The following is a 61,380-nucleotide window of genomic DNA, read 5'->3' as shown; positions in this document are numbered from 1 at the left end:
CAACACTCAACAACTGAGCCACACCAGCCCAGCTAAAGACTGTTTTAATTCTTCCTTTTTGCTCGGTAGGCCTTCAACTTATTTTTCCATACCTTATTGCACTGGCTAGAAATCTAGTATAATCTATCTACATAATCTATCTATATAACAGAGGAATATGCAAATTAGCTGGGATGCCATAACATCACAACTGAACAGCAGGGACCTGAGGCTGCATGGTGCCTGGCCGGGGCGAGAGACCTCAGGCCGTGTCTGCCCCCTGCCCTGTGGCACTTGATGTGGGACCTCAGGCCACGCCCCCCCCGCCCAGCAGGGCTTGATGGGGGACCTCAGGCCATGCCCCCCACCCTGGTGCCGGGCCTGGAGACCTCAGGCTGCACCTCCGCCCTAGGCTGGGGGACCTCAGGCTGCACCCCCTGCCAGGTGGGGCTTGATGGGGACCTCAGGCCACGCCCCTCACGTGGCAGGGCTTGACAGGGGTGGGGCCAGCCAGGTCTGGGTCTCACCCAATGGGGGTAGGGCCAGCCAGGTCTGGGTCTCCTGCATTTTCGAAGCACGTGTCGGTGGTGGACAGGGACGTGACTCTAGGTTTCGCAGTGCACCCCAGACTCTGACAGGAGGGAGATTTTCATATTCACTTTACTAATTTTCTTTCATCTCTGACACTTCTATTATAGAGAAAAAGGGCAAATAGCAATATTAAAATATTTCCTCTAATTAATTCCCTTTTAATGTGCATGAATTTCATGCACTGGGCCACTAGTCCTATATAATAAAAGGCTAATATGCAAATTGACCAAACAGTGGAACAACCAGTCGCTATGACACACACTGACCACCAGGGGGCAGATGCTCAATGCAGGAGCTGCCTCCTGGTGGTCAGTTCGCTCCCGCAGAGGGAGTGCCACTCAGCCAGAAGCCCTGAGCTGGGCTCATGGCTGGCAAGCGCAGCAACGGTGGTGGCAGCCTCTCACCTCCACAGCAGCGCTAAGGATGTCTGACTGCTGGCAGGGAGCAGGCCTAACCCGGCAGTTGGACATCCCCCGAGGGCTCCCAGACTGCGAGAGGGCACAGGCCAGGCTGAGGGACCCCTGCAAGTGCACGGATTTCGTGCACTGGGCCACTAGTATTGAATAAAAACACAAGGTGGGGCAAAAGTAGGTTTACAGTGGTAAGTATGTAAAACACAGAGTTTATTTTTGTATTATTTATTATTATATTATTTTCCATACCAACAACTGTAAACCTACTTTTGTCCCACCCTGTACTGAGTGGAAATAGTTGTTTTGTTCCTCACCTGAGAGAAAAAGTATTCAACATCTTGCCTTAAGTATGACATGAACTATAGGGTTTGTTTTGTGCTTTTGTTTTCTTGTAGATTCCCTTAGATTTAGAGCATCTACCTTTATTTAGCATTTCAAATTTATTTTCCCAAGGTCTACAGTATACCTTAAAGATTCTGCAAATTTCCTGTGTTTCAATATTTATCTTTTCTTTTGTGTGTTTTTCTTTTTTCCTTAGGTTAGCTAGTAGTTTATCTATTTGTTTCAAAGAGACAGGTTTTCAGTTAAGTAGATATATCTTTTTCTTTACTTCGTTAATTTTTGCTTATCTTTATTCCTTATGTTTTGTTTCTTTTACTTTATTGTTCTTTTTAAATTAGGAATTTAATTGATTTATTTTTGTTTATACAAGTGTTTAAGACCAGGAACTTGTCTTTGATCACTATTTAAAATGAACTTCATAAGTTCTTAAAGGTAATGCTTTCATTATAGTTACTTTTTGCCGGAAACAAATCAGTTTCACTAAAAGAGAGATGTTGACAGGAAGCCAGGAAGGCTGGTCAACAACCTTAATTGCTCTAACCACTCACCCTTTAGTTGAGACATTGTTAGCTGAAGCAGCCTCCACCTTTGTTTGTCCCATGTAAGTTTCTGTTATTTCCTGCCTAAGGGCTACATGTAAGTTTCTGTTTATCTCCTGCCTAAGGGCTACATGTAAATTTCTGTTTATCTTGCCTAAGATGTTTTCCCCAAAACCTCAATAAAAGGGATGGCATGGTGAGAGCAGTGAGTAGTTCTCCCACTAGAGTTGGACTACCCCCTGGCCCCCCATATCACCAAATTACATTTCTTCTTTTCATTTGTGTGCGGCCCTTCTCCAGAACTCAAACCCTGAACTGGAACCCTGAACCATTCGGGACATGGAAAGGGATTCCCACAACTTTTTAGATATTCTGTCATTTTGATTGTATGTCCATTGTCACCCAGGAGTTATTCAATATAAGGTTTTAAAATTTTTTGGTGGAAAGATGTTATTAAACATTTGTTCTCCACCTACCTCCTTGTTGAATTATATCATGACTCTATTTGTCTGTTTACTTATCTCCTCAACTACAGTATAAGCACCATGAAGGCAAGAGCCAATTCTGTGTTGTTCGCTGTTGTATCCACACCTGGCCTTGACTCTGACCCTTTGTAAGATTAAAAAAAAAGGTTGAGTGAATGAATGAGATAACGAAGATGTTACCCAGGGCAGTGGCCATGGAGAAAGAAATGAGAGAACATTTGAAAATTTTAAGGCCCAGCTTAAATGTTCAGTCCTCTCTGAGGCCTCTCCTTATCTCTCCGGTTAAAAATTGAGTATAGTGTCCCATGGCTGAACATCCTCTGATTTCTGTTTGTGCTTCATTTTTGGTACTTAACATCCCCTAACCCTTGTAGTAAATGTTTTGAATAACTTCTCTTTCCTGCCAGATTTTTACCTATATTTTATTCATGTCTCCCATAATATACAGACCCTGCTTGGCACATATGTATTTTGAATGAAAGAATAAGAGAATGATCTGAACATTTTCCAGTTCTAGGCTGAGGGGAAGGGATCTCCATAAATTGGGTGCCTGGATAAATTCCCTGTGACTCTGCCTCTTGGGGAGGAGCCCATCCTGCTTGAAAATTTTCCAATCTCATTACAAATATTCTTTCTCCAGATGTATGAGCTTGCCATACTTCTTTCTGGAGTTAACAACAACAACAACAACAAAAACGATATAAATAATGGATTGATCTTTTTCCAGATGTAATAATCTCAAGTAAAATCCTGCTATTACCTCAATGAATTATATAATACAAAGCATTCCCTGGCACATCCCAGTTAAGTCAATAGAAATGACTTTGAATTTCCAAACTTTTCTACCTGGGGAAACCTGGTAATAGTGTTGAGCACACTCTGAGGAGACACTCGGGTCCCAGCCAGTCTCTGCCCAGGTTGAGCCACGTATCCTTCCTCTTCATCCCTTCTCCTTCTCTGGTGTCTCTGGGAATAGGCTTAAGGGGAGGAGAAGGTAGAGTCAAATTGAAATGCTCAGTGCCCTATTAGTATTTGCTACTTAGAGATCTCAGAGGTTGCAAGTGTGGAAATCCCTACAGGGAGCTTTAGTTCAGATCAATTAAGGTCAACCTGAGTTTTGCTTTTATTCTAAATGAGTCTCAGGAGGTTAGTTAGAAAGATGCCTACAGGAACTCCCCAAATGACAGCCCAAAGAAGATCAGGGACACCTGGGATTTATTAAAAGTGAGAAAAGGGCACATGTCCAGGAGAAGTCCCTGTAGATCTTGTTCCCAGCATAATGAGTAACCTGGCAATTCCAGGGAGAGCTCTCCCTGCTATGTAACTTAAAGACTGTCTCTGGAAGGCCCTCTATGCTCCTATCCTAAATCTTTCCTTTACAGTCACTTCTGGATTAGTCAAGAGAACCTGGTCTCTGACTTTGGGTCATCCTATTAATGTGCACTTCTCTAATCTATTTCAATCACCAATAGTCAGATTAAATCCCGTTCTGGAAACAAGACCTTCATCTCATTATACTAGTACCCTGCATCACAGGTTGTTTATAATAGCAACAACAAAATAAAAGAATCAAAGTAATCAACAACAGATGAACTGTTAAGTAAAATAAGGAACACATATATAATAACATTTTATGCAGCCATCAAAATATTTATAAGTTGTTTACTCCATGAATACCTATAAAGTGAAAAATCAGAATAAGAATTCTATATATCATATGAAAATCACATTTAGACAAGGAATAAATGGAAATATACCGAAATGAAAAACATGGAAGTACTATGAATAATATTTCCTAATTGTTATTTTTTAAAAACTTTTCTATAGTTTTAATATCAAGTATTATGATGATAATCAGGAAAAAACACATTAAAATAGTAGTGGAGCCATTCAGCACAGAGTTATGATTTTCTAACACCAAAGAAAAATTACTGACATTAATCATTAATTTGTTTCCTAGGGCTGCCATAACAAATTTCCACAAACTGTGTAGTTTAAAATAGAAATTTATTCTTTCACAGTTCTGGAGGCTAGAAGTCCAGAGGGAGAGGCCCTGAGGGAAAATTCGTTCCATGCCTCTCTCTTTGTGGTAGTTGTTGGAAATCTTGGCATTCTTTGGATGGTAGACACTCCACCATTATATGGCCTTCTCCCAAATCTGTGTCCAAATTTCCCTCTTCCTATAAAGATGACAGTCATTGGATAGGGATCCACCTAATCCAGTATGACCCCATGTTGACTTGATTACATCTACAAAGACCCTACTTCCAAGTAAAGGCACATTCACAGAGAGCTTGCTGGGAGAATAAATATATAGAACTTACTCTCTATTCTTCCTCTCATCGCCAGCCAGTGCCCCTCTTGCTAGAACCCAAATGGAACCCGAAGGCCAAGGAATCCCATGATGGAGACCACCCTGATCATCCCCTGGAAACACTGAGCATCTTCCTATATTTGGGCTTTCCAGTTGGCACTCTCAGGGAGGAAGAAACAAAAACACAATCCTGACTCTCCAATCCCAATGCTTAGGTGAGCAAAAGAAAAGTCCTAGTCAGATTCTGAAACCCTCAGCAGTTTCAAGGAAAGGGACTTAAGGAGAAAGTAGGGCCAGTTCCTCAGGAGCTGAAATTTAAGGAGCCACCAAATTCTATCCCAGGTTGTCTATAACTAGCCTCTCACTCACTCTTCTGTATCTCATTAATAAGGAACGTAACAACAGCCTTTCCCTTCAGAGGCAAATGACTGCAACAGCATCTTTAAGGGGAGCACCTCCAAGGTCCCATCTCAAAACACAGGGGGTCCTGAGACTGTATTTCCACAAGCCGCCCTCTGGTTTTCAGGTCTCAGAATGTCCCTCCTAGGGGGCATGCGTGCTCTGATCATTAGCACAAGATGGGCGCGGGATAGGCAAGACCGTTGGAGTGTAGGTCAGGCACACGTAGCTTTCAGAGTACAGGAAAGGTGTGTGCAACAATATGAAAATTTTCCACTTTTATCCCTGCCCCCGCCCCACTGAGGTGCCCAATCTTTCTCTAGCACCTCTTAGGATAGTCCTGGACCCAGCGTGGTCCCTGTGTCCGATGCCTGTGGTCCCTTGAGTCCACTGCACATGTCCCATCAGCTTTAGGGAAAGAAGCAGCAGCCCAAGCACCAGGAAAGGTGCCTGAGCAAAACTGAATGGAAATTATTGCTGCAGCTTGCATAATTGGACTTGGGTAGTAGGTGGGGAGAAAAAATGCGAATGGGAATAAGATAAGCAATCAATTTCTTAGCCAATCATAGTGCAGAACTGATGTTACAGACCTAAAAAACCTGCCTTGTTACCATGGCAACAACACAGGGATGAAAATTCTGTTTCTTTCCGTTTCAAGTCAACAATCACTGATAGAGGCCCACCAAGTAAGATGTGGCTCTTCCTCTCAGAAATGAAATAGGAGGACAGTTGCTCAATCCAGAACTCTATTGAACTACTTGTGTAGGCAACATACTAGACACAAAGGCAAAACAATTTTTAAAAAGCTGCCCTTCCTCTTAAGCAGTGTATTCTTTTTTTCTTCTTCATTTTTAAATATATTTTTATTGATTTCAGAGAAGAAAGGAGAGGGAGAGAGAGATAGAAACATTGATGAGAGAGAATCACTGATCAGCTGCCTCCTGCACGCCCCACACTGGGGATCGAGCCTGCAACCTGGGATGTGCCCTTGACCGGAATCGAACCCAGAACCCTTAGTCCACAGGCTGATGCTCTATCCACTGAGCAAAACCAGTCAGAGTTCAAGCAGTCTATTCTGACGGAAGTGATGATTATTGTAATGTGTACTATGGGAACAAAATGCAAGGACTCCTAACCCAGACTGTTGAAATGGAGAGGGAGAGTCAAGGAAAGCTGTCTAGAGAAAGTGATGGGTGTGAATTTTAATCCTGAAGTTTTGCAAAGAACTTCAATTCTCATTACTTGCACATGAAATTAAAATCCAGATGGATTAAAGAGCTAAATATTTAAAAGAGTAAAAGTATTAAAAGGAAATAGAGAATACTACTTTTATGATCTAAGATAGGTAAACAGTCACAAAGCTATCCTATATAATAAAACCCTAATATGCAAATCGGCCGAACGACCAGTTTCTATGATGTGTACTGACCACCAGGGGGCAGACGCTCAACACAGGAGCTGCCCCCTGGTGGTCAGTGTGCTCCCACAGGGGGAGTGCCACTCAGCCAGAAGCTGGGCTCATGGCTGGCAAGCGCAGCAGCAGTGGCAGGATCCCCAGGGGGGATCAGGCCTAAGCCAGCAGGCGGACATCCCCTAAGGGATCCTGGATTGTGAGAGTAGCAGGCCAGGCTAAGGGACACGCTCTCCCAGTGCACGAATTTCATGCACCGGGCTTCTAGTGAAGTTATACAGGAAAATACTGATAACACTGACAACATAAAATTAGAAACTTACCAGTAATAGAAGTAGCATAAACAAGATTAAGGGGCAAGAAAAGACACGGAAAAAATCTGTATCATGCATGAGAGCAATCAACATCTAGAGGTCTCTGCCCACCAGTCTAAAGAATAGGAAGCACACCTGTAGGCAAATAAGAGTTGTGTCTATTGTTGTAACAGGCAAGATTGTACTACATACACCATGAAGAACCTGTGGTACATCTCAGTAAGAGGGGATTAAGAGGGGATTGTTTTGTGATTTGGACTTGAGTTAGGTTTGGGAAGAGTTTGTCAGAAAGTGGGGCAATTCTGATTGGATATCTTATTATCTAGGAGATGGAGGAATCAAATGGATAAAGGTGCAATTGGTAAAGCAGCAACAAGCCCTTATGTTGCTGGGAGAGAGTTCAACACCAAGAGCAAAGCAAAATTATCCTATATAATAAAGAGGTAATATGCAAATTGACCTTCACACCCTCGCACAAGATGGCTGCCCCCATGTGGTCAAAGATGGCTGCCACAGATGGCCAGCAGGGGAGGGTAGTTGGGGGTGACTAGGCCAGCAGAGGAGGGTAGTTGGGGGTGACCAGGCCTGCAGGGGAGGGCAGTTGGGTACGACCAGGCCGGCAGGGGAGGGCAGTTAGGGGTGACCGGGCCAGCAGGGGAGGGCAGTTGGGGGTGACTGGGCCGGCAGGGGAGGGAAGTTGGGGGCGATCGGGCCGGCAGGGGAGGGCAGTTAGGGGCAATTGGGCCATCAGGGGAGCTGTTAGGCGTCGATCAGGCTGGCAAGGGAGTGGTTAGGGGGTGATCAAGCTGGCAGGCAGGTGAGCAGTTGGGAGCCAGCAGTCCCGGATTGCGAGAGGGATGTCCAACTGCCGGTTTAGGCCCGATCCCACAGGGGTCCCAGATTGGAGAGGTGCAGGCTGGGCTGAGGGACAGCCCCCCCCCCCACCCCAGTGCACAAATTTTGTGCACTGGGCCTCTAGTCTGTTAAAATTCTTGAGTGAAAAACATTAAATATGAGGTTTCTATTAATGGAATGGAATGAGAAAGAAAAATAACTATTCTTAACATCCAGGTACTGATTTGACACTCCTATGCTATATGCTGTCCTCCTATTGGACATAAACAATCTCACAAGAACACCCATTTCAGACAAGATCATTGTACAACCCCCCCCCCCAAAAAAAAAAGTCAAACATTTCTCTGTAACCTAAATCAATGACTGTTAAATTTTTTTTTAACAATTACTGCTTTACATTTGCTCCAGTGTGTCCTCCCTATAGATAATATTTATTAGATATTCAATCAGAGTTGTTCCTTCTTTTTGACAATACCAAAACCAGAACCTCTGCTACCTTAGACCCTCCCCAAAATTATCCAACCAAAGCCCAAATCCCAGAATTAGTTCTTTCTAATATCCTCTTACTGACATACCCCACAACTCCCCATGGTGTATGTTCTCCCTTGTTACAATGAGTACTAGATTTCATTTGTTTAAATGCAGGTTTTCTTGTCACTGAAGGGCATTGACAGTATCACAAATATAAAAGTAATCAATTATATATTTAAATAAATATTTATTGAGCCTACACTAGATACAAGGTAATGTGTTAAGTTCTAGGGAGGATTTGAACCAAGGAGCTTAGAATCTATTGAGGCTGCAAAATAAATATACTAATGAAGCACAAAATGTTTTTTAAGCAGAAGCAAAGGTTATATTATGTTGAAGGAATCAGGACAACTTCATGAAGAGGTGTATTTTGAGATTTGTCTCATTAGAGGAGGGTTTATGATTTCCACATGTATAAGCTAAGGCAAAAAAATACTGTACTGTATTTGCCTTCTTAAGCTATAACAACAGTGTCTATAAAGCACTGTTTAAGTGCTCTAGAAATATTAGCCTTATTTATTCCTCATAACATCCACATTTTATATATGAAACTGAGAGAGGCTGTCATTAACCCAAGGTCAAACGACAAATAAGGGACAGAGCTCTGATTCAAACCCAAGTTCGCCTGACTCCAAAGCCCATGCTCTTAACCATTCCAACAGTGCAAACTAGGCTGCGTGTAGTGGCAAATCTGCCCTGATGTCTGCTGGTGTTGAAGTAACAGTTACAATTTAAGCCAATTAAATACTGGGCTCCATCAATGTTGTTAAAAAGAAGTAACCAAACACGCTCAAACTAAAAAACAGGGAGAAAAGAAATAAATTGTACCATGTGAATAAGAATATTGTTTTTTTAACTATATATTTTTTATTGTTGATAATATTACAGATGTCTCCCATTTCCCCCCACCTTTATCCCCCTCCTCCCAGTTACTCCCCCCTCCCTCCAGGTCTTCATCTCCCTATTGCCTGTGTCCATGGGCTATGCATATAAGTATACAAGTTCTTTGGTTTATTTCTTCTCATCCCCCCAATCTCCAAGAATAATACTTGGAAGAGTTCTAGGTACTTGAGGATAGCAGTAACTAAGGTACTTTCTAAGGCAAATTATTCTACCTAATTTACATTGACCAGCTAAAGGGAACAATTTACTTCTGGAGGTAGTAGCTATCAACAGAGTAACTGCAAAATGGTGGTCCACAAAACACATAATTATGAAAGAAAGAGGTGGTGCAATTTCAACCCAAATAAGGGCTTCAATATCTTTTCAGGGTGTAATAGGCTTTAATGCAGGAGATAAGGTTTGTAAACGATGTTACATGTTAAAAGGGATTTGTCCAATATACCCTAAATGAGCACTAAATCTAAGAAGCAGCAAAAAAAGTTCTACAACAAAATCTAGATAGAATTTAAAGTTCATAACTTTATTGTTAAATATTAACTAAAGCAGAAATCATTGGGCTAACCTTCCCTAATACATGTGCATGCAAGTGCCCCGCACACATGAAAACCCACTAACACCAAGTGTGCTATAGGTTACTGGAAAATTCAGCATCATTCCATTTTCCAGGGACTTTTGTCCTTAGTATGTAATGTCCTTGCTGAGATTGTAATATGAATTACATTAATTCAACATGAATTAAAGAATTAATTTAATTAGCACAAATTACATGAATTATGTGACTCAATATGACTAGACAAGGGTAGTCATATGAACCAGTACTTCATGGACCCCAGAAGGGGCAAAACCCTAAAGAAATAGAACTTTGTCACTCACTCCAGAAATCCCTCCCATGTGCTTGTCCCAGTCATAATCCTCTCTCTTTCTTTCCCCATGGATAATCATTATTCTGACTTTTATAGTAACCACTAGAGGCCCAGTACACGAAATTCGTGTTGGGGGGGGGTGTCCCTCAGCCTTGCCTGCACCCTCTTCAATCCAGGACCCCTTGGGGGATTTCTGACTGCCGGTTTAGGCCCAATCCCTGTGGGCAGTCAGATATCCCCCTCGCAATCTGGGACAGCTGGCTCCTAACTGCTCACCTGCCTGTCTGCCTCATCACCCCTAACCACTTCTGCCTGCCTGCCTGATAGCACCTAACCACCTCTGCCTGCTGGCCTGATTGCCCCTAACTGTTCCCCTGCCGGCCTGATCACCCCTAACTGCTCCCCTGCCTGCCTGATCACCCCTAACCACCTCTGCCTGCCACTCTGATCACCCCTAACTGCCCTCCCCTGCCGGCCTGATTGCCCCTAACTGCCCTCCCCTGCTGGCCTGGTCACCCCTAACCACCTCTGCCTTGGCCCCCGCCACCGTGGCTTTGTGTGGAAGGATGTCCGGATGGATGTCCAGAAGATGTCCGGTCTAATTAGCATATTACCCTTTTATTAGTATAGATTATACAACATAAGCTTTAAGGTTGAATTGCATTAGTAGAAATGAAGAGACATTTTATTAAAAAATGCATATTGGTTTGATATGATTCAAATCCACTTGTTTATGAGAAAAATCAAGTCTTTAAGAATAGGATTGCTTGCTCTAGCTGGTTTGGCTCAGTGGCTAGAGCTTCAGCCTGAGGACTGAAGGGTCCCAGGTTTGATTCTGGTCAAGGGCACATGCCTGGGTTGCGGGCTCGATCCCCAGTAGGGCATGTGCAGGAGGCAGCTGATCAATGATTCTCTCTCATCATTGATGTTTCTATCTCTCTCCCTCTCCCTTCCTCTCTGAAATCAATAAAAATCTATTTAAAAAAATAAAAGAATAAGATTGCTTTGCTATCAAAGCCAAGTAAGGTGTGTCATTCGTTGTCCCTGATGAAGTCTGAGCATCTCAGTTGCTAAGCGACTTCGCTGGGTTCTTATCTATCTATATAATAGAAGAATATGCAAATTAGCTGGGACACTGTAACATCGACCGAACAGCAGGGACCTGAGGATGCATGGCACCTGGCCTGGGCGAGGGACCTCAGGTCGCGCCCCCCACCCCACGGGGCTTCACGGGGACCTCAGGCCACGCCCCCTGCCCCGATGCAGGCCGGGAGACCTCATGCCATGTCCCTCTGCCCCGGCACCAGGCTGGGGGACCTCAGGCTGTACCCTCTGCCCAGCAGGGCTTGACAGGGACCTCAGACCACACTGCTCACCCGATGGGGTTTGATAGGGGACCTCAGACCGTGTTCCCCACCCTGGCACCAGGCCGGGGGACCTGAGGCTGTGCCCCTGCCCAGCGGGGCTTGACAGGGGTGGGGTCAGCCAGGTCTGGGTCTCACCAAATGGGGGTGGGGCCAGCCAGGTCTGAGTCTCCTGCGTTTTCGAAGCACATGCGGGTGGTGGGTAGGGACTTGATTCAAGGTCCTGCAGCATGCCCCAGACTCTGACAGGAGGGAGATTTTCATATACATTTTACTAATTTTCTTTCATCTCTGACACTTCTATTATAGAGAAAGGGCAAATAGCAATATTAAAATATTTCCTCTAATTAATTCCCTTTTAATGTGCACGAATTTTGTGCACCGGGCCACTAGTCAAATAAAATCCATGGAGAAGCAACTAAGCCCACCATGCATTTAGGCTATAAAGACTGAAAGTTGGGGAGGATGAGTGCTTCTGGGGTAGGAGACAATGAGGGTCAGCAGCTAGGAGGCAGGGAAGACACAGGAATGCCCAGCGCCTGGAAGCAGCAGAGGGTCTGGGATATGCAAATCTGCTGGGGGGTGGGGTCAGGCCCTGCGCTCTGAGAGGTCAGGTCCGAAGGGAGGGCAGGGGTGCGGTTCTGGGGATCCCCTTCCTGTGAGGCTCCTCCTCCTCCCCTTAACCCCCTAATCTGTCCATTTGGATGAAGGGGGTGGGAAGCAGGTACACAATGCCTGGGCTGGACGCCCCTCAGTCCCAGATCTCTCCGGGGTGGGGGAGGGGTGTTTGTATTGGTTTATTTGATTCTTCTTACACATTGAAGGGGGTGGCAGGAGAGTCGTCTGCCAGACATGGTTTCCTTCTGCTTGCTCGCCAGAGCTACCCCACGTGATGCCTTTTCCCTTCCTTCCCCGCTGCCCTGAGCTAACGTGCATGAGATTGCCAGGGATGAAACTGGAGCCCCCGTTGTATTGCCTGGAGATTGCACTCCACAGGAACCTGCCTGATCCAGGGAGGGTTCCGGTCATTCACTGTGGAAAAGGCTCGATTTAAACAAAGCCGCCACTTAGATAGGCGCCGGCTGAGCCGTTCGTGGAGGGTTTATCATCCCTTCTGGCTGTTTCCTTGGAAACCACAAACTCAAGATAGCAGAGCCAGGGGCTGCACCCAGGCCAGGCGCCTCCAGGCCGAGCAGCGCAGCGGGCCTGCGCGTGCCCCCGCCGGTGGCCACCTCTACTTGGGGCTGCACCCAGGCCAGGCGCCTCTGGGCCTGTCAGCGTGGTGGGCCTTCACGTGCCTCCACTGGAGGCTGCCTCTGCTGGGGGCCATCCCCGGGCCAGGCAGCACGGCAGGCCTGCCTACGCCTCCACTGGTGGCCGCCTCCAATGGGGGCCGCTCCCAGGCCAGGCAGCCTCTGGGCCAGGCCATGTGGCAGCCCTCCAGGTGATGGCAGTCCCCGCCCACCCGCTCCTGCTGTGCATGCCTCCTCCTGAGCAGTCATGACGTTATGGCTTCTTGGCTAATTTGCATATTCCTCTATTATTATATAGGATTCCTTGTTTTTTCAAAATATAATTTTATCATTCAAATATGCATCCCTAGTCACTATAGCTTAGTCTTGTTGATTTAAAAAAATATTTTCTGTCTTTTAAGACATTTTCCATCTATGGAGTTATCTTCCATATTTTTCTTTTCTTTACAATATATATGCTGAGAACCCAGGCCCATTTGTCCTGCAGTTTTTCACAATCTAGATTTTGCTGATTGCATACTCATGTCTAATTCAATATGTTCCTTTATCTTCTGTATTCTCTGTAAATTAGCATCTGAGCCACTTCATCTGTATATGTAAAGATATATGTGGTGTTTGTCAAGACTAGGAGCCAAATAATATCTAGTTGTCTCTTTGTGATGTTAGCAGCCATTGATGCTTGATGCATTTATCTCTTAATTCATTGGGAGTTGCAAAATGGTGATATCCTTTCCATTTTTTAATGTATTAAAAAGAGACATTTCATATATTTCATCCACTACTTGGTTATGTAGTGGTACATTTCATATGGGAAAGGATGAATAAATGCTTGATCCTTCCCTTTTATTATCAGTGTTAAAAATAATGAATTGGTTTCCTATTATCTTCTGTGAGTGAATAATTACTTTATTTTTAAAATGCCATTATGGACTCAAGGATTTAAACATATTTGATGAGTTTCAATCTATGATATTTCTTATCCTTACTGATGCTCAAATTATCCCTTCTTTAGCCAGTATCTTCAACTTGGTTTCTGAGGCAGTCTTTGAGAGCTTTCAAACTATCTGCTGTGTTAAGATATTTTAAGCTTTCTTTGTACATTTCGTGCCCCTGACCTGGAATTGGCCACTTCTGTAAGAAGCCCTGGTTTCTTCAAATGTAAAATGCTATTTCAAGACCATCCTTGTTTTTTTTTCTTTTATCCTTTTGCTCATTGTTTTTAGGCATTTGGGGTGACATAGCAATATATCCTATATAATAAGAGAGGAATATGCTAATTATCCATTACGCCCTGAGGCGTAACGACCAACCACATAACAACAGGATCACGGATCTGCAGGAGGGTGGGGCAGCGAACTACAAGTGGGCGGTGGAGAGCTATAGGAGGGAGCAGGGCAGCAAGCTATGGAGGGGGGGGGAAGGGGAGGGATCGGGGAGAGCTATAGGAGGGTGGGGCAGTGGGTGGAAAGCTACAGGAGGGCAACAGAGAGCTACTGGCACACAGATTCGTGTGCAGGGCTACTAGTATATCTATATCTCTATATCTCTATATCTCTATCTCTATATCTATATATCTACATATATAGATATATAAATATAATTGATATTTCCAATGCAATACTACAGAGTTTTTAACTTAACTTTTTTGTATTACATCTGAATCTCCTTTCTTATACTTTAGTAATCCTGATTCTTAAGAGACGACAAAATTTTAAAAATCCCATAATTACTGTTGTTCTATCCCATAGCACATACAGTCTCAGAATAACAATACTAAGATTACCACCATAATTATTATTGAAAACAAGAAACATTTTGAGCATAAACTGTCGGCTTAGTTTTGCCTGTTTTGAACTTCATGTATATAGAATCATATAGTATGTTCTCATGTCTGACTCTTCAGTTTACTGAGATTCACACTTAATAGAGGGTTTTTTTCCCCCATCCTATATAATAAAAGTGTAGTATGCAAATTGTCCCCTCGACTGGAGTCCTTCCGGGAGTTTGACCAGAGGGTGGGCCCGCTGGGGGAAGGGAGGGAGTACCCGGCTGGCAGCTGGCAGCTGGCGTCCACTAGGGACCCTACCAGTGCACGAATTTCGTGCACTGGGCCTCTAGTTGCCATTATATAACTCATCAAAAATGAATAATTCTTTAGAAAAATCTATCTGGTTCAAGTGTAGTGATCATTTATCATTCATGATACGTCCAAGAATCTGGCCTCAGAGACCGCCTAATTTGTGCTCTGACTCTTTGAACTAGGCTCTAGATCTCAAGCAGTGTGATGACATAAACTTCATGTTCATGAACTCTATTTCCACTTCTCATTCCTACTTCATCTCTGGGCTAAAGTAAAGAAACAGAGATATTGTTGATATTATCCCACAGACTCAAGTCTAAAGTCAAACCAGTTATGATTGCTGTAGTACAAGTTTCTATAATCTATGTCAGCACTGCACCTACAGGAAGCCCTATCTTCAGAGAATTATATAGTGTTAGAAGGAAGAACCTTGAAAATCAGCCATTTCTGTGGTGTCAAGCCTGTGTTCTCCAAACCTCTCGGAGTTCATAGACAATTCTCAATATTTCAAATGTTTTAACAGAAATCACATAGCTACTTAAATCTGTGCATGCTAAATAAAATTTTGGTGTTTTTTTTTTTTCTTTTTCTTTTGGCTGACATATCAACTCAGGGTGGCAACCATGGTTATCTTATGCTAATCAGAAACAAAAATGTATTTAATTAATAAAAAATAGAAAAAATAGTTTCTTAACACAGGCAAAGTCTTTCAAAGCTAAGGACCATGGAGGAAAAATTGTAACAAGTTAGGGCTCTTGATGGTCTAACAGCTGTAGTTGAACTTGCCTATTTTGAGGATATCTTGGCTCAGTGAGGTGACATTATTTGCCCCCAGCCATCTCCTAAGGCTGGGAACCCAGTTTGACAAAAGTATTTTTAACCACAGCACAATTCTGTTCTATGCCTGATTATTCTTTAGAACAAAGAACAATGTGCAGCTAGTGGCCAGCCTGATGGTGAAGAGGTGTGTTTTTGTAAAGTTAGCAGCTTTCTCTGAGAATGAATACTCTCAGTCATTATCCTCAGCTAGGTGTCCTCCCCTATAAGATAGAATACCTGTTATCTATCTGTTATCATTTTGATAAGAATCTCATGTAAAATAAATCACTTGTTTAGCACAATGCCCGAACTTCTATAATTTCTATTATTATTACACTAGAGGCCTGGTGCACGAAATTCATGAATGGGTAGGGTCCCTAGGCCTGGCCCAGTGATCAGGGCCAATCAGGGCCTTCCAGCTGCCAGCCGGGGCCTCCCTTCAATCCGTGCCGCCCCCTGGTGGTCATCGCACATCATAGTGAGTGATCGAACTCCTGGTCTCCTGGTCGAACTCCCGAGGGAATGCTTTGCATATTAGCCTTTTATATATGTAGATAGGCTAGACCAGTAATTTTCAAAATGTAGTCCCCAGAACAGCAATAATACCACCAGCTGGGAATTCATTAAAAAGGCAAATTCTTGCCCTGACTGGGAAGCTCAGTTGGCTAGAGCTCGTTCCCATGCAGCAAGGTTTCAGGTTTGATCTCCAGGGTGCATACAAGAAGCAACCAATGAATGCATAAATAAGTGGAACAACAAATCAATGTTTCTCTTCCTCTCTCTCTCTCTCCCCGCCCCTCTCTCTCCAGTCAATAAACAAAAGAAATTAAAATTTAAAAAGGCAAATTATTGGGCCTCACCCTAAACCTACTAAACCAGAAATATTTGGAGTAGGATCCAGCTTTTTAACAAGCTCTTCGGTGATTTTGATATTCTCAAAGTTTGAGAATCAGATCCCCACCATGACAAAAACAAAAACTTAATTCTCCTGGATAGTTATATTTACACATATCTTATTATGTTTAACACATACACATTTTAAAAGGCATAAATTAGCAGTAATACTGGGAGTTAATTTTAATTATATGGCTGGTCAAAAACTTGCTGATAGGCAGAATGGGGTAAAGAGAAAGGGGAAGTGCTCAGGGCCATCACGTGAGTGCCAGACAGACAGCCTGTAGTGGGAAGATCATCAGAAGATGGACAAACACTTGCAGTGGACACTGGCAGGGAAAGGGAAACTTCCTTATCCACAAAGCTCTGCTCTCTGCACTGGGGAAAGGCTCTCTCGTGGCTCTGCCCACGCCATTCTTTCGGATTAAATGCCTTGTTCCCTGTTCTCTGCCCACCCCGGTCCTTTGATCGGAAACCCCTCCTCACCTCAAAAGTCTCCTCAGAGGTCCACTTGGCCCGTCTGTGTCTCTCCACAACCTCACAGAAGTAATCTATCTCTGTGTTCCTTTTGTTTCCTAGTTTTACTCTAAAGTGCATACCTTGCCCCTTGATTTTTACGTCCTTTTTCGCTCTGCTTCTTCCTTGGGGTAGGTGCTCTTTGTGAGCAGTTACCAATCTTCCTTCCAAACTCCCTTGCTAGGCTCTGAGGAGCCGCCTCACGATAAAAAGCGGGAAAGTGGCAGGGGCGGGGCCAGGGGAACCGCTGCTCTCATTGGCCAATGTCTGCTTTTGGCCCACCCTGCAAGGGCTTCTGGGAGGTGGCTTTTATTTTTTTTTTGTGGGGGGGGGGGTGGGGGAGGGAGGTAACCTCTTAGAGGGAAGCACTGCCCTAATTATTGGGCTTTGCTGCTATTGGACGCATGGTTTCCCTGGTGTCAAGGCCCATCAACTACAGCCTCTGTGGGAGGGGCAGCCCTAGGAGGCTCTGCCCTCCCTCTAAAGGAGATCCGCTCCCCACCCTGTGAACCATCATTTTAATTTGGACTCCCCTGCCCTCCTGAGGGACATTCCACCTTCCCGCCAGGCCTTCTGCCTATAGGTCTTCCTGTTGAGAACGCTCACTTCTGGAGGTGGGCAAAACTAAGAATTTTTTTTCCTAATGGTTTATAGAAAACACGGAAATGGAGGTTTTCTGAAGATAAATGTTCCCCTGGAATGGAAGAGGCAGAGAGACCCACTATGTGATCATCACAGGGAAAGTGAACAGGAGGAAGGTAGAATAAGCAAGGAAAGTGTTGCCCACTCCATTTGCTTTGGGAAAATTTCCCTTTCTTTTATAGATTGAAAAGCCCCTTCTTTTTTGTAACTACTAGATGCGCAATCTTCCTTGGAAGTCTTATTTGGGGATTCCAGATCGACTCTCAATTTTCTCTTTCTAAAAGAGAAATTTCTGCCTTAATTTCTTCAGAGTAGACACTTTCCGTTTTAAGGCCTTTGCTCCTTTAGGAATACTCACTCACATTTTTTTTTTTTTTTTTTTTGGTAGCACTTTTTGTATGTTCCGCATTCCTTACAAGGCACCTATAAATGAGTTGGAAAAATAGGATATAAGTGTTATCTGAAAAGAAAAATAACTTCAAATTCAGAAACTGCAGACAGAGCAGAAGTAGTTTAACATATTGTGTCCATTTTTTTACAACTCAGTTGCCTTCTTCAACTTTATTTAACTACAGGCATTGCTGGTGTTGGCACATCATAAGGAGACTTGGTGCCTGTATCTTAAGGATCTTAAGGTGACTAGATCATGAACAAGGACCCATTGAATGAGGAGCATATGAAGAATGGCTAGATAAAAGCAGCTAGTGGATTAGGGAAGCAGAATAGGTATATCTGAAAATTTGTAAAGTGCCAAAATAATAATTCTCAACAAACAGCATTTTACCTTTTCTTCTGGAAAGTCATATTTTAGGATCCTGAAATGTGAGATGAAGGAGGTTTTTACCCTCTTCTGGATAATTAAAGTCTTTGGATCCTAATCTTGAAATCTAACATTTTTGCTAATGTTTAAAATACTTTCTTCCATCCTAAAACTTGATCAAGGCTCTAGAGAATTTTTCCCCCATTGTCTTTTTCCCCCCATCAAAATATCCCATAAGGATTTATTACAAAACATGCCAGGTGAGGCAGGTTTCCTTCAAAGCTACCATGGGAGAAATTTAAAAAGAAACATTTAGCACACTGAACTTGCTGCTAACCACACCCAAGTGGGAACAGAATCTGAAGGCCAGGGGTGAGCCCCGTATCTGCAGCCGGTACCCAGGCCCAGGCACGCTGAGGAGTGTCCCTTTGCAGAAAGACTCACTTCATGTACTTATCCTGCTGGTCAGTCAGGATTTTGGCCGATGAGGTGGTATTGTAGAAGAGCTCACTGATCTCCTCGACATGCTCTTTATTTGTTTTAAAATCTTAATTGTTGAGCCCTGGCCGGTTTGGCTCAGTGGATGGAGTGTTGGCCTGCGGACTGAAGGGTCCCGGGTTCGATTCCGGTCAAGGGCATGTACTTTGGTTGCAGGCACATCCCCAGTAGGGGGTGTGCAGGAGGCAGCTGATCGATGTTTCTAACTCTACCCTCTCCCTTCCTCTCTGTAAAAAAATAAATAAATAATATATTTTTTAAAAAGTTTTAAAAAAATCTTTATTGTTGAAAGTATTACATATGTCGCCTTTTTTCTCCCATTGACCCCTTACTGCCCGCTCCCACCCCTCACCCCAGGCCTCCACCACCCTATTGTCTGTGTCCATGGGTTATACATATATGCACACAAGTTCTTAGGTTGATCTCTTCCCACCCACCCCTACCTTCCCTCTGAGATTCAACAGTCTGTTCCATGCTTCTTTGTCTCTGGATCTATTTTGTACAACAGTTGACGCGCTCTTTCTTGATGCTATCATTCCCGTTGATCTTAGCAAGCAAGTTGGCCGGTGTTAGCAGGAAAAAGTGGTCTTGGTACAGATCTCCCCCAGGGGGTTCAGTGTCTCCTCACTGATGTTGGTTTCCTATGTCTGGGCATGGATTTTAATGATCTGTTTCATTTCCTGCGGAGTGTACAGCATGGTCCGGGTGATCATTACTCAGTCCACAAGGTCGAGAGGGATGCGATGAGGACAGGTGATACCCTCAGCGCCCCTGATGACACAGTTGCCTCAGTTAGATGCAAAGATGACAGTGGAGGCAATAGAAGATTCCTGGGCCCAGAGCCGGTAGGTGAAGCACTCAATGTCCACATGTGGACCTCATTAACAAAAAGCACACCTGGAACCATCACAGCAATGTCCTGATCAATGTCCTTGTTCACCACCTTGTTAATCTCCCCTCGAAGTTTGCTCACAATTTCAGAATTCTTTTTCTTGTCCCCCCTGAGGCCGGGTGTTGGCCGCGTCCAAGTCATGCAAGGTAACATCCTGGATGGTCTCTTTCTTCCTTGTACACATCCCCCTTTGGCAAGAGGACATACCCTTCAGCTTCAAGGTTGAATTCTGTATCATAGGTATCACATCCGCCCTGCCTCTTTATGGCTCCACTGTTGGCTTCAATGTAAATCACATCTCCAGCCTCCACTCGCTCTTTCTGCAAACATTCAAAAATGCTGGGGTCCAGTTTCAATTGTTTGGTTCCTTTGGCTGTTTTGAGTTCTATGATTACATGGCTATTGTTTTTACCACATCTCCCCTCCCCCACCATGGAGTTCTCTGTCTCACATGGAGTTAGTTCTATGACTTCATCTTCATAAACCTCCTGGTTTCCTATATCCTCAGCTCAGTGGCCCTGCAGAAGTTCTCCATCAGCACTTCTCTGTCTTCTTGATCTCCGTAAGCTTCACTCCCCACCATGGGGCAGAAAGGCACCTTACCACCCAACGCCTGAGCAATAGCCAGAGCTAGAGCTGTCTTGCCTGTTCCAGGAGGTCCTGCCAACAGGACAGCTCTTCCAGACATTTTCTTGCTTTTGATTAATTCTACTATCACACCACATGCCTCTCGAGGTTTCTCTTGGCCCACGAGCCCCAAGGCACCTGCTTGGTCAAGCCGATGTCATCCAGCCCCAGCCTCTTCAAGTGGCTGTGGGAGGCAATGTGCTACATCTTCATAGTGCTCTTCACCTCCTCAGTCTTTAAAAAAACCAAAACTTTATTGTGGAGAGTATTACAAATGTCCCCCTCCCCCCCCCCCTTTGTCCCCTCCACCCAGTTCCTGCCACACCCCAGGCCTTCACCACACTATTGTCTGTGTCCATGGATTATGCATATGCATATATAAGATTTTTGGTTATTCTCTTCCATTCCCTCTCCCTCTTCCCTCTGAGATCTGTCATTCTGTGTCATGCTTCCATGCCCCTATTTTGTTCGTTGGTTTATTTTATTCATTGGTTCCCACATATAAGTGAGATTATGTGATCTCTGACTGGCTTATTTCACTTAGCATAATACACTCCAGTTCCCTCCATGCTATCTCAAAGGTAAGAGATTTTTTTTTACAGCTGCATAGTATTCCATTGTGTAAATGTACCACAGCTTTTTTATCCACTCACCTACTGAGGGGCACTTGGATTGTTTCCAGATCTTAGCTATTGTAAATAGCGCTGCTATGAACATAGGACTGCAGACAGTCTTTCTGATTGGTGTTTCGGGCTTCTTAGGATATATTCCCAGAAGTGTGATCACCAGGTCAAATGATAGTTCATTTCGCCTTCTCAGTCTTCATCTTGCAAACTTCAGGAGCCAAGACCGCCATGGAAACCAGGAGCAAGTAACCCACACCTGGGACCCAGGTTATCATGTGGCTGTTATTAGGCGGTTTGTCCTCCCTATTGGTTTTTAATATAGTTTTTTTTTAAAAAGCATAAACTTAATGTTTATTTATTCTTCTGATGGTTAAAGGAGGCAGTATATAAGAAAGTGGGGCAGGAACTATGAATGGGAACATTAATCAAGCATCCAATAAGGGAAATTAGAAATCATTGGCAAAGAAAGAGAACCTCAGTTTTTCTGAACCTACTAAAGGTGGAAACTGATAGGTCAGTGAGAATCCAGTGTCATTTTAGAAGAGCAAACTGGTTGTTGAGGGACAAAGCTGCTTCTTTGGTGATGAGGGTGGGGGTTGAAATATGTGGTATTGTCTCCCAGCATTTGCTGTTGTTTCATGGCCGTTTATATGAATAGTAGAATTCAGTGTTTCTTCAAATACACAAGGTTTATTTTTTTTATGAGTTCTATGTTTTTAAGAATATAACTTCTGAATCAATTTAAGTGCTTTGTAAAGTTATCCTTTTAATCTGTTAAGTTTATAGCTGATTTGTGCTTGTAGTATTGGTAAATAATCTAGATTTCTAGCGTAGGTCCATAGGTCCACGGATTTCTTTCTTTTAGGATTTGTAGAGAAGGCTGCTCCTCTTTTTGGCATATTTGTGAATGCTAATGTCAAAGGAGACTTTTTGAATAATACTTAGCTATAAAAATAAAATAGTAATATGTAAAATAATATATATGAGAGCTCTCACGTATATTGATATATAGAACCTGTCCCGAAGAGGTGGTGAGGTGGCAGGAGGCAGGACTGTGCATAACTTTCCAGGATTCCAGCACAGGCTTCTTCACGTATAAAACACAAACTTGCCCTAACCGGTTTGGCTCAGTGGATAGAGCATCGGCCTGCGGACTGAAGGGTCCGAGGTTCGATTCCGGCCAAGGGCATGTACCTTGGTTGCGGGCACATCCCCAGTAGAGGGTGTGCAGGAGGCAGCTGATCGATGTTTCTCTCTCATTGATGTTTCTAACTCTCTACCCTTCTCCCTTCCTCTCTGTAAAAATCAATAAAATATATTTAAAAAATAAATAAAAAATAAAACACAAACTCACAATAATATTATTAAGAACTTTAAGATGACAACCTCAGTATCAAACTTCAAGCATGGAGCCCTGTATGACAGCATTAGTCACATGTTCATGAAGTTGGCCCTGCTAATTACATTAAAGAAAACTTCTCCAATGTAAATAATGAGGGGTCACATTCCTTATGTGTTCCTGTCGTGTAACTTATCTTGTGCAAAATGGAAGGCTCATTCACATTGGTGATATTTAAGTATTTATCTCTATTACCTAAGGAGAGAGAAATTGTCCTATACTCATTGTTACATTCGTAAGATTTCTGTCCACTGTGAATGGTCTTTTGTTACCTAAGGGATGAAGGAGCAATAAATGCTTTTCAGCACTCATTGTGTTCATAGGGATTCATAGGGATTCTCCCCACTGAGTATTCTCTTATTCATGGTAAGTTAAGAACTACAGCGGGAAGATTTTCTATACTGATTACACTCATAGGGCTTTTCTCTGGTATGGTTTGTCATGTTTTCTAAGGGGTGAAGTAACACTCAAGGCTTTCCCAAAGTTACTGAGTTCCATTTTTTTATTCTGTTGTATACAGTAAGGGAAAAACTTCTTCTGAAGGATTTTCTCTATTAATTATAATAATGGGATTTTCCCCAATGTGAGTTCTCATGTGCATATCAAATGAGATCCCTTCCACTTTCTCTAAAAAAAAAAAAAAGGTTAGTTGCAATGTGAAATCTGAGACCATATCAATGAACTTTTCATACCCTGTAACATCAAAAACCAACGGTCTCTCTTCTATTACCCATACATAATTCTGTAACCTTGCGTTGTAAGATTGCAATGCATTGGCCATTTGGAAAATATTAGTTCATTGAGTTAGGCAGATCTCCCACAAACTGACATATTTTACTATGCATTATCCAAAAATCATAATTGTTAATATCACCACTGATCTCAACAGAAAGTGTTGGGATAGTGTCAAATTTATTTTAGCTGATACAGCTCTTCTAAAATGTTATTTTTTTGTCTAAAAACTGGATTTTACCATTAGCAATAAATCATATCAGTTGTTTTATATGAAATTATAGAGTCACTTTATTCATTTCTAAGAATGTTTGGTAAATACCTAATTTTGAATAACTATTGTTTGTATTTCAGTTGTTCTTTCAAGTACAAATGGTGTTTCATGAAAAAGTGGCTAATTCACCTTGCAATTCAAACAATTGCACAAAGGCTTGTCCTTGAGACAATCACTAAATTTCAGCACATAGCAGAAATGCTTTATTTGCACACAGAATGTTAAAAAGAAAGGTACTCAAGGATTGAGATTTAATAAAATGATAATTTTTTATTGCTTCATCAAAGATATTTTCAGGTTAATTGCTGAGAGATTTGCCTGGTCCTCCCAGTGTGATCACCTGGATCTAGATTCTCTGAACTCATTTCTGAAAAATTGTGCTCAAGAGTAAAAGGATGAATGCTCAATAGCCAGGCTGTCTCCATGTTTTTGTTTGTTTGTTTGTTTTAAATATATTTTATTGAGTTTTTACAGAGAGGAAGAGAGAGGGATAGAGAGTTAGAAACATTGATGAGAGAGAAACATCGATCAGCTGCCTCCTGCACACTCCCCACTGGGGATATGCCCGCAACCAAGGTACATGCCCTTGACCTGAATCGAACCCGGGACCTCCCAGTCCGCAGGCTGACGCTCTATCCACTGAGCCAAACCGGTTTCGGCTGTCTCCATGTTTTTAAGGAACCTTGTTATTTTATTTTTAACATTCCTTTTTGTGAACCACTGTAGTCTTCTCCAAAGCCCTGAAAGTACTAGAAGGCTTATTTGCTCAAATAACTATTGCAGGGTCATTTGCATTAAAGTGGGAGGCACATAGTAGTTCAGGACGGGGAAAGGGTCTTAGAATATAAGACAAAATGAGAAGAAAAGTTCCTTTTCAGAAAAAAAGAACTAGCAGTTTAAGGTCAGTGAGGGAGTTGTAATAGACTTTTGAACACGTTTCTGTTATTTGTTTGGAGAGCGGTAAATTGAGTCACTGCAAGATAACTGAGTCAGAAAGACCTAACACCTTGGAACTCAGGTCTGTGGACTAAGGAGAGGCAGTGAGTTACAGATTGAGATTAGATCAGTGTGTGCTACTAATTTTTGCTGCGCTCTGGCATGGAGTTATCCTTGGTGAAGTTAGAGCTGTATAACTCTGTATGAGATTAATTGAAATTTCTGATGTTCTTACATTTTAGTATAGTAAAGATTGCTTATTCTCTAAATCAACCAAGTTCCTCTAGAGACCTCAGAGAGGGCTAGAGAAAGAGTCTTGTTATCAAGTGAGAACAAAACAGTCTTGCTCTGGAACTTGAAGCAGAAGGATTTAAGCTTGACATTATCCCCTAGCATCCCCCCTCCACCCCAACTCCCATCCGCCACCCACAAGGCGTCCAGAAATTAAGAGCTGTTGCTCTTTCTCACAATAGGGTGATGATGTCCTCTCTAAGTGATAACTTCTGGTTTATAATCAGAGACCATTCAAATTGCAAGGGATAGTTGTCTTTCTGAATCTTGGGTTGGGATCACCTGATTAGGGGCTAAATGCTGGTTTATACTGGCCCTTTTCCTAAATAAATTGTTTGGGTTTTTTCTGCAGTATTTTTTTCCTTTTGGGTTATCAGAAGAAGAAGGCTGGCAAGTAGATTTATTCTAAAGAGGAAGAACAGAACTCTAAGGGATTGGTCTATGAAAATGTCTGTCAGCTGGTTTTCTTGTCCTCTGAGCCAGCTGAATGGTAGTGGGCATCTGTTTCCTACCTCACATTTTTGTTATTCCTCTATTACCTATAGCACATTTATACAGAAATCTATATAGAAGTAAATGATCTATACTAATAAAAGTGTAATATGCTAATTAAACCAGGAGACCTTCCGGACATCCTTCAGGACAAAGCCATGGTGGCAGGGCCGAGGCAGAGGTGGTTAGGGGCGATCAGGCCAGCAGGGGAGGGCAATTGGGGGGGAGCAGGCCAGCGGGGGGGTGGGGGAGGCAGTTGGGGGTGATAAGGCTGGCAGGGGAGGGGCAGTTGGGGGCAATCAGTCCAGCAGGGGCGGGCAGTTGGGGTTGATCAGGCCGGCAGGCAGAGTGGTTAGGAGCAATCAGGCAGGCAGGCAGGTGAGTGGTTAGGAGCCAGCGGTCCCGGATTGCAAGAGGGATGTCCAACTGCCTGTGGGATCGGACCTAAACCAGCAGTTGGACATCCCCTGAGGGGTCCCAGATTGGAGAGGGTGCAGGCTGGGCTGAGGGACACACACCCCCCTGCACAAATTTTGTGCACTGGGCCACTAGTTATAAATAAATGAAAATGTTTGCTTTTTTTGCCATAGGTATTTTGATGTGTTTTTCATATATTTATTTTTCTTTCATTTCATGCTAATTGGCCTCCTTATAATTGCAGGGGTATTAATACAATGGTTGTTTGACTTGGTTCTTGTCTTTCACGATGATACCATTGTGTGCAGCCAATCTGGAATTAGCTGATTTGAAGGTCAGACTTCCCTTGCTTTCCTCCTACTCTCAAAGTATACAGTTTTGTCTCTTTTTTCTCCTGGTGGTTGCTCCATCCTGTGGCCACTGACCTATGCAACCAGGAAGTATAGTCAGATCAAGAGACCACACAAATGGGAGAAATCCTGCTCCATGTGGCTCCGCCTCTCCATCTGGCAACCCTTCCAGGGTGCACTTTCTATGTGTTAGTCCCCTCTCCTTGGAGATCCTCAGGTTCACAGTACTCTTTTGGGAGAAGGTACAGTGAGTGCTTGTAGATACTCATGATTTTGAGCTTTGATTATGGAGATAATAGAGATATGTAAGGTGGGGAGGGTCGATCTTAGAGAAAGGGAAACCAAGCACAGTATTGTAGTTAAGAACTCGGGCCTTAGAATTAAATAGACTTCCATTTGAATCCAAACTTGACCACTTACTGCTCTGTGACCACTTACAGATGTGTCATTATGGTATCTGTCCTTCACATCTCAGCCCTATGCCACCTTTCCAATCTCATCTCCTGCCGTATCCCTTCTCACTGTCTACTCCACCCCCACCCACCACCCCAACACTTGTATTTTAACCAGATAGAACTGCCTGGGAGTTCGTTAAAAAGTATACCTTCTGGCCTCATCTCAGACCTAATTACTAGAATTTGCACTCTATGAAGTGTGCATTAATGTTTAAGAAGTGCAGGTCTAAGCTACTTCCTAGAACTTTGATTGCTGGAAGAAACTATGTCACAGTAGACTGTTGAGTATATGTGAATGTCCTCTGAAAAAGTATGACATACTTTGCAATTTGAAGTATTCTTTGAATAATTCTATCAGTTAGTCCCAATTAAACAGTGTCCAAAATAAGAAATCCTTGAGCAGTTAGCTTCCTTGCTCCCTTCATTTCCAACCCTTTGAAATTCATCCTGCTCTGTTCTACTGATTTTCTGGGAGTTTTCTTCTGAATCCAGAGAAAGCCTCCTCACCAGGAGAAGTTTAGCAGACTCAACCAAATGCCTGCTATGTATGATGAAAGATAGTGTTAGGTGCAGGATGAGACATAGAATTGAAAGACTGGCTCTCAGGAAATTTTTTTATTTAGTTGGAAAGACAAACAGAATAAAACAATTTATGCCTTTTGTCATCTACCATCACCTTCTCTGAACCATTGAAATAATTATGTGATGTTGGTAGGGAAGGATTACTGGCTTTTTTTTTTTTTTTTTAAGAAATCAGATCCAAAGATATTAAGGGATTTATCAATGCCATATGGCTGTTAAAGAATTAAGATATGGCCTGGCCAGTGTGGCTCAGTCATTGAGCGTCAACCCAGGAACCTGGAGATTGGGGGTTTGATTCCTTGGTCAGGAAAACATGCCCAGGTTTCAAGCTCCATCCCCAGAAGGGGGCAGGCAGAAGGCAGCCAATCAATAATGTTTCTCTCTCATCAATGTTTCTATCCCTCTCCCTTTCTCTCTCTCTTAAAAACAATAAACATAAGGAAGGAAGGAAGGAAGGAAGGAAGGAAGGAAGGAAGGAAGGAAGGAAGGAAGGAAGGAAGGAAGGAAGGAAAGAAGGAAGGAAGGAAGGAAAGAAGAGAGAGAGAGAGAGAGAGAGAGGAAAAGAAAAGAATTAAGATATGTATCTATGTTTTCCAGCTTCAAGTCCAGGGTTGTTGGGGTTTTATTGTTTGTTTGTCTTTTAAATATTGTGGCACATTGTACCCTCTAATGCCAAATTAATTTAAAATAAAGAATAAGCAGTATAGGAGTGTAAAAGGAATTGTGGTAGTTAAGAGGGGAGAAATCATTAGCAGGATTCATCCAGGCAGAGAAAGCGGGTGGGCAATCCAAGAAGAGGCACTGGAGGGAGATAAGCACCGAGGCTGTTCAACAGTGTTTAGACCAGTGCTCTTAGGCTGTTTGGAATCTGATTGTTCCAGCCCAACCGAAGGAGGCATCTGAACTTCCTAGGTGTGGGCACCACTGTGGTTCCTTCCTTTGTGGAGAGTCCAGGAGACACGGCTGCAGACACAGCTGAAGGGACCTCCCCGTGGGCCTTTCCAGGCCGTTGTGTCTGGTGGACTACCACATTCACTCCTGAAGGCATGTGGGGCTTGCTTGGGGGAGTTGACAGCAGTGTCTCTCGCCTTAGGGAAGGATGGGTAGATGGTGTGCACTATTTTTCACAGAAAACTCGTGAACGTCAAAAAGCGGTCGAGATCAAGATCCATGAGAAGTGTGAGCCCAAGAGCAGGGACCAAAGTCCGGAGGATTATGACGGCGATGCCTCCGGGCGCATCGGTGTGGGAGATGTGGAGGGGTTTAGACCCAGAAGGAAGCGGTAGGTGATTAAAAGTAAAAAAAAAAAAAGCCCCTACCCGGGTGGGAGCTGCCAGCCCGCTGCTAGGAGTGACCCTCCCGGCAGGCCCCCCTTTGTGACGTGGCCCCCAGCCTCCGCCCGAGCTCAGTCTCGGGCAGGTGAGTCCCCAGCCCAGCGCCCCGCGGAGCAGAGCTGGGCCATGGCGGAGGCGGCCGGGACGGTGGCCGGGACCGGAGCAGGGGCAGAGGCTGTGGCCGGGACCGGGGCCGGAGCCGAGGCGGCGAAGGCTGAGCCCAGTGGCGGATCCCCAGGCGCGGACGTTAAAGCCCAGCAGCCCCCGGAGAAAATCCTCGCGGCACCGCCGAGGCGGGACTCGCGCTCGGTGCTCCAAGTGTCCCAGCTGCTGCTCGGGGCCATCGCCTCGCACCGGCGGCTGACGGTGGCCGCGCTCCGGAGGGAGCTGGGGAACGCGGGCTACGAGGTGCGCGGGAACTGCCGGCGCCGCTCCAGCGCCGCGCGCCCGGCCGGCGTCCCCGGCACCCTCATCAGGGTCAGCGGCAGCCACACCTCCGGCTACTTACGCGTCTGGAAGCCTCCAAAGCCCAAGAGGAAGCCGGGGCGCCCGAGGCTGGAGGAGGGCGCTCGGTCCTGGAGGACCCCCTCGGGGCTGCGGAGCCCGCGGAGGCGCCGCCGCGTGCGCTGCCGCAAGGCGGCCCGGCGGGCCCGGGAAGTTTGGAGGCGGAGCGCGAGGGTCCGCAGCGCCCTGCGGAGGCTGAGGCCGAGAGTCGGGGGCCAGGTGCGTTCCAGGGCCAAGGACTCGAGGGCCAAGGTGATGGACCGGGGGAGAGGGAGGACCGTGAGAGAAGACAGGTCTCGGTCCCGGGGGAGGAGGCCCAGGGGAGAGAAGAAGCAGGACCCTGAGAAGCCGGTGAAACGCACCAGCCAGAGGTCAGCTTCCGTTAAAACTGGCCCCAGGGCTGCGCGCACCGGCGGCCGCTGTACCTGAGCCCGCGGAATCCAGCGCGGAATCCTCAGTGTGGGAGCAACTTCCCTTCCTCCAGGCACAGAGCCTTTCCCCAGATGCTTCCCATTAGAGCCGCTCTCACACTCGCTGAAATGGACAAACTATTCACAAGACCTTTCAAATCACCATATTGTGTCTGTTTCCTCTTTATCCACGTGGGGGCGTGGTGGGGGTTGTTGGGGGGAGGCTTCGTAGCAGGGACAGGTGAGGTGAAGGGAGGTCAAGTCATTGAGGTTCTGTTCCGGCTGCAGGGCCCAGGTGTTAACGAAAAAAACCATTGAAACCTGTAAAGAATTTTAGTGAGTTTATTTGAGCCAAACTGTCGACATATGCCAGGAAGCAGAACCTCAATGAATTGAGATAATGCTCTGAAGAAATGGTGGGTCACATCTGTATTTATACATTGCCATCAAAGGAGGGACATAGGTGGGCTACATGAAATTCATTGGTGACGGATTAAGGAGGTGGGATAAAGTCAAACGGTGGGAAACCCCTGGGATTGGATAAAAAGTAAAATGATGGACACATACTTAGGTGGGTACAGGAACAATTAACATGATAATGAAGGAATTTGAAGTATCTGTCCTGGCGCCCACCACATTTGGTTGTGCCCCAGGGGCTCCAGAGAAAGGGAAGTTACAAGTTACCCAGATATCTCACAGATATCTCACAGATATGTTACCTTAGAGGCAAAAAGGCAAATGGGCTCAGTAAAGAAGATCTAAGTTGATCTTTGTCAGGGAAGGTATCGGACTAGGACGTGACTACCCACTATAACCTGTTTGTAGTTAAATATTTAATTTTCAAACCATCCTTTGTGGTTATTTCAGGTCTCTGAGTTTGCAAGACTGCCACGCAGGCCTCCCCTGAGCTTGTCAGGTTAGCATGTGGCTCCTTTTGTTCACACAGGAAAACGCCTTTCCGAAGAAAACAGGTAGAAGGAAACCAGTAATTCATGGTGTCAGACAGAAGTATTGAATTAATGTTAGATACCCTAGCAGCTCCCTACTGAGTGTGGCGGAGAGGGCAGGTAAGGAGAGAGGTGGGGGAATCATCGGGGCAAGAGGAGACAGCCTTCAAGTTGAGGGGTCTCCCTGACCCAAAGTGTTCTTACCTGAAATTCCTTTTAGGAAAAAGTCCCTTCTCCCAGAATTGATTGTAAATGGCTTTTAGATTTTTGCCCTGATAATTTTTAAAATGTTTTATATATTAATCCTCAGTTAAATGAGTGTGTGTGAAGCATCTGGCACAGGGCTTGGCACAGGGTAAGTCTGTCATCACTGAGAGTTAAATGAGTATAAACAATTCTTGATGGAGTGTTAAGGTGCTATAGCAGAAATCCGCTGGATCAGTACTTAATGAGACCAGGTTCTAGTCAAAGTTCCGCCACTCAGAACGTAGCTGAATTACTACTTAACCATTCATGGCCATGGTTTCCTTCTCTGAGAGAGAGAGAGAGAGAGAGAGAGAGAGAGAGAGAGAGAGAGAGGAAGAAAGAAAAAAACCGGGATTGAACTAGGATGATTTTAAGTGTCAGTAGAATAAGAAGGACTTAAATATCACATATGCTTTGATTGACAAAATTCAATAAGGGAATTTTCAACTGGGAAAGTACCAACTCCTAGAGAGTAAACTATTAAGATTTATAGAACATATATCAGAAATACAAGGAAATGGGGAAGGTTAGATAATGAATAGCTAGTTCTTTTGCTTTTCTGAAAAAAGAAAACATGTATTGGAGCACTATATATAAAATATGGAACATGTATGATTCCTTTTAGTGCTGAACGTAGGAGTTCAGAATAGATGGGAGTAGTTCTCATGCCATAGGCCATGACAGGACACAGGAATGATTCCTAGGGAGCCCTGGCCAGGTAGCTCAGTTCATTGGGACACTATCCAGACATTCCAAGGTTCTGGAATAAGCCAAGGTTGCTTGCGGGATACACAAGGTTGCTAGGAAGGGAAACAGCAGAGTAGTTGGTTCAGGGAAATGATGTTTCCAGCTGAAGCCAAAGGAGTGGGGGGTGGGGGGTGGGGGGAGCAGGGTAAAGGAAGCACCTAGGAGGTGCTTTTTATTCTGAAAAGAGGTGAGGGGAGGTGGGAGGTGGGAAAGTGTTAGAACAACCTGGAGAGCTTTTTGCAGAGTATGCCAAACCCAGCTTTTCCCAGAAGAGTCTGATATCTCTCTCATCCATAGATGATTTGAACTTTAACATTTCCCCCTGCTGTAATTAGGTTTATTGTGCTCTCACATTGTCTGTGAGCAGCAGAATGAAGCCAGCAGAATCAGAATCAGAATAGGGAGCCATCTGAAGAGATTAAGAAGTACAAAATGGTAGTTACAAAACAGTCATGGGGCTGTGGAGTACCGCATAGGGAAGATAGTCAATAATACTGTAATAACTATGTATGGGGTGCCAGGTGGGTACTACTTATCAGGGGGATCACTCCATAAATTATACAAATATCTAACCACCCTGTTATACACCTGAAACTATTATATAGTAATATTGAATTGTACTGTAATTGAAACATAAACATTTAAAGAAAAAAGACTAGAGAGCCATCTAAAAGTGGCAGCGAGAAACACAATTAGAACAAACTTAAATGTTCTTATGATAGCCACATGTATTGCCCCTTTGTAGTCCCAGTTATTTTTACCTAAAGACCTAGATGGTCTAGAATTAGGATGTCTTTTCCCCTAAGATACGTAGGAAAGAACACTGGCAACAATTTGTTTTCTAGATTTCCTAAGAACATCACACTTCTGTTTATATATAATTACTTCATTTATTAGTAAACTTACCAAATTTATTAAATGACAGACCCTGATCTTATATAACTAACAATGATCATTTCAGATTATTTTTCATTAATACGCTTTAGGGTGACTGTGCTCCAATGAAATAGAAGAAATAACCTTGGCAGGCTATCAAATAACTCATTGGCAGCCTATCAAAATTATCTAGATCCTAATCCTAGCTGGGTACTTCTGTGAAAGGAATTCCCAAGAATAGCTGATCTCATCACTAGTGTTCACTATGACTAAGTCCTGCAATATGCTGGGCCCTTTGCTGGGAATAAAGATGGATAAAACATAATTCCCACTTTTCATTGCTCACAATGTAGTGGCATATTTAGGTATTTAACTTTAGTCAGAGTAAATGGAACATCTGTGACCTCAATTCTTTGCTTCCCTTTTATCTCAACAGCCTAGTGCAATGATGATCGGAAAATTGTTGGACTTTAAAAAAAGAAAATTGTTGGACTTTAGAGTTGTAATGAACCTTAAATGCTCTCTAGCATCAAATATTCAATGGTTATTGAAAAAAGTTAACAAATGGCCTTTATAAATATGAAAAATGTGCAATTTTACTCCTAAGAGAAATGCACATTAAACAATAATTTTAATCCAAAAATGTTGGGAACCTACTCCATTGGTGAGGCTGTGGGGAAACCAGCACTCACATACAGTGTTAGTGGGAGTGTAAATCCCCGCCACCCCAAAAGAGGGAATTTGGCTTTCCAAATTGCAAATTCGGATATCCTTTGACCCAGCTGAACTACACTTAGGAATTTATCTTTTAGATATTAGTGCATTGGTGAAAACATTTATGTTCAAGGTATTTAGCGCAGCATTGCAGCAACAACAACAAAAAGGAAATAATCTAAATAGCATGAGGAGATTGGTTAAAGCATGAAGCTTCCCTCCAGTAAAATAGCATGAAGCTATAAAACAGGGGTCCTCAAACTTTTTAAAAGGGGGCCAGTTCACTGTCCCTCAGACCATTGGAGGGCTGGACTATAGTTTAAAAAAAAAACTATGAACAAATTCCTATGCACACTGCACATATCTTATTTTGAAGTAAAAAACAAAATGGCAAAAACACCCGCATGTGGCCCTCGGGCCGTAGTTTGAGGACGCCTGCTATAAAAAAATGGGGGGAGGGAGGAGATTCTCTATGTATTATTATGACAAGCTCCCCAAGATACATTAAGTGGGGAAAAAAATCAAGATGACCATACCAATGAAGGTAAATGTGTTTATTTGTATTGTATAAAGAAACTTTGAAAGGATATACAAAAAACTGGTCCTCTATTGTGAGGGGAAGGTGATGGGAATTGTAGAGGAGACACAGAAATTAGACTTTTTATTATATCTTTTTTGTATTTGTTTTCAGAATCATATAAATTGTGTAGAAATGTCCACATAATTGTCAATTACAGCTTTTTCATTTATAAGATGATGTGTGCTTTTGCATGCATTATTTCATTTCACCTTCATCTCAATCTCTTAGATCTTAAGTGAAAAAGCTAATGTTTAGAAAATGTACAATTTAGAAATTGACTTTTTTTTAATCCTCACCCAAAGATGTTTTTCCATTGATTTTTAGAGAAAGTGGAAGAGAGGGAAAGACAGAAATATCAATGTGTTTCACATCGATTGGTTGCCTCCTGCACGTGCCCTGACCAGCCTTGATCGGAATCGAACATGGGACCCTTTGGTCCGAAGGCCGATGCTCTATCCACTGAGCCAAACTGGTTAGGGCTAGAAATGGACTTTTAATAGTAACTTCAGTGCTCTCTTTACTACAGTTATAGATGTTGAATGGGGCCTCACCATCTACTATTTAACTCTATAAACATCTTTTTTATGTAGGTAAAGGTCTGAAGTTTAGAATTCATTTCTACACTGAATGTTTTAACGATTTAGTGGTTTCTTGCAGGATGTTCTCAAACACATTGTGGGGAGGTGTTTTCAGAACATTTCCATTTGAAAGTGTTCTCAAAGCAATAGAGTTCGCGTGTTCTTTCTCCTCCTCTGGGGAACTCTAACATGGCACGGCTGTCTGGTTGGGCTGGAGATTGTTCCAGCCAAAATCTAAGTGCCTAGCAAGGACAGGAAGATAGGTTGTTTTGGAAATTAATATAGGGGCACCATGTCAGGAAAGGACTTGGAAGAGAGGACCTGAAGACTGAGGGGAGGGAGGTGTCAGTGTGAGGCCTTGGATGAGCCTGGGAAAGGCAGTGATCTGAGAGGAAGAAGGAAGTCAGGCCTTCAGCAGTCCACTGAAGCTGGCTAAGAGAACAGGCACCTCCATGAACAATCACAGCTGTTTCTCCTCCCCCTTTTATCAAGTCCTTCCCTCCTCCCCCTTTTAATTAGGGGAAAGACCAGACTATTCAAAAGTTTTACTCCAAGTGACTTGTAGAGGAGACACAGAAACTAGAAATGAAGGAGGAGTGAAAGTGAACTGCAAGAAAATAGGAACATATGACGCACGGAGGCAGGCAACAAAACAGTCTGGCTGGTGTTGGGAAGGCTGCAGAGGGGAAGCAGCCCCCCAAACAGGAGGCTTGAAGCTCTTCAAGGCAACTCCCATGTAGGAAGAGCAAAGCCTTTGGGTTGTGCCAAGGCCTGCCAAGCGGTTCCCTCTCCCTGCCCCAGTGAAGCTCCAGGGCTGGAAGGCCATGTCAGTGGGTCAAAGGTGGTTTCTCCCCTGTCAACTTTCCATCTTTCCCCCACACTATTCCTTACTCTACGTTCTTCATAACCGGCCAGAACCCGACCTCTTCACCCTCAAAAGTGAATGCATCTGGTGGATCCAGTTCGTGCCTAACCCCATCTGTGTGCATCTCCTCTGGCTCCCCCCAAATCACCAATATTGTGAACTTGCCTAGGGCCGTGGTCGGCAAACTGCGGCTCTCGAGCCACATGCAGCTCTTTGGCCCCTTGAGTGTGGCTCTTCCACAAAATACCACGGCCCGGGCGAGTCTATTTTGAAGAAGTGGCGTTAGAAGAAGTTTAAGTTTAAAAATTTGGCTCTCAAAAGAAATTCCAATCGTTGTACTGTTCATATTTGGCTCTGTTGACTAATGAGTTTGCCGACCACTGGCCTAGGGAATCATTTTGCAGTCACCACCACCAGCTGGTTCCAGACTCAGCTAAGTTTTAAGGGCTTAGCAGTCTAAGGGTCTCCCAAGAGGAGACTGGGTACTTGAATAACCCTGAGACCAAGGGCTTCCTTAAATTTGCGCCCTAGGCCCTCACTCACCTAACCTGGCCTTCCCCTAAGCCTGGCCCAGCTCTATGCTCTGCTACCTCAGCCTCCAGGATGAGTTGAATCCCCAACTGACTGGGGAGTGACATCTGGGAGCCAGGACTTTAGGAGGGAGGCAGAGAGGCCTATATTGTGATGCCTTGAGGGTTTACGTTTCAGGAAGGACAGTGAGGGGTCTCACACATGGCTGCCCTACTTCCCCTGGGATCTCCCTGAGCTGTCTCAGGTCCCTACTCTGTTGCAGTTTTTGTGTTGTTGTTTTTTAATCAGGACTGAATTGCTGAGAATGGGGGGAGAGTAGAGGAGAGGACCCAACAGAGGAAATCAGTCACTGAGTCAATATATTCTTTATTCAATGACAGGGAATATAAAGAGTGTATAATAGATCCCTAAGGATACAGACGAAGGTCCTCCGCTGAGTCATCTGTGGGAGGTGCACAGTCCATCTGAGGAAATTAAGTCAGACAATTGCTAGAAATCTGGCAGGCACGGAGCAATTGGACTGGACGGCAAGTAGGCATATCCCACAATGCTTCCTGGAAAAGAGCACCTTGGCGCACAGTGTCATGAGGCATGGCGGGAAAGGGATGGCAGGGGAGGGCTCCGCTGGGGAACATGCTGAGTACAGGTCCGTGATCACCATCTCCCAGGCCTGGAACAGCCAGGGCCTAGCATGTAGCGAAGAACTCAAAAGATGGCTCGTAGAATTGGAACTACTTCTCAGGAGCCACAAGAGATAGGAAGGGACTGAATAAATCAAAATGGTGAAAAGTAGAAAGCCACTTTGGAAGTTACATCAAGGGAAGAAGAGCCTGTAGGGAATGGAGTAAAGGGCCTGGATTTGACAGTACCAGCAACTTTGGCCAAGTCCGGATATGAGAGAGAGAGAGAGAGAGAGAGAGAGAGAGAGGGAGAGAGGTAGAGTGGTGAGATGGTAGCTGAGCTGCTATAGCCAAGCCAAGAATTTGAGAAAAGAAAGTGGGAAGTACAGGCAGTCCTCGGGTTACGTCAGACTCGATGTACGTCGTTTCATGGTTACGTTGCCATCTCCCATTTATTTATAAATAAAGTTCCGTCATTTCAACGAATGTACATATGTGCTTTATGTTTTTTATTATTTATTTACCACAAGTAAAGGTCAGGAATTATCTTTCTTTTACATTTTTTTTTGCTGTTTCACTTCATTACTGCTGTGTATGTGCTCCATGTGAGTGACATGGATGCTTATGTAGGTGGGTTCCGACTTATGGCGAAAATCGCGTTACGTCGCGCCGTAGGAACGGATCTCCGACGTAACCCGAGGACCTAATGGACCCTGCTTAGTAGGGTTAAGGCTGACAGAAAAGAAACTGGACAAGAGAGGAACGGTGATGGAAGGAAGACAGGGACTGGGAAGAACAAACACCCTCAGGAAGGTGTATTTCCCAGACTAAACAAAAGAAAATACCAAACCAAACCAATCCATCTGAAAAAGAGAAGTGGGAGTTAGAGTGTAGGAAGCTGCCCTGGCCAGTATGGCTCAGTTGATTGGACTGTTGTCCCATATACCAAAAGGTTGTAGGTTTGATTCCCTGCCAGGCAGGGAACATACCCAGGTTGTGGGTTCGGTCCCAGGTCAAGGTGTGTGGCAGCAGCCGATTGATGTTTCACTCTCACATCTATGTTTCTCCCTCTCTCTCTCTCTAAAATAAATTTTATAAATAAATAAATACATAAATAAATACATAAATAAAACATGTCCTTTATAAAAAGAGTAGGGGAAGAGCTCCTTTTATTGGGAATATGGAAGTGGTGACAAGAAGGTAAAGAAGGACAGAGCCTGAGGTCTGGAGCTGAAGAAGGCAGTGGCCAAGCTTTTTTTGCCTTAGGGGAGAGGGGCTGATCACCTCCCCCAAAGAGAGGTAGGTTCATTCTAACCTTTTGGCCTTGGAGCTCTCCATAGGGGTGGCAGGTTTGCAACTTTCATTTCAGCCTGTCCTCATGAGGAGGCCTAGGAGAGGAGCTGGAGGAGGTAACAATCCCTTCCTGAAGCCTGAGTTGGACAGAATCTTCAAAGTAGGAGAATGTTGTGTGTTTTTAAATAGACAATTTTTAAATATTTTTAACTGATTTTGAGAGAAAGGGAGAGGGAGAGAAACATTGATGTGAGAGCATAACAGCAATCAACTGCCTCCTGCACGATCCCCTGTATGGATCGAGCTTACAACCCAGGCATGTGCCCTGACTGGGAATCCAACTGGCTGCCTTCCCATGCCCAACCAACTGAGCCACACTGGCCAGGGCAGGAGAATGCATTTTTGACATAGGTGCCATGGCTTAATGGGTTACAATCTCTGCCTAGTAGAGTCTGGGTTCAAATCTCCCTTGAGTCACATCTTACTAAATGAGCCTGATGCTCCTGCCGCCCTTGCCCATACAGTAGACCAAATCCTGGTTAGAAATTCCTTGCATAGCACCTTATTGTTCTCCAACGCCAACGCATTCTGAAGTTGGAAAACTTGGATTCTTCAGGGCTTGGGACAGTTGGCTTTACTCCCTACCTCTGTGCTGAATGCTCACCTACTCTGCCCCCAGGGCAACTATTAGGCCCAGAAAAGGACCAGATAACTAGCAAAGGAGGATCATTTCCTTGGTTGTCAGTTTTTCAGCTTTACATTGGATTTCCCCTCTTTGGTGTATCTGTTCCTTTTGTCCTTTCAGATTTTTGGACCCACAAATCCTCAGTGTCCACTTTAGAAGCTCCAGCCCCAATCAATCACAGCAACTTGGTAGTTGAAACTGGTGACTGACCCAGTCCTTTCATTGATTAAAGAGTGAAGGAAGGCCTTGGAACTCAAGAGGAACAGAACTGAAAAACAACTAGCTTGGAGAGGTTGCAGAAAATCAATCTGACAACATTGAAGAGGGTGTGATACCACTGATTGAAATGGAATTTGAATCTCTGAGCCAGAGGTTCTTAAACATTAGCATACCTCAGAGATCCAGGAAGATAGGCTAAAAGACTAATTGCTGGGCTTCCCTGTATTATCCCACTCCTAGTTTCTGATTCAGTGTGTTTGGGGTGGAGCCTGAGAATTTGCATTTCTAAAACAAGCTGTCAGGCGATGTTGATGCTGCTGGACCAAAGATCACACATTTTGAGAGCCTAGGCCTATTAGAGCATTCCAGGGAAAAGAAAGAAATTTTGCCAGGTCAGAATCTCTAAGGGGTCTAAGAGAATAGATTTTACTTTTCTGTTATTGCCCAATCCCACCCACTCTCATCCAGAGATGGAAAGAATCTATCTTCTGGTACCTATGGTTCTGCGTCAGGGCTCACCCTGTCCTTGATACAAATAGATAACAGCAGTTTGATTGCACGAGTGCTGGAAAGGGAAGGGTTTTGTCCCAAATTATATCACCTCATCAGTTCCCTAAAGGCATAACATCATTTTAACAGAGGAAAAGATTTTCCTTCCACTTCCACTACCAGCTATCAGAACACTTAAAATGTAAACAGATCTGGGTAAAGCTAACACTTTGGGTCACATTCTCCTGTGTAAGGGATTCTTTACAGAGATACTTTGATGGGATGCAAAGGGGAAGATACCTGCACCCTAAATAGAGGTATCACAGAGGGGAAAAGGTGACAGCTTTCTTATATGGTACTTCTCTATTTTACATTTTGCCCAGAGAGAACACAGAGGCATTTTTTATTTAAAGCAGTTAGGGTGGACATGTGGCAGAGGCAGTTGGAAGATGGGAGTAGTTTGAGGCTGATTCCCTGTGGGAAAAATCATTCAAGTCTACTTGCCCATATGATGGCTGTTGCTTATTTTATTTTTTGTCCAAAGGAAGTGGTGCTGGACCGAGGTAGAGAAGAGAGTGGTACACCAGAAATGACCTAAAGGGAGGCCCCTTCTGCACAAGGCCCTTAACTCCATGATGCCTTTCAGTTGGGTGCTATGACTGCACCCACACTTTAGGGGCTTCACTTTCTAGCCGTACAAATACTAAAACAGATTAAAGGCTGGAGGTTAACATCTAATTATTAGGAGTGTGATCTGATAGTATGGAGAGTCACCTCCTACAAGTCTTTAAAACAAGGTTTGTGAGGAGCTGGATTTGTTAGCATACTGTATCTTTAAAAAAAAAAGAAAAAGAGTAGATTGTAAGCAATACCCTTCTAGTCATTATAGACCAGACTATTCTTATATCCTACTGCCTCTGGTATCTTATTCCTTAAAATATTTAGTGACCATTGCCTTGTATTCTTGACATAAATATATAATGACCTTTCTTTGACCCCAGTTTAAGTGATTCCATGGGTAGGCTAAATGTATATGAAAAACTGAGTGAATTGCTAATGTATATTTTTTCAAAAAAGAGTTCCTGGTTTTTATCAGATCTTCAAAAGAGTCTGTGATCCAAAACAGGTTCTGAACCACTGCTTAATAGAGCTGATTTGCATGAATGAATGAGGCAGAGTGGGAAGGTAAAAGAAATGGCATAGTCCAGTTTCACTACTGGAAGGCAATACTTTCCTATTCCTTGGGGCTTCTCCTAATACTGATCCTAGAACAGTCCTGTCTATGAGAACCTAGAACAAGGCTGCCTTACAAAGGACTGGCCATTTTGCTCTAGTCATATGAATACAAGCAAGAGAAGTGCATTCCAGGCAAAGAAGGAAGACTGCTCTGAGCAGCAGAAGGCAGGGACTGGGTTGATCAAGTCATATCCACTCTAAGAAGTCCATTCAGCAAAATGACCTTATTTTCAGGTCCATATGGGTCCAGGGCTCTGAGGAGCTGTGATTCACCCCATTTTCCCTAAGCAAATGGGACAGTCATGAAACTAGACTGTTGCAGCTCCCTTTATTACCTCTCTGGTTAATTCCACCAATTGTGGTTGAAAAATAAGTCTGTTAAGGAAAAACCAGAATCTAAGCATTAAAGAGAAAAATACTGACTTTCATCCTCTCTGCTCCTCTCCACTCCTCTCCCTCCCTAACCCCAAACTGCTCTTACATACAAGATAGTTTTTAAATTGTAACACTGGTATTAACACATCATCAATAAAGAGAAACAATGACCAACTCATCAACTAACAGATGCTAGAATATTATGCAAGTCCTGGAGTTAAGAGTCTTAGCATGGACACTTTCCCAGAATTGTGAGGAATACCAACTGGAAAGTTGATTACCCTGCATCAGCTGCAAAATTAAACCACAGCCATTTCCCCTATAAGTTCTGTTTCAGAGAGAATAAGATCCTCAAGAATAACTCTGCCCCCTTGATGAGGCAATCAAGGTCACACAAGAGTAATGAAACAACCTGTAAGCACTGTGATTCCTGCCCTAATTTCTCAGCACTTAAAACAAGACAAGAAAACACACCACACAACAAAAACAAAAAACCCTCACTCAGCATAAAGCTTCTATATGCATCTTGCTTGAAACCCACAAGAAAGAGCTCACCTCACCGAGGATGTTTCTTTCTCTCTACACCCAAGCGAAAAGAATCTGTGGCCCCGAGATTCGGACATAGAATATCCAGTTGTCTTGATCTCAGTGACATTCAAGAAGTCTTTATACCTCAACTTCCACAACATTACCCAACACATAATCCTTTCCACTAGGGCTCCCGTAATAGATGAGCTTCCTATCTTGAAACAAAACAAAAACCCCATAAAATTCCCACTACCCTCATCACCAGAACACAGCCCCTAGAAAATCTAGCTTTTACAGTTTGTACTTTGCATGCTCTCTTCAAAGACCCTGCATACAGATACACATTGACACATAAAGACACAGTCAAGAGAAGAGGGGGACTGTCCAAGGAGATGAAGTTTTTTCTTCTGTGTGAGTCTGGGTTACTTGGGAGTATAAGGTCCATCTCCTAGCATGGTAGTATGATCTCTCAACTGGATATACATATGTGCAGGATAAAGGAGTAGGAATAATGGGTGAAAAGGTTATTATTTCTATTTTCCATCAGGTGGGGTTGAGAGGTGTGGATGTATATTTGGATGATTGGGGTGAAGATGATGGACCCACACAGGAATGAGATCTGCCCTTCAGCTTCCACTTGGATAAAAAGGGGGGCTCTTTTCTGTTTCCTCATTACTCTAACCCAGTGTCATCAGAGTGTTTCATGGAGTCACCAGTTCTGTGGGATGTGAGATAGAAAGAATACTGAGGTCAAATACATTTAGGAAACGCTGCATTAAGAGGCTTAAAGTTTGCTTTACTACATCCATTTTCAGAGCCTTTAATATGCCAACATGGTCTTTCTCTCTCTCATGTGTAACGTAAAGAGAGTATAAGAGTTACAGTACACACTGGTGATACTAAAAATATTTAACAACTGGTATGGCATAGGCTCCAATCAATCAGAATGGACCTCAGCCATAAACCGCTGGTACCACTGTACCCTTGAGAATGGACTCGGCTGAATATCAGCCCATGTAGTAAGCATTGTTTCCCAAAAGTTTTGCCCAAAGAACTCTATTTTATGTGGCATCTCACAGAAGTGGTGAAAAATGCTCTGGCCCATGCTGAAACCTCATCTTTCTAGGGATGAGGCCAGGCCTCATGATCCTGGCCATCAGGGGCAAGAGAGGGGCAGCTCTGGCAGAGACGCCTGGCAGCACCAGCTGATAGATGTGACCACAGCTACAGCAAAAACAGAAATCAGAAAACAGATGTCCCTCTGTCCCAGCTGCTCCTGGGACTCTGTCCCTGATGGGTCAGCAGGTGCCTGTCCAGGTGATGTTTACGGCCAAAGCTCTTCTCACAGCGCGGGCACTGGAAGGGCTTCTCCCCAGTATGGGTGAGCCAGTGTCTCACCAGGTGGTGCCGTCGGCCAAAGCTCTTCCCACACTCAGTGCACACGTGGCACTTGGGCACCGGTGGGGTGTGCTGCCGTTTCCTAGCCCCAGGGCTCTCGCCAGCTTCTTGGCCTTTGCAGGATTTGCCTTCCGCATGCATTCTCTGGTGGCTGGCCAGATGGGAGCTGCATCGGAAATTCTTGCCACACTCGGAGCACCTGCTGGGCTTGTCATGCATGTGGGTTTTCTGGTGCCGGATCAGGTGATGTCTTCGCCCAAAGCTCTTTTCACACTTGAGGCAGCTATAGGGCCTCTCCCCAGTGTGCGTTTGCTGGTGCCTGGCAAGGTGGGAGCCCCACACAAACTGTTTCCCACACTGGGGGCATGTGTGTGGTCTTAACAGGGAGTCCATCTCTGTGCTACACAGAAGATTTGAGAAGCTATCTTCCTGAAGAAACGGTGGGCCCAGGAGCATTCCTCTGGAGCTTCTGGGCATGGAATCCCAGCTCTCCTCCTGCTCCGGGTTCCAGAGGACAGTATCTTCAGATACACTGGATAACATTCTGGGAGGTTCTGCTTCTAGTTCAGGGGTATCCCCCTCGTGCTCACTTCCATCTCCTGTGGAGAAGGGAAAATACCAACCCCATGATGGGAGTCACCAGAGAGGACCTCAGGACCCAAGTCACAGGTGAGGTTGTATGATGTCTGTTAGGGCCTAACCCTCACCCAACAAGGACTGAGAGAACAGATTTTAATGTTGTACCAGACAGTGCAGGAGGTGTAGAGTTAGAAGCCTAGGCCTAGGAGACAGACTACCTAATTTTGAATCTCAGCTTTCCTACTTAATTTCTGTTAGCCTTCATTTCTTCTGTAAGATGTAAATAATTATAAGATAGATAGCACAGTACCTGCACATAGTAACCACTTAGTAAATGGTCTGTGCTATTGTGATTACTTATTTACCACTGATCTTTACTATTAATTACCATCTTCCTGCCTAAGCATAAATAGAGAGTTAAGGAGTGTGCTGCAGTCATCACGGGCTGGCTGGCCACCTGTCAGCAACACCAGAGACGCCGTGGAAGCCCTTTCTGCAATAGGAGGGGAGTTGAACAGCAACAACACCAACAGTCATGGCAGCAACTAATGTTTATTGAGTGCTTTTTATGTACCTGGTGGTATTGTTCTACTATGTCAACATATTTAAGTCTCACAATAACTTACACGTGAGGAACCCAAAGAGAGGTTAATCACTTTTCTAAGGTCCTGAATTCAAATCCACCAAGTTTAGCTCCGGAAACCTGCCTTCCAAAACCGTTCTGCTATCCTGTCTTGCTTTTGAAGAAAAAGACCTCTAAACCTTTCGATTCTCCAGCTCTCCAAGGCAGAGGAAGGATTAGAGGGACATGGGATGATCACATTCCAAGAGGGATGAAGGCTGGGCCTGAAAGTCCACTCTAGGCTCTTACCTGTATATGTTACCCTCAGGATGTCCCTCTCCTCTAAGTCCTGTGGGTCAGGGACCCATTGTTCTTCCCCTCCTTCTAGTTGAGAAAGCATGTCCAGCTTAGGAATTGGAAATCCTGCCCATGGGAAAGGAAAATAGGGATGTCAATTAGTACAATGGTAATTCTATATTTCTGAGAAAAGCTGTTTCCTATATTATTCTTTAGAACTCTAGATAAAAGGCCAGATACAAGCTTCACCCTCCTCATCCCCTCCCATTTTTTTAAGTTGCTCTTCTTTTTTCCCCAGAAAATCACACACTATTCCCCAATGCATGTGTTCTCTTCCACTTATATTTCAAATATTTCCAACCCAAGTGTCCTTTCTGGTCACAACTTCCTTTATTTAGCTCTAACACAGCTATCTCTCCACCCCTCCCCCTCCCCAACTCCCCTCTGTCCCTAGATGGTTTCTGGGTTTCCAAGGACTTCTTTCTATCTCTTAGATGTCCTGCTCTCTGTTTTGTAAAAACCTGCAAATTCCCAACTGAGAAGAGCCTAAAGGCCTCTTCTCCATGGTTCAGCATTGTTTTGCCGCTGTCTTTAAAAATGACGCCTCACTTCCATTCTCCTTGAATTAGTCCTAGTGCTCTTTTTCTGGTGGAAGGACAGACAGCTCCCCTGACAAGGACAGACAGCTCCCCTGACAAGGATAGACAGCTCCCCTGACAAGGAAAGAACCCTTGACAGACACGATCCAACAGTGCTAGAGCACAGGGCTCATCCTCCCAGAGTGCAATCTTTTAGTGGCTGGGGAAGATCATGCTTACTTAGAGAGACCACTATCCCACAGTTCTCTTGCATGACATATTCTCCATAGAAGTCTGTCTGAGAAGGGTCCAGGCTCCGCCACTCCTCCTGAGAGAAGCACAGTGACACATCCTTGATGGTTACCAGGCCCTGAAACAAAATGTAGCATCATCTGTCACCAGCTGTTCCTTAAGGAAAATGTGATCCCAATATAAAAAGATGGGGTAGTAGAAGAAAGAGGGCAAGAGAAGATCTGGAAAAATAATTACCCAGAGAGGCCCCTGGGTAGGCCCATGGGTGAAGGGGAAATGAGGAGAGGGGTAAAGGTAATGGTCAGTAAGTGAGGTTAGTGTCTCTAGAGGAGTCTCCCAAATGGGACTAAAAGTCGGAGACACCAGAAAATCACTGCTCTCTCTGTTAACTATATGTGTCTGCCCAGTCTCTTCTTATTATTTCCATTGAAAAAACTGTTTTCTGCTCTCCTTCCTCCACTTGACCGTTCCTTTTCTATCAGCACAAAATGATATAGATACGATAAGGACACATATGTAATACCTTAATCAATAAAGAAAAAAAATTTTTAAATGATACAGATAAAACATTCACCCCACGCCCACCACCATGTCATATCTTTATCATCTGAGCAGCACAGTATGGTGTTTAGGAGTCCAGATTCTGGAGCCAAATAACTCCTAGCTCTGCCATTTACTAGCATTATGGCCTTACACACGTGCCTTAGTCTCTTCCTGCCCTTTTCCATAAATGCCCCATCATCCACCCAATCTTGTCTACTTTATGCTCTTCCAAGCTTCCTTCAGGTTCTCTTTTCCTAATCTTCACAAATTTATCTCTTAAAGAATATTAATGAATTGTTCTTAAAATCTCCCTGTGGATAGCACAGCCATCTAATAAAAACAACAACACACCTGACTTCAAGGAATTCTCCTCTTCTTGTTATATTTTCCTTCATTTTTAAAGGCTATTTTGAGCCTCTCGGAAAGGGATAGAATCTATTCACTTATAAGATGAACATACTATTCGTGATCATGTGACATAACAATTCAGTGGGAGGATGCTAAGGCCGCAGTAATGAGACCCCTGGGAGAGGCCCAAGGCAGCACACAGCCCACCTGTGATCCGGCTGCAAGAAGTGCAGCTGCCATCTCCCAGTCTCCGGTGCTCCCCTCCTGGGGAACGGCAGGAACCCAGGGAGCCGACTGAGCTGGTGAGGGGAGAAAGGAACCATTAGAGGTGTACCATTCATCCTTTCCCAATAAGAGCCGAGGCCCCATTTTAGCGGGGCTTAAGGGTCACGGTTTTTCTATATCTATGCCCATTGGTAAGACTCAAATGCAGAAATATAGTAGAAGAGACCTTCACTCAAAATGTTCAGTAAGGGTATTGAGGGGCTTTTAGATCTTTCCTGTCATCCATCTCTACTACACTGGCTATGGTATGAATTTATATTATTTAAATGTAATTTTCATCTTGTAAAGTGTATCTTACGGGGTGTGTTCTCCAACAGCAATCAGTGTTGCTGTCACTTCCTTAGTCTCCCACATTTGGTACCACTAAGATGCACTTGCAGCAGGTGGAGGGAGTGGTTATATAAGAAGTGGGGAAAACCCTATTGTGTGGCTTGCAGAATACAGGAGCTCCTTATATTCCTGTGACCAGGGCCAAGGAAGAATGGACTAGCTGTGATATTGATTATGCCAGTGGTCGGCAAACCGCGGCTCGAGAGCCACATGCCTCAATCAGATTGAGGACGTTTTTAGCAAAGGCCAGCTTAGGAGTACCCTAATTAAGTTAATAACAATGTACCTACATATATAGTTTAAGTTTAAAAAATGTGGCTCTCAAAAGAAATTTCAGTCGTTGTACTGTTGATATTTGGCTCTGTTGACTAATGAGTTTGCCGACCACCGGATTAGGCTGTTCAGTTCAAGGCAATCGGGGATTTTTAACTCTACTCTCTGAACAGAGAGATTAGGAGACTACTCTGCACTGTGCTCCCCCCACACACCTCCTCCAGACGCTCACCCTTTTCCTGAAGGGACTGTGGCTCTTCTTCAAGGTCACAGCACAGGTGTTCCAGTGGCCCTGGTGCCATTCTCCATGGCCCCTCCTCTTGGCTTCCCCTTTCCACCGGGGGCTCTGCTCCATCCAGCCGGACATTCATCGACTCCCATCCTGTCCCTAGGGCTGCTGTCTGTTCTGAAAGCATTTTTGCTGCGAACCCGAATTGTGACCTGGAACAAATTCATATCAACAGTTCCCATGAAAATGGAAAGGGTTGATATTCCTAAGGGAGTTAGGGAGACAGCAAAGGGATAAAAGATGAAACTGGATGATAGGAGCTTGATGGAAGATGGACTTTAAAAGCTTGATATAGTCCAATCAACTGAGCCTGAGCCAAGCTTCTTGCAGGAACTAAGAAATGAACAGGTGGCACAGAGCAAACTCACTAATGGCTATTTTGGGAACCTTGTGATAGAAACAGAATACCCCTGAAGGCTACAAGAACTTCATTTAAGAAAAATAAAGGAACAATCCTGGAAATTCAAAAGCTATCCGTTAATTCCAACCACTGAAAAAGATAGTAAACAATCTGGAAACATGAAGGAAGGAATGCACACAGACTTGCACCCAACAAAAATGGATATAATCACTTATAAGATTTTCTGCCACAAATTCCATTCACATTGATTAGTTTAGAATGGATTATTACTATAGGTAAAAGTCCCAGCCAAAGCATGTATTTGTGTCAAAAACACTTTTGTTTCTAACAGGGGAAAAAACAAAAAGTGAAGAAAACAGGAAATATGGCCATGGGGAAAAGTTAAAAACATGGACATAGTTTTGTGTTGGTTAAGAAAGGCTAATGAATGATACTACCAATGAATAAAGAGAAACGTTTTCAATTTCTATACGGATCTCTTCTGTGTGTGTGTGTGTGTGTGTGTGTGTGTGTGTGTGTGTTTTAAGATCCTCACCCAAGGACATGCTTATTGACTTTAGAGAGAGAGGAAGGAGGAAGAAGGAGGGAGGAGGGAAGGGAGAGGAGAGAGAGAGAGAGAGAGAGAGAGAGAGAGAGAGAGAGAGAGAGACATCCATGTGAGAGAGAAACATCAATCATGTGCGAGAGAACCATCGATTGGTGTACAAGACGATGCTCCAACTAACTGAGCCACACCGGCCAGGGCCAGATCTCTTCTTTTGATGGCAAGAGAAGAGGTTTAGGTTTTTAAAAATTCTTCATAATAATCCAGCAGTGCGCACGACTGGGTGTGTGGGCTCTCCTTTTCTCCGGACATCTTAAAAGCAGGACAGGTCCCACTTGTGTTGTGGTACAGGCCTTGCTGTCTTATGGCACAGAAACAGTCTATGACACTTCACAGAGTCCCTTTCTCCTTGGCAGAGCTTTGGTAACTACTCCGGCTCACTCCTATCTACCCAACAACATTTGCAAGAACCCAAGATCCCAGGATGGGTAATGACAGATATCAAGTTGTTTATTTTCTTGCCATTTCTCTTTGACAAAAGAGGTAGGTGGGAACCCTAAGCCCAATGCACAGAAAGAGAACAAATTCCCCTTAAATCTCAGAAGTCCAGACGCCCCAGGGCCTCACGGGAGCATCCTGGGCTGATTCCCAGTTTAGGTTTCCTTGTCAGAGACATCTCGTAAGAAAGGAAAATTCCCAATAAAGCAAGAAAGAGAAACTTCCATTTTCGTTTTCTCCTCTGAATTCTGGCCCCTGTATTCGCTTCACTTTTAACATACACATCAGGCACCAATTCATCCTCTTCACCGGAGGTCTTCCGTGTTCTCTAGCTCCCTTCACACACCCTCCCTCAGGACTTGACCTGGAGCCAAGTATCTGGACACCTGTCTCCAACCTATTTCTCCATCTCCCCAGCAGCGGAGTCCCTTGATAGGAGGCCTCTCCCGCAGAGCCCGTGGGCCAGCTGTGAGCCTCCCCAGACCACTGACAAAACCGGCCAAGTGCTGGCAAGAAATCTCAGCACAGGTGGGAGGGCGGAGGCACCTGTCCTCGGACTGCATCTCCCAAGATGTTTGCTCTCTCAGAGCAAGCACCTGGCAGTTAAGGTGTCAGCCCTAACCTGGCTTCTCCTGGTCCCAGGACGACCCCAGGCCTACTGGAGTCGGGTTCTAGGTTTTCCATTTCCTCTTTTTTCCTCACATATCTGGGGGGGCGGAGGGAGGAGGCCGCGGCAGGCACCTGCAGAAGTTAGTTTTTGCAGCCAGTGCGGCTGGACAGAGAAAGGACCACGGTATGGACACGAGTAGCCCAAGGGCACAGGGACGGGCGGCGCTCAGCGGAGCAGCCAGGCCCCCGCCCCGGGCGGGCGTGGGCCCGAGGGGCGCCGCTCGGGAGGAGGGTGGCTCCCTCCCTCCTCCGGTCACAGTGCCCTGGAGGGGGTCACATTTCAGAGTATCCGAGGCTGGCCGAGCGGGAGCCGGGGCAGTGAGGTCAGAAAACAGGTTTCCCGAGAACCGGGGCAGGAGCGAGGGAAGAGAAAGGGGCCACGGGCAACCTGCGCGCGAGTGACAGCGGCGGGAACCCGCGGGGCTGACAGCGGCGCCGGGGACGCGGGACACTGGGCGGCGGGCGGGCAAAAATGTCCGGGGGGGGGGGGGACCCCGGGGAAGGCAGCGACCCGGAGGCCGCGGCGATTCTCCTCCCCGCCCCCACGGGTGACCGGCCCCCACCCGCCGCGGGCCCCGGGGAGCCAGGCGTCCTCCCTCCACTCGCGACTGCCGCCCGCCCGCCCCCACTCACCCGGTCGGCCTGGCCCGCGGCCCGGCGCCTCCTCCAGGCACCGCCCGCCCCTCCCTCCGCCCCGCGCCGCGCCGGAGCTGCAGCCGCGGAGCCAGCGCCAGGCGGAGACGGCCCGGCGGGCGCGGCGGGGCGGGCACAGGAAATCCCGCCCGCTTCCGGGGCTCGGCGGCGGCGGCGGCGGCGCGGGGGGGGCGGGGGGCGGGCCGCGGGGCCCAGACGTCGGCTCCCGCCGCCGGAGGTCGCCACCCCGGGGCCGACGCGGGCCCCAGCGTCCCGGTCCCGGCTGCCGTGGCCGCCGGCCGCTCCCCGTCTGGCCATTTTTCCGGCCCGGCCCGGGCCCTCCCGCGGGGTTCCTCGCTCGCGGTTCATTAATTACGGCTCGTTCGGTGCCAGACAGCCCGCCAGCCTGGAGCTCCCCGCGGAGCTTACCTCCTGGGGGCCGGGACCGCGGGAACGGCGGGCTAGAGGGAGCACCGGGGAGGAGGCACTCGTTCCCAACGGGGCCGGCCCGGGTGACTGCACCGGGACCGCCGGCCTGGCAGCCGCATTGTCCAATTTGCAGGAGCCGCGAGCCGCAGGTGGCTGCTGAGCTCTTGTTGTGCGGACTTCATTAACAAAACGTAAAATAGCTAATACGCAGTATTTTGGACATAATAGGGTTAAAATTTATTCAAATGAATTTTATGTACTTTTAACTTTTTCATGTGGTTACTAACATGTTTAAATTTTATATGTGTGGCTTGCATTAACTTTCATTAGACAGAGCTACTTCAAAGCATTAAGGTGAATTTGACTGGGAAAGCTGAGAAAGGCCTACAAACATAATAAACACATTACCATTAGAATCTTCTTTATAATCTACAAATTACATTCATTATTCCTCATCACAACAACTCTGTAAAGTCTTACAGACTTCAAAAATACGTGACTCACTTAAGGTCACAGGTGACAAGCATTCCTTTAATATATATATATATATATATATATATATATATATGTATGTTATTTTTTCCTATGTGCCAGGCACTGTAACTAAATGTGGGAGTCCGAGATCCTAAAGGAACTGTCTGTGGATTTAAGGACTCAGTCAAGAAATATTTGCAATAAAATGTAATGGATGCTAAAATGGAGGAATATACTTCGCACTGGGAGCAAAGGAGTGAACGTGTATGGGAGAGAGGCTAGAGAAGACCTCGCAGAAGTCTTGAGGCAGAAAAGTGGCGAGGGCTCCATAATGAGAAGGAGAATGTACTAGACATGCACTTGGGAATGGGTATAGAGCAGATTCTAGAGCAGATTCTAGGATATGGGGTGGGGGGAAGGGAGTGGTAGAACCAAGATTTGTATCTCAGGTCTTGGAACTAAGTCCAGGGGTTCTTTTCATTGATGTTAGCACTGGTGAGAAATACGAGGTGTATTACTAACAATAGGGTAGGCCAGTGGTCGGCAAACCGCGGCTCGCAAGCCACATGTGGCTCTTCGGCCCCTTGAGTGTTCTAACGCCACTTCTTCAAAATAGACTCGCCCAGGCCGAAAACCGACTTTTGCGCATGGGCCACGAAGTTTCAATCGCACTGTACGTGCGCGCCTGCACATGGTATTTTGTGGAAGAGCCACACTCAAGGGGCCAAAGAGCCGCATGTGGCTCGGGAGCCGCGGTTTGCTAACAACTGGGGTAGGCTAACAATACCAGATCTCTGTGGCTTAACACAATAAATGCCTGTTTCATACAAGTCACAGTGTGTAGTGGGGCCGGTGGGTGGGGTGTCTATTTCAGGCTGCTTCTATGTTGTGGCTCCACATCCCCTGTTGCCTTGGAATCATCCCATCTATAGGCCTCAGATAAGAGAGGAGAGCTGTGCCTGAGCTATCAGGGGCCAGCCCTGGAAATGGTGTACATGTTTTCACCCTGTTCCCTTAGAGTTCAGGTGTGTGGTCACATGGCCCAGCCTAACTGCAGGGGTGGCTGGGAAGTGAAGCGTGTGTGACTAGTAGAAAAGGAAATGGGGTTAGATGAACACTTAGCATTGCCTCTGCCACACTATTAAATTGAACATAACCAAGTACCTAAATCTGACTTTACCTAAAAGGAATATTTGGGGAGAGCTGGCAGGTAGATATATATGAGAAACAGCATAGACTCTCCTCTCCTTTTCTTTGGGAAATAAATTGATGTGAGATTGTATCCAAAACAAACAAAACTGAGAAAAATAAGCTTTGGCCTAATGGCACCATAATGAGTCATTAATATTTAATAAATATCTACTTTATGCCAGAACCTTGTCTTAAACATTACTGGGGCGGAGGGGTGGGGTGTGTGTGTGTGTGTGTGTGTGTGTGTGTGTGAAATACCTTTATATTATGCTTTCAATGTGTCACCTCTTCAGCTGTTAATCCAGAAACTGTGAGGTGTAGATATTATCTCAGCATGGGTTCAGGGGCATTAAGCCAAAAGGCAAAATTGGGAATTGGGCCTGGCCTTAGACTTATAATCTGGTGCACTAGTCACCAGAGTGGTATCTTAACCTTTCACAGTAATATATGGACAAGCCCAAACTCCTACATACTAGTAATGTTATAAGGTGGAGTAATTAAATATGCACTGAGTAGTAGGTAGATGATTCCATCTTTTTAAGACTTTCTGGTGGAATTGTTTCAAGATCAGCTTTTTTTTTTTTAAATATATTTTATTGATTTTTCACAGAGAGGAAGGAAGAGGGATAGAGAGCCGGAAATATCGATGAGAGAGAAACATCGACCAGCTGCCTCCTGCACACCCCCCTCCGGGGATGCGCCCGCAACCAATGCACATGCCCCTGACCGGAATCGAACCTGGGACCCTTTAGTCCGCAGACCGACGCTCTATCCACTGAGCCAAACTGGTTTCGGCAAGATCAGCTTTGAAGGCAAAATGTAGGAAGAGCATCTTGGCTAGAATCAGAAGGGAGAAATGGACATGCTGTGTGGCATGCTATGGGATGAAGAACAGAATTGTGGGGATGTCTAGAGTCTAGAAAAAAATGAAATGGGGAAATTGACAGAAAGATTAGAATAGTGGGTCAAGGATTTTTATTTGCCATGTCAAGTAATAGGGATGTAGGAATCCCTTTCCACGTCCCGCGTGGTCCAGGGTTCCAGTTCAGGGTTCGAGTTCTGGAGAAGGGCCGCACACAAATGAATGGAAACTGAAGAAATTCAATTTGGCGAAATGGGGGGCCAGGCGGTAGTCCACCTCTAGTGGGAGAACTACGACTGCTCTGGCTCTGCCATCCCTTTTATTGAGGCTTTGGGGAAAAACATCTTAGGCAAGATAAACAGAAATATACATGTAGCCCTTAGGCAGGAAATAACAAAAACTTAATGGGACAAACCAAGGTGGAAGCTGCTTCAGCTAACAATATCTCAACTAAAGGGTGAGTGGTTAGAGCAATTAAGGTTGTTGACCAGCCTTCCTGGCTTCCTGTCAACATCTCTCTTTTAGTGAAACTGATTTGTTTCCGGCATAGGGAGTCACTATATTTATTTCTATAAGGATGTGATATACCCGATGGGTCTAATTATACCATTATTGGTCCTTAGCTGCCCTGTGGATAGAGTTCGGAACAACAGAATGGGATGAACTGGCCAATAGCCAGATTCTAGCACATGGAATACAGAGTTCCTTGGAACACAGCAATGTTCTTCCTGAGCCCCAGACACTTAAGGTTCCAAGTTCTCTATAGGACTTCAAAAAACCTTAAGAGATTGAGTCTCTTGCCTGTCAGTCTTGGCTCCTTCATTTCTGAACTCCTGTTCTGATGTGGTTTGAATAAGAAAGTGTTCACCAATTTGTGTAATGAATTATCAGCTTGGCTTATAAAAGCCTGTTTCTCCATAATGAAACCATACCTTCAATTACTAATTAGGACCTAACCACCATTTATGACACTGCTTTTCTTCCATTCAAAGTTTTGAAGCTTGACCTCAGAGATGAATTTTCTATCCACAGAGCAGTGGAAATTTTTGCTTCCTCTATGTCCATGACTATAAAGGAAAGAGGAAGGCTGAGGGAAGTTTCAGGTTAGGACTCCTGTGGAGAGAAAGGGTAAGGGCCTCTCTAGTCAGTAGTTAATAATTATAACTAACATTTGTAGAACACTTTACAATGTACAAAGTGCTTTTGTGTACATGTGATCTTCAAAACTCAATGAGTTAAATTATCTTTATCCCTAGTTTAAGGTTAAGGAAATAGTGGTTCAGCCATTTAAAATTGTAGAACCTCTACTTATTATTTCTATAATCTTGGGCAGATGTGTGTGTGTGTGTGTGTGTGTGTGTTTCTTAATCAATAAAATGGATGTCACTATACCTACTTTGTCAGGTTGTTTTGAAAGTAAATAAGATGATGTAAATAAACAATTTAATGCATAGTAAGAATTCAATAAATGATAACACCTAGGAACTGAAGCTGGATAATGGTTGAAAAGAGGACTTTAGGATGATGGACAGTGCCAAGATGGGATGAAAGATAAATGTATTCCTGAGTCTCAATGAGGTAGACAGACTATTGGAATGGAGTGAGCTGAAGATGTAGGTGGCAGAGGGGGGTGCTTGAACTGGAGATAGGGAGGGGTTGCAGTTGTTGGTAATGACCATGAGAGTGAGTTTCTGCAGTGATGGAAAAAGATCATTTAAGGTAAGAGAAAGTCAAGGAGCTGAGAGGCTAGGGAGTTAGGTGGGATAGTATTCAAAGTATTTAACTACTGATAATGGCATGGACATGAATCCATCAAAATGAATGTAGGTTAAAGCGCTGGTGTGGGGTCCTGGAGGCACCAGGGTCTGTGAAAATATTTCAGTATTTTAATAATCATGCTTGTGCAATTTAACCCAGGGCATAAGATAAATTGTCCACATAGCTATTGAAATCACCAGGAATGAAGGTCGGATTGTGGAGAGTGAAATAGCAATCCAGTTGAGGGAGTCTTTAATGAAAGAAGGAGAATGACCAGGAGTATGGCAGGTGATAATAATAAGGAAAGGCAGTGTGTGCAATGGTTTGATGGCATGTGCTTCAAAGTAGCAGAGCATTATTTAGGGAGGAAGGAGGGAACTGGTACTTGAGGCAGCAAAGAGAACACTTCCTCTACTTCTAACCTTAGGTGGTGTAAAGCAGTGATTTTCATATAGATATTTATTTGAATATAAATATTTATTTGAAAGCAATCACTTATATAATTGAAACAAAACTTTCATGAAACAATATGCACCTTAACTACATGCAGCATATACTAATGTTTTCTATTTTATTACTTTATTTTATAAGTATTCTATTTATACTACACACTAATGGGTTGCAGTTTAATGTTTGCAAAGCATCCTACCTAATAATAGACAAATATGCAAATTGACCATACCTCTGACACGCCCACAAGCCACACTAACCATCCAATCAGAGCGAGCATGCAAATTAACTCAAACCAAGATGGCTACAGCCACAGAGAGCAAGGTTTCCTAGGTAACAGAGGAAGCCAAGCTTTCCGCCTGCCCTGGCCAGGCCTAAGCCTCCACTCAAGCTACAAAGTTTCAATTATAGAAGGTAAACAAATTCAAACAAATGGCGGCAGAATGGAGCTTGAGAGAGCAAGCCAGGGTTGCCGCCGGCAACAGGGGAAGCAAAGCTTTCCACACTCCCTGGCCGGGCCCACCTGCTTAAGGCAACAAAGTTTCAATTATAACCCCAACACAAATGGCTGCCGGCCTCTGAGGGAGCCCCAGGCTTGGCTCTGCTCCAGGCTACAAAGTTTCAATTGTAGAAGGAAAATAAATTCCAGATACCAGGGCCTCTGCTTGGGTTGCCAGGGGGCGTGGCCGGCCTGCAAACCACCACAGGCCCCTCTCTCAGGCCGCCCCACACCCCAAGGGAACCCCCACCTGATCTGAGACGCCCTTCAGGGCAAACCAGCTGGCCCACACCCCTGTACCAGGCCTCTATCCTATCTAATAAAAGAGTAATCTGCAGATTGATCATCACTGCAACACACAATATTGCTGCCCCCATGTGGTCAAAGATCCTGCTCCCATGTGGACACAAGATGGCCACCACAAGATGGCCAGCAGGAGAGGGCAGTTGGGAGGCACCCAGCCTGCAAGGGAGGGCAGTTGAGAGGGACCAGGCCTGCAAGGGAGGGCAGTTGGAGGTGATCAACCCTGCAGGAGAGAGCAGTTAGGGGTGACCAGGCCGGCAGAGGAGGGAAGTTGGGGGCAAACAGGCTGGCAGCAGAGTGGTTAGGGGGTGATCAGGCTGGCAGGCAGAAGTGGTTAGGGGCAATCAGGAAGGCAGGCAGGTGAGCAGTTGGGAGCCAGCAGTCCTGGATTGTGAGAGGGATGTCCGACTGCCCGTTTAGGCCCGATCCCACCGGGACATATGGACATATGGGGACATCCCTTGAGGGGTCCCATATTGGTGAGGGTACAGGCTGGGCTGAGGGACAACCCCCCTCCGTGCACGAATTTCGTGCACTGGGCCTCTAGTTGTTATATAATTTGTAGAAGAAAAAATAGCCACCCCTAGAGAGGACTGCAAGGGAAGTGTGCTTTGGTCCTCAAGGGGTAGCCAGGTTTCAGTTAGATAATGGAGGTGAAAGAAACACCTATCAAAGAGGTTGAAGAATATAGGAGTGTCTTTGTTTGTTCGGGCTGCTGTAATGAGTGACCGTAGACTGAGTGTCTTATGAACAACAAACATTTAATTCTCACATTTCTGGAGGCTGAGAAGTCTAAGGTCAAAGCGCTGTCAGATTCAGTGTCTTCTCACTGTGTCCTCACATGGTGGAAGGGGTGAGGGAACTCTCTGGAATCTCTTTTATGAGGGCACTAATCCCATTCATGAGGGCTTTGCCTTCAAGATAAAATCACCTCCTGAAGGCCCACCTCCAAATACCATCACATTGAGGGTTAGGTTTCAACATATGAATATTGGGTGGGGAGAGACACAAACATTCAGTCTATAGCAAGGGATTTTGTTAATGACCAACCCTAAATTCCAGAGTTCTCAGTGGAAGGACTTAGAGTCTGCTTTGGGGGTTAGAGTTTGATTCAAATTAGGCAATGTAGGGACTATACTAGGGCAAGAATCTTCAAGGTGAGGGATGATCTGGAGGCAAAGGATCCCTGTGGTGCGAGTTATAAGCAGAGATATAGGGCATGCTGGAATTAGTACTCTCGGCGAGAGGTGGGTAATCAGTTCTAATTATAGTCCCCTTCTTGAGACATCTCTTAGTCACTTGTGAGGTGAGGTATAAAGGTTGGTTGGGCTTGAGTAAGATGAGGTGTGTGTGGTAGAATGATGACTTCACCAGAAGTGTCCTGAGCTCTGTGGATCTTCTTCAATCCTATTGTGGACTGAGTTAGGCTAGAGGGACTATCTTTCCAAAATTGCCAGAGCTCTGAGGGCCCCTGAAATCCTGCTTGACGATGGGGGGTGGTGGTAGCAAGGCTTAATAAGTTCTGAGGCTTACCTTTAAATCCTCCTGTCCTTGATATTGAGGGGGAGGGAAGAAGTGTCCTTACAAGATAGGAACAGTTTCTTGTGTGCTCTTTAAGTAGGACATTTTTAATTTAAAAGACTCAGTGTGGCTCAGAAGTTAGAGCCTCGGTTCCTGGACCAGACGGTCTCAGGTTCGATTCCCATGTACCTGGGTTTCGGGTTCGATCCCTGGCCCTGGTCAGGGTGAGTGCAGGAGGCAACCAATCCATGTGTCTCCCTGACATTGATCTCTCTCCTCTCTCTTTTCCTGCTCCCTCCCTTCCACTCTCTCTTAAAAATCAGTAGAAAATAATATCCTCTGGTGAGGATTAACAAAACAAAAAAGACTGCTAAATTAAATAGCACTACACTAAGAACTAAAATAAAAGAGTTGGTTTTTTAGTTCTGGCTGTGCTTCTGGGTGACATATTAGAGCCTTAACCTCATCTATCAAATTGGTATTAATGTCATTCTTCTTTTCCCGAAAAGCTGTTGTGAGAATTAAATTAAGTGAAAATGTAGACATACGGTGTGAAACTTGTGAAGCACTATTCAAAGGCAAGATCTTGGTAACGGGCATTACTTGGCAAAAATAATTTGTAGTCAGTGCAAATAGTGGACGGATATAGGGAGCTGTCAGTAACAACTGGTGTTGTAATCAGGTGAAGACTAGATGTTTTATAAGATTTTTTTTTTTTTGATGGTGAGACACAACTCAAAGGCAGATAGATGAAAGGCAGAACTCTTTGTTACTTACAGCTGCAAACCAGAGAAAGCTGTCATGCAGGGCCACAAGGGGGGTTGCACCCAAGGACAGGGTAACAGTAAGCTGGACCTGCAGGAGGTGCTTATATGTGGCAAACAGAATGCAGTTAGCTAGAATGGAGTTAGCTAGGTTCCATGGGCTTCCTGGGAATTGGGTGTTTCAAATAATTCTGCAGGCCTAAGAAGAGGCTACCCCTGGGCGCAGGTATCTGGGGCCTCTGGCAGTTGGGTGTATGTATATTGTAACCCAGGAGTGTGAGAGCCTGATAAGGGACATAGCTGGGGTGAAGGGCTCACATATTGCCAGAGAAGGGGAATTGAGAGTTTTAGCCATGGCATCAAGACTGGGTCACTTGTGAAATATTATGTTACACTAGGACAGCTTCAATGTGGTGTAATGCCAAACTGTCATTTTAACAAATAATACAAAAACTTACTCTAAGCAGACTTCTCATTGACATAGTAGAGTTTCTTAATTTAGCTGTTTATTTATAAGTTATAGAAAATATAATGTTTACTTCTATTATTTCTAACTCTTAATTTCTATTTTAAGTAGACCAGATTGTTGAATCATTGTAGACAAATACCTGGCACCATCTAATACCCAGAAAGTGGCAAAAAGAGTTAGAAGCTGGGTTAAAAGTTCCTCTGAGATTATAAATGCCTATAGCATATAATGGCTGGAATAATATGGGCTCAAATTGTTTTCCACATCAGTTTAAGATTATTTTCCTAATATAGGGCTATGGTAGACAGATTTCTAAGATGTTCCCCAACATTCTGGCCCCCTGGTGCAGTTGTAAAATGAAAAATGGCATTAATTAGAATAAACTGGAGCATATACTCATTTGGTTTTAAATTAATTTGACAAACTTTACAAGGACTTACTGAGTATTTCAAGGAATTCAGTGAGAACATCAACAACATAAAAAAGAACCAATCAGAAATGAAGGATATACTAATGAAATAAAGAATAATTTACAAGGAATCAACAGTAGAGTAGAGGATGCCGAGAATCAAATCAAGAATTTGGAATATAAAGAAGCAAAAAAAAAAAAAAAAACCCAATCAGAACAGCAAAAAGGAAAAAGAATGTAAAAATATGAAGATAGTGTAAGGAGTCTCTGGGGCAACCTCAAGCATACCAACATTTGCATAATGAGGGTGCCAGAAGGATAAAAGATGGAGCAAGAAATTGAAAACCTATTTGAAAAAATAATAACAGAAAAATTCCCTCACCTGGTGAAAGAAATAGACATAGAAAGAAAAATCAATGACGTTTAATACCTTATATGAATAATGGGAAAAATTACAAATTACTAAAATTGATTCATGAACAAATATCAAACCCAAATATACCACTAATTATTAAAGGAATTAAGTTGGCAATCAAAATTTTCCCTCTATAACAACAAAAGACAAGAAGTCCTCAAAACTTTATAGATGAGTTTTATAAAGCCTTCAAGAAAATCCCTTTTTGATGAAAATATTTTAAGGAAATACAAGGTGAAAGAAAGCATACTATTAATGCCAAGATCAGATGTCTGAAATGGGCAAAAGATAGATTAGTGATTGCCTAGGGGGAGGGGTTGGAGTGTTACCGCCCATACGAATGGGGTGATGAAAATGTTTTGGGATTGGGTTGTGGTGATGGTTGCACAACTCTGTGAATGTGCTAGAGACCATGGCATTGGACTGAATAGGTGAACACTGTGATGTGTGAAACATGTCATTAAGGCTGTTAAAAAGAAAAGACCAGATGAGTGCAAGAAAAAAAAAAAATCATACTATCTCACTTATGAACATAAATAGGAAATTCTGCAGTTAAATACTGATGAAAGTTAATTCTGTTTTTACTACTCTAAGTAGGGTGATTTCAGGAATGCAAAAATTCTTCAACACCAGAACACCTACTGATACGATTTATTATTAAAAGTCAAATAATTACCTAGCCTGTTTGGCTGAGTGGATAGAGTGCCGGCCTGCAGACTGAAGGATCCCAGGTTCGATTCCAGTCAAGGGCACATGCCTAGGTTGCACCTTCAATCCCCAATAGGGAGCATGCAGGAAGCAGCCAACCAATGATTATCATCACTGATGTTTTTAACTCTTTCTCCCTTTCCCTTCCTCTCTGAAATTAATAAAAATATATTTTAAAAGAAAAGCCAAATAATAAAAACCATATGACTGTTTTTAATAAATTTATTTTTTAGTAAACAGGTATTTATCGCATGCTTATTATGTGACAGACACTACATATTAGTAAACAAAAGGGGAAAAGTTTACTTTTTTAAAAAATTTCTTTATTGATTAAGGTGTCACATATTTGTCCTCATCCCCCCATGAAAAAGTACTTTAATAGAAATAAAAAACACATTTGATAAGACTTTACATCAATTCTCAGCAAAATATGGTTAGAAGAGAGCTTGTGTACTAAGTCAAAATTGATCAAGAATAGAACAAACATTATCCTTAATGCGGAGACATGAGAAACTTTCTCACTGATCCCAATAAAAAAGATGTCTGCACTAGAGGTCCAGGCCAGTGAATTAACTTTAAGATATGAAACATATAAAAATTGCATAGGAAAATAAATTATTTCCCTTTATTTAAGATGAAATCAGTAAAAAGTGAATTAACTGTAAAATACAAAATATCTACAAATTACATAGAAAAATAAATTATTTCTCTTTATTTAAGATGATATCATTAAAATGTGAAATGTAATTTAAGATAAAACATGAATATCTAATTTCCTTTTATATAAGACAAAATAATTAGAAGTCCAATAGTATTTATAAACAATCCATTAGAACTAGGAAAATAATTCAACAAACTTGACAGATACAAGGTCAGTGTACAAGTAATAATTGCAGTTGAATTTTTAATTCATAATAGAAACAAAAAATAGAATGTATTTGGTAATATAGCTAACAAAAGTTGCATATGACCTTTATCTAAATAAATTTCACCAGTGGCAACAGCCGAACAGCTTTCATGCATGAAAATCTTGTTGAACCTTTGAATAACTATCACCTTGCCCAGCCCTGGCCAAACTGTGAGTCCGTGGCCCAGAACTAGACTAACATGGAAGAAAGAGATTTGCATCACAATAGTAGACTATTCTGCTCATATAATTATTTCCAACTGCTTTGGTAGTAAGGTCCCTCTGGTGAAACTCCATCCTAGATATATTCTCATTTCTTTGCCCATAATTGACACATTCAAAATTTACTTATTGTGCAACAAGCATATTTTAAAAATTATAATATTCTTAAAAATGTAGTGCAGATGCCAAAAAAATGTCCTTGACCTCTTTGAGTTTATACTCTCTGTGGCTGGAGAGTGCAAAGTGAAGGGGACAATGGCAGTTGACAGGTTGTAAATAAGCAAAAACCAAAAGGTAATTTCAAAAAGAAATAATAATTTGTTTTAATTTTTTTATTTTTTAGTTCATGTCTTTTATTAACCATATACAGTTACTTGTCATCCAGTTTGTTGAAGAAATAGGTCAGACAACATTTGCCACAATAATGTCTGTCAAAGTGCCTGGCCATAAAAACTCCATCACCACATTCATCTGAAGGGCACTTCCAACAAAGGCAACTGATTTTGCCATTTTCATCTACTTTGTAGTATTTCAGGACAGCCAGCTTAACTTTCTTTCTCTTACGCTCATTCTTCTTGGGAGTAAGACTTCTTCCTTTTCTTAGCACCACCATGAAATCTCAACACCAGATGAAGAGTGGACTCCTTTTGGATGTTGTAGTCAGACAAAGTACATTCGTCTTCCAGTTGCTTGCCAGCCAAGATCAGTTTGCTCATCAGAGGGAATTCCTTTCTTATTCTGGATCTTGGCCTTTACATTTTCTCTTGTATCCGAGGGTTCAACCTCCAGAGTGATGGTCTTCCCCACTCCGAGGGTTCAACCTCCAGAGTGATGAAAATCTGCATCTTGGTGGTGACTCCATTGCAGATGGCAGATTGGAAAGGACACTAATTAATTTTTTGCGTAATTTTCACCCACACATCTCTCCCAAATCTCCTTCTCACT

General features: G+C 44.1%; 2 protein-coding genes and 2 pseudogenes across 3 annotated transcripts; 1 reads left to right on the top strand and 3 right to left on the bottom strand.

The window, feature by feature from the left end:
- Positions 1 to 18,707: 18,707 nt before the first annotated feature.
- Positions 18,708 to 20,360, bottom strand: LOC103285504 (ruvB-like 1; annotated as a pseudogene).
- Positions 20,361 to 28,172: 7,812 nt separating this feature from the next.
- Positions 28,173 to 29,251, top strand: LOC103285505 (testis-specific H1 histone). Its single transcript, XM_008140895.3, has one exon. It carries the CDS (start codon positions 28,299 to 28,301, stop codon positions 29,103 to 29,105), a length of 807 nt encoding a protein of 268 aa, XP_008139117.2. The 5' UTR covers positions 28,173 to 28,298; the 3' UTR covers positions 29,106 to 29,251.
- A 7,680-nt stretch (positions 29,252 to 36,931) lies between these two features.
- ZNF641 (zinc finger protein 641) lies at positions 36,932 to 49,146 on the bottom strand. 2 transcript variants are annotated; one of them, XM_054719122.1, is made up of 6 exons: positions 49,055 to 49,146; positions 46,293 to 46,501; positions 45,380 to 45,471; positions 44,270 to 44,399; positions 43,464 to 43,577; positions 36,932 to 42,612 (listed from the first exon to the last, which is right to left on the bottom strand). In XM_054719122.1, the coding sequence occupies exons 2-6, from the start codon at positions 46,474 to 46,476 to the stop codon at positions 41,858 to 41,860; spliced, it is 1,275 nt and encodes a 424-aa protein (XP_054575097.1). In that variant the 5' UTR covers positions 46,477 to 46,501; positions 49,055 to 49,146; the 3' UTR covers positions 36,932 to 41,857. The 2 variants fall into 2 exon arrangements, with proteins under 2 accessions (XP_054575097.1, XP_054575098.1); XM_054719123.1 differs by lacking the exon at positions 49,055 to 49,146 and having other exon boundaries at positions 45,380 to 45,466; positions 46,293 to 46,397.
- Positions 49,147 to 60,805: 11,659 nt separating this feature from the next.
- Positions 60,806 to 61,380, bottom strand: part of LOC103285506 (ubiquitin-40S ribosomal protein S27a-like) — a 698-nt pseudogene continuing 123 nt past the window's right edge.

This window comes from Eptesicus fuscus, chromosome 7 (assembly GCF_027574615.1).
Source record: "Eptesicus fuscus isolate TK198812 chromosome 7, DD_ASM_mEF_20220401, whole genome shotgun sequence".
Lineage (NCBI taxonomy): Eukaryota > Metazoa > Chordata > Mammalia > Chiroptera > Vespertilionidae > Eptesicus > Eptesicus fuscus.
This window is presented reverse-complemented; position numbering and strand designations above follow the sequence as displayed.

Excerpts from the sequence above, each read along its gene's own strand:
- ZNF641 (XM_054719122.1), bottom strand. The coding sequence starts at position 46,476 with ATGCTTTCAGAACAGACAGCAGCCCTAGGGACAGGATGGGAGTCGATG. Across the intron at positions 45,472-46,292 it reads ACAGTCCCTTCAGGAAAAGG|CTCAGTCGGCTCCCTGGGTT; the intron begins GTGAGCGTCTGG and ends TCCCCTCACCAG. Across the intron at positions 43,578-44,269 it reads TGGGATAGTGGTCTCTCTAA|GATTTCCAATTCCTAAGCTG; the intron begins GTAAGCATGATC and ends TCCCATGGGCAG.
- LOC103285505 (XM_008140895.3), top strand. The coding sequence starts at position 28,299 with ATGGCGGAGGCGGCCGGGACGGTGGCCGGGACCGGAGCAGGGGCAGAG.